Source organism: Molossus molossus, unplaced genomic scaffold (assembly GCF_014108415.1).
Source record: "Molossus molossus isolate mMolMol1 unplaced genomic scaffold, mMolMol1.p scaffold_m16_p_9, whole genome shotgun sequence".
Taxonomy (NCBI): domain Eukaryota; kingdom Metazoa; phylum Chordata; class Mammalia; order Chiroptera; family Molossidae; genus Molossus; species Molossus molossus.
Window position 1 is genome coordinate 33,778,926 of NW_023425403.1, and position 72,089 is coordinate 33,851,014.

Sequence of the window (72,089 nt, forward strand, 5' to 3'; positions counted from 1 at the left end):
GCGGATAGCCCTGCAGCCAAGGTGCAAAGCATTTGTGCAAATTATTTACTCTCGATAATTTACTGTATTGAAACATATGAACAAGGCATTTCTTTCAGCAATTGAGCAATTAAAAAATAGTTCTGGCCCTGGCCCGTTTCGCTCAGCGGTTAGAGCGTCGGCCTGCAGTACAGAGAGACCCGGGTTCAGTTCCCGCTAAGGGCATGCACCTCAGTTACAGTTTGTCCCCTGCCCTGGTTGGGGTCGTGTGGGTGGTAGCCACTCGATGTGTCCCTTTCACATCAATGTTTCTCTCTCTCTCTCTCTCTCTCTCTCTTCCTCTCTCTCCCTCCCACTCTGTCTGAACAAAAAATGGAAAAATGTCCTCGGGTGAGGATAAAAAATAAATAAATAAATAATTCTGTTTGGTAAGGCACCCTTTCTGGATGTGCCATTTGTTACCCTGGAATTTTACCTGCAAAATATGTCCCTACTGAACTGCTTTATGAAACTCTGAGTTTGCCTGAAACCTAGCATCTTTATCATTGTCTTTCAATGAGTAATTTATATTCTAGTTTCGAACTCCTACAGGTGAGAGAGAGAGAATCTGGGATAATACAAATAATACAGTGACCTTGGGATAGGACACACTTTAGGAAGTGTTACCTAGTTACTCTTTTTGGTTTCCTTATTTCCATAAATTGCATTATTGGTGGCAGAAACAAAGTATGTGGGAGGGTGTAAGAAAACCAGGAAAACGAGTGCAGTATTGCAGCTTCATTTTAGGTCGGCTGTAGCATGATGCCTGCCGGTGGGGGGGGGGGGGGGCAGGACCCCATGCTGCCATTGCTTGGCGGCATGACAGGGCTGACAGGACTAGATCCCAGCACTCCTGTTGACAGTCCACAGCAAGGTCCTGGCCCCAGGTGGAGGAGGACATGCTATTAGAGGCTGAATTTGTTCTTTAAGTACCTAACAGTGTATTTATATTTCAGGAAAGAAAGGGTCCCCATCAGTTAGATGTGACAGAGACAGCACAAGATTGCTGGAGCTTGGAGAGCTTTTACCGCGTGATTACGCCTCAGATAATGCCAACAACTTGGTGTCTCAAAACCAGCATCAGGGGTCCATCCAGAATTTAGGCTTCCTCCCTCAGACATGAGCAGCTCAGGGCAATGCTGGTCACCTGGGAGAGAAGCAGTGTGACTCCTCAAAGGATATTGACTTTCATTGCTCTCCCTCCTCATGAACAGGATGAGAGGGCACTCACTTTAGCAGGAGGAGAATGAACAGGCAGCTCTTCAGCCTCTGCATCTTGCTTAACCACAAATCTAGAGCTGAAACATCAAAGCCTTGGGTATCAGGAGAGACACAGGCTGTCACATCAGAGACTGATATGATTAGGAGATGTGAAGAGAACTGGAGATAAAAAGGAACTAACACCAACCACCTACCAGGAGCTAGGTGCTGTGCTTAAAAATGCACATACCTTATCTTATCTCAAATTCTTATAAAGCTTGAGAGGTAAGTATTTCTTTCTCCTTCAATAGGGATAAAGAATCCCAGAGAGGTTAAACACTCATCCAAGGTCACACAGTTTTCTTCTGGGAGAGCAGGGATCAAAATAGGATACTGCAGACTTCAAAGCTCTTGTGACAGCAATGAATAAGTAGAATAAATAAATGAACTGCACTATTTATTTTTGTAGGAAATTACTCCCTTAGTAAAATAAGCAAATAAACTAGTAAATAAAATGACTCAGAGGAGTCCTAGTTATAGTGTGCTTCTCACCAGCACATATATTCTCTGTAAAAGTTCAACCTACGCTGACAATGTTGATATAATCTGTGACAGCACTGCGGTCTACTCTGTTCTGGCTCCACTCGGCCACACAGGAGTGGGTGTAACTGAGCGCTGGAGAGAGGGGATGGAGCTAGGCACCTGACCCTTCCTTCTGGCTGAGATTCTGGTAGGTCATTATCTCACGCTCAGAGCAGTGAGGGCCACAAGGGAATTTCCAATCTCTTCCTCTCTCAGAGAGCTTCCCCAGAAATTTATTTTTTAAATTTAGAAGTAATTTCTTTCTTGCCTGGTCAGTGTGGCTCAGTGGTTGAGCATCAACCCATGCACCACGAGATCGCTGGCTTGATTCCCGGTCAGGGCACATGCCCAGGTTGTGGGTCTTATGCCCAGTGTGTGTGTGTGGGGGGGGCATGCAGGAGGCAGCCAATCCATGTTCTCTCTCATTGATGTTTCTATCTCTCTCTCCCTCTCACTTCCTCTCTCTCTCTAATATCAATAAAGAAAAAATAATAATAATAAAAAAAGAATCTGTGATTCTTGGAGAAAAATATTTAAAAGTAATTTCTTTCTTGACCATTGTAAGTGAAATAAGGCAGACAGAGAAAGTCATGATTTCACTTATATGTGGAATCTAAAGAATAAAATAAATAAAATAGAAACAGATTCATAGTTACAAAGAACAGACTGATAGTTGACAGAAGGAAGAGAGCTTGGGGGGCTGGGTGAAAAGGATGAAGGGGTGAAGAAGTACAAATTGATAATTACGGAATAGTTACAGAGATGTGAATTCAGCATAGGGGATATAGTCAATAATATTGTAATAACTACATATGGGACCAGGCAGGTAGTCTGTAAACACATAACTGTCTAACCATTGTGCTGTACACTTGAAACTAATACAAAAAATATTGAGTGTAAACTATAATTGAAAAATAAAAATAAAAAATTATTATTTTTTCCTCTCTCAATGTCTAAGCTTTTCTTTTCAACCATCACAATTGCATTCCATCAAAACATGAATAAATTATATGCCCTAGCAGGTGTCACTCAGTTGGTTGAGCAACATTTCATGCCTGGAAAGGTGGTTGTTTCGATTCCTGGTCAGAACACATGCCCAGGTTTTGGGTTCGATCCCCTGTCAGGATGCACAAGGGAGGCAACTGATGAATATTTCTCTTTCTCCTTCTCTCTTCTCATTTTTCTAAAATCAATTAGAAAATATATTAATAATACCTGGCAGGTTTGGCTCAGCGTTGGCCTGCGGACCAAAGAGTCTGGGTTCGATTCCAGTCAAGGGCACGTACCTCGGTTGCGGTTTGTCCCCGGGCCCGCTTGGGGTCATGCGGGTGGCAATCAATTGATGTGACTCTCTCACATTGATGTTTCTCTCTCTCTCTCTTCCTCCCTCTCTCCCTTCTGCTTTATCTGAAGATAAATGTAAAAATATCCTCGGGTTAGGATAGAAAAAGAAAAACTAAATATATATTAATAAAATTTTTTAAAAATAAACTATAGTATCTACAGTATCTCTCATATTAGGTGCTTTTATTTATTTTTTAAATATGTTTTTATTGATATTTTAGAGAAAGTGGAAGGGAGGGAGAGATAGAAACATTGATGTGAGAGGGAAACATCAATCAGCTGCCTCCTACATGCTCCGCACTGGGGATGGAGCCAGAAACCAGGGCATGTGCCCTAACTGGGAATCCAGCCAGGACCTCTCAGTCCATGGGAGGATGCTCAATCCACTGAGCCACACCGGCGGGGCTAAAGTGCTTTTGTTTTTAATACCTACAGAACAAACATGGTCAAAGAATCCAAGCAAAGGCTGTAGAACTAGTGCTAACTCATTTTAGTTGAGAAAGAGACTAAAGAAATGACAAGATTTTCTTTTATAAACTTTCATAGTTTAGCTTACCACAAAATTGAGCTACTTTTTTTATATAAGTTAAATGAATTATGCAGTTAAACTCTGAATTGATAAGACTATCAGGCAGCCCAAATCAATTACCTAGTGACTCCACCCTCACTCTCTTCTCCACGTGTGTTTAGGAATTCCACCTCGGAGGCTGCCCGGTCCATGCTTCAGCCCCTGTCCGAGAGCCACTGGGCGCAGGAATCTGGATGCTTACATTTTACTGCGGTGGCTGAAGGCAGCTTTTTCTGTGTCTAAATGGGACATAAATTATTGTTAACTTAAAATAGCACATGGTGATTTAGCACGGTTTTAATTGGATTTGGGCAATAAAAATACCCTTTGCTACTGAAAAAAAGGAATGTAAAATTTGAAAATGAAGGGTATATAACCTCTTTATGGCAAAAGAGCAGTCTTTTGAAAGGGTGTCCTTCTCACGATAGACGCTGATTTTATGTTCCTAATGAGGCCCGGGAGACAAAAATCTGCTCTTGAAATGTTTCCACTCTCTTCAGTGTTCTCTATTTAATTAGAATTACCCCTATACTAATCTCCCCAGCTAGCAATCTAATAGCCATTAGCAGAATTTATTTACTGTTTAAATTGCTACTTAAAGTTTAGGCTTGGTTCCAAGAATTTAAGCAGGTAACTAAGAGAATGTTTGGCCTTTTAAGTCAAATCCATGTCTCATCTCTCCTTTCAATGTATGTATAAGAACTTTACTTGTAAGAAAATAAATAAACTTAAAGTCCTAGGAAAGGAGACCTGTTGGGGGGGGGGGAGCAAGGGGTGGAAATAACAGGACAAGCATATAGTTTTTTGTATCTGGATGTACCTGCAAATCTGTTGAACTTGGAAAAAGTTTAAGTACATTTTTTTTTTCTTTTTGGTAAGCACATTTACTTTTGTGAATCTTTGAGCTTAATAATATATAAGACAGAAAACCAATTGAAACAATAAAAATGGATCTGCGGTACTCAATAAGACAACATATTTTTATTTCCAATAGGGGAGAAAAAAAAGTTATAGTAGTAACCAACCTAGAATTTGGAAAGTTTACAATTTTAACTTCAGTATATGTTGGGGGCAACCTTTATTTACCAGTTCTATCAAATTAAAATAAAATACAAACTTTGCCCGGCTGGTGTGGCTCAGCAGTTGAATGTTGACCCCTGTACTACAAGGTCACCTGTTTGATTCCCAGCCAGGGCACATGCCCAGGTTGTAGCTCAAATCCCCAGTGGGGGGCATGCAGGAGGTAGCCAATCAATGTTCTCTCTCATTGATGTTTCTATCTCTCTCCCTCTTCCTTCCTCTCTCTCTAAAATAAAAAAATAAAAAAATATAACTTTAATACATTGGTTTTTAAATTCATAACTTTTATTTTTAGATTAGTCTGAATAGAATCACAAAATAATTTCATTCTATAGTTATTAGCATTAGAAAAATTAATTAGAATAAAATGGTATGTTTCCAAATGACAGCTGACCAGAAAATTAAATAAAAATTTTGAGTAAACCATTACATAATTTGTTCTTAAATTTAAGGACCATGAAAGAACTCTTTTATATTGTTCAACTTTCTCAAGTCTGGTTCATTAAATGTAACACATAGAGAGGAAAGAAAATATATTTTCATGGCTTTCTCTTTAGGTATTTGTCCAAATTAAGTAATTACATATCAAAAATAAAAAGGTTTGTGTATTCTTTCATTATTTCATAGAATTAGAATTGCTGAGAGTAACTAGATGAGATCTATTACTAATAAACTGATTTGAAGGAATAATATCAACAGTGATGACAATTACAACAAAATAGTATTAGACCTCAGGTAAGAAGTCAGTTTGGAATATCTTAATTATTTTTTAAATATGTTTTTATTGATTTTTCAAGAGAGAGGAAGAGAGAGGGAAAGAGAGGAACATCAATGGGAGAGAAACATTGATTGAATGCCTCCTGCATGCCCCCTACTGGGGATCTAGTCGGAAACAAACCCCAGGTATATGCTCTGACCAGGAATTGAACCAGTGACCTCTTGTCCATGGGTCATTGCTCAGCCACTGAGCCACAATGGATGGGTAGATTATCCTGATTTTAAATAGTAATCTGTTGCCCATGTCTAAAGATACCAGAACAAAAATATCAATGCAGAATGCATTTAAGAGATATTTCTCTATAAACACTGGTAGATAGAAAAGACTATGATATGATCAAAACATAAGATTTAGAATCAAAAGTCTGGGCTTAAAGATATTTTCACTTGCTTATGATGTAATTTTGAGTTTACTATAAGATTCCCTCATCTACAAAAACTCTAATTTCCTCTTATGTAAAATAAGAATATTAACGTGTCCTACAAGCAGCTCAGGGCCAGCTGTGAGGATCAAATGTCAAACGAGATACTGTATGTGAAAGCAACAAGTCAACAGTAGAGCACTGTAAAGTAATTCATTGCCATAAGATGTAATGAATTACTATAATTTGCACAGACGTGGCCCTGATTTCCATATTAAGGTCTCATCTAAAAGTCAGGGGGAAAAACAGCTAGGGTACATTACTACATAATGATATCTAATGTAAAATGGTTTTATTTCTATCCTGCTTCACCCTACAAAAGGAGGTGAAGCGGCTGCCCAACAACCAACGCTGCTATTGATTAAGTGCTGTGTTTACTGCACACACTTATACCACTGACACTGCAGATCCAAGGCATGTGTTAGATACGGGGGACAAAATGGCCCTTGCCTTGTCCAGGATTATAAAAACTAACTTAAAGAAGGCAGCAGTGACATACCATAATTTTGTTTGTTTTTTGTTAATCCTCACCTGAGGATATTTTTCCATTGATTTTTAGATAGAATATAAGGGAGAGAGGGAGAGGAAGAGAGAGAGAGAGAGGGACATCGATGTGAAAGAGACACCTCATGCCTCCCACATGACCCCAACTGGGGCAGGAAGAGAACCTACAACCCAAGTATGTGCCTTTGACTGGAAATTGAACCTGCAACCCTTCAGTCCTCAGGCTGACACTCTAACCGCTGAACCACACTGGCCAGGGCCCATAGTTTTAATTATGAAATAATTTACAAAAAGAATAGTTTTGACCCTTTTATATGTGGGTAAATTGATGCTCAGAGATGTTGAGTAACCACCCCAAGGTCTTCAACCATCAAGGTATGGCGCCAATATGAGATGTCATCAAGTTCAAAAGTTAATTATTTTGATTGTTATGATTGCATTGCATCAAAATAAAAAGTTTGGGCCTGGCTTGTTTGGCTCAGCGGTTGGAGCATTGGCCTGCAGACCAGAGAGTCCCGGGTTCAGTTCCTGCTAGGGGCATGTACAAATAAATAAATAATAATAAAAAAAAGTTTGGTGCTTTCCTAGAGACCCACTAAAGCTCTGATAGGTAGTTCAGACATTAAATTATTCTATTATAAAGTTATTTACATACACAGTGATATTATAAATATATCAGTTTTCAGAAAAGAAAGGTATTTTATATTTTATAAAATGGCTTCCTGTTTAATACAGGAGGTTGAATGTCCCACTTTTAGAAGTTCCAGCCTTTTGTCACCAGGCAGTGTGTTTATGACGTACTGATGAAGCAACTCAGATGTCACTATTTTAATTAAGATCCTTCTGCTTGTGATGTTGAGTTTTATAGTTCAACTAGTCTGATCCATGATATCTAGATATTTGGTCAAACATTATTCTGGGTGTTTCCATGAGAGTGGTTTCTTTGGATGAGATTAACATTTTAATCTGCTGATTTTGAGTAAAGTAGATTGCCTCCTGCAATTTGGGTGAAACTCATCTAATCCATTGAAGAACAAAGATTTACCTCCTCCAAGAAAGAAGGAAATTCTGTCAGCAGATGCCTTTACACTTGAACTGCAACACTGGCTCGTCCCTGAGTCTCCAGCCTAGTGGTCCAACCTGCAGATTTGGATTTTCCAGCCTCCATAATCACATGAGTGAACCCCTTAAAATAAGTATCCTGTTGGTTCTTTTTCACTAAGAAACCCTGAATAATACGCTGCTGAAAAGGTGACCAGGAGACCCACAGGATCTGTACAACCAGACCACAGGGAGCTTTTTAGAAATGTAGCATCTTAGACCTCTCCCTTGACCTATTGTTCGGAATCTGCATTGTATCAGGAACCTCAGGTAACCAGTGTACACAGTTAATTTATAGAAGACCTACCCAGGATGATCAGAAATTGAAGGCACTGCCCCCACCCCTTTTATGTTTGTAAGTATATCTCTGCTAGGCTTGGCATCTGTCTTCAGAGCATTTGAAGGTCCTCTTATTTCAAGCTAGTTGACTGCTTTGGGGCAGTGCAGTTAATGAGACACATTGTTGCTGGTTTTATTTGACTACTACTAAAGATTCAAAAAATTTTATAAAACTGTGTCCAATTTTGTGATCTAGTTCATTGCCACTAGAAAAGCCTAGTCCATATTTCTATTTTTATTGATAGAGTAGATGCAGAGAATGCTCAGCTAAAAACAGATTTTGAAGGGTCATGAGTATCTAAAATAAGAAATGTATGCATATAAAATCTATGCATATAAAATGATAGTAGACCCATCTCTATAGTGGTTAGATTGTGGTTAATAAAAGTCGATTCATTCGAATGAAACTTACAGAGCATCCACGTTTGCCAGGCCTTGTGATGAGCACTGCAGGCAGCAAGAAGTCCTCATTCTGTCTTTAAAAACCTTACAGTCATTTCAGTAGAAGGATGGATGGTATAAGTAAAAAGCAATAACATACAGCTGCCCCCCCTCCCCCCGACAAATGGCCATGAAAAGAGGAAAAGTATGTTTTTCTCTAACCTATATTCTTACTCTGTAATTCATTCCACATAAAATAATTAGCTGAGTCTCCCAAAATGGCTATTTCATTTCTTTCTTAAACATCATCAGTATATGTTTATTTTTTTTAAATTAAATTTCATTCATTCATTTATGCATCAAATGCTTATTGATCACCTCCTATGTACCAGGTACTAAACTTGGCCTTTGAAATCCAGCTGTAAACCAAATAAAGAAGTCTAAAGGACAGAAAAATTAAAGAAATAATCACACAGATAACTATATATATACATTTATAATATGTGCTATAAAAGAAAAAGGCTAAATAATATGACAGCAAATCACAAGAGGACATTATCTAGACTAAGGGTTAGAAGGAGCTTCCCTGAGAGGTGACATTTTCACTGAATCTTAAAAGAAGTGTAAGAGTATCTCAGGTGAACGGATGTGAGATGAAGGTAAAGGAAGAAGATTCTATGGACAGGCAGTAGTATTTGTGAAAGATGACACCAGAAAGAGAGGCAGACCCTTGTGGCTCTTGAATAAAGGGGGGAAAGTATGGGTATTGGAGTGAAGAACCGGAGTATTCAGGATCTTGAAAGAACTGCAACTTTGTTCAAAGAGTAAAAGGCAGTCATCATCAAATCTGTTTAATAAGGGATCAAAATGTTTAGAATACACTTTTGAGGGATCACTGTTACTGTCAATTGGAAAATGTTATGGAATGGCCCAAAATGGATTTTGGGAGACAAGTTAGAATAAATTACAATTCTGTAGTTTGACATTCAGATTCCTCAGAGTTGAGACCAAATCTGTCTTCCTAGTCTTTACATCCACCTCCCTTATATTTCAGCTGGACTGGTCCATTCATTCACTCTCTCCTGAACAAGACTTTGCTCAACTCTGATTTTTCACTTTACCGAACACTTTTTCACTACTGGTTTTTCAAAGACTAGAAAAAATTTCATCTTTTTTCATCCTCAAAACCCTGGTTGAGTATTGCCCATTTCTCTAAATATTGCAACTGACTACCTATTTCTGAAAATTTAAGACCCTGCAGGTTGTAAGACACACCAACATTTTGAATCACACAGAGAGTGAGTAAATCTTAATGTTAGCTTGTTGAAGTACATATATTGGTCATTCCAGCTTAGCACTAATTTAAAATTTTTCTCAGCTTGTGGGTCTCTCCCGTTCTTAGGTCTTATAAAACACTTAATTTGTTTTTACAAGAAAAGCTGGATTACAATAATATATCCAATAGCAAATGTTTTTCCTTACTGTTAAATTTAAGCCTAATAGCACAATATTTCATATCCTTGTTTTTTGCGTACACGATAACTTCTCATTTCCATGCTGTTTTACAAAGACATCATAAACAACAATTAAATTTAAAATGTGTAGCACTGACAGGTTGCTCAGTGGTTAGAGCATCAGCCCGTGGACCACAGGGTTGCAGGTTCTATCCCCATCTCTGTTTGGGGTTGCACAGGAGGCAACCAGTCAATGTGTCTCTCTCACGTGGATGTTTCTCTCTCTATCTTTCTCCCCTCTTTCCATTCTATCTATCTATCATCTATCTATCTATCTATCTATCTATCTATCTATCATCTATCTATCCATCTACTCTATCTATCTATCTATCTATCTATCTATCTATCTATCTATCTATCTATCTATCTATCTATCATCTATTATCATCATCTATTTATGATCTATTATCTATCTATATCTATCTATCTATCTATCTATCTATCTATCTATCTATCTATCAATCATCTATCTAATCTCCTCCAGTGAGGATTAACAACAACAAAACTTAAAATGTGTAGAATCAACAATACATATTAATTCAATTGGAGAGTAACAGCATGAATAGCTATTATCAAGTTTAAACACCGCAATAACAATTTTATCATGACTGCTGCCTAGCCAATGGCAACTGTAAAATACCACTGATTGTAAGATACATCTTAATTTCAAAGATGCATAAATGAGATTATAAATGTACGCTGTAGAATTGAAGATCTTTATTAGAAATATATCACTCAATTGATGTTTGTATTTGCCGTGTATTATTATTGATACCTTTTCTTTCTCAGACACCTTCAGTGTATCTTTACTTTCCATTGAATTCATTCATTTATTCATTCATTCATCAAATGTTCATTGAATATCTCCTATATGCAAGTACTGGGTATTGCCCAAATGAACAAATACCACTAGCCCCCACTTACCCTGACAAAAACAAAACAGACAGCAACAAAAATTGGTAGCATTGTTACACATTCAATTGAAAAGTTATCAATATAAAGATGTAATACTTCTGGTTACAAATTAATTCCTAAAGTTCTTTTTTTAATAATTAATTTATTTTTGTTACACATGTTTCTCCTTTTTTCCCCATTGACACCCTCCTCCCCTTTCCCACACCCCGTCCTCAGCTTTGTTGTCCATGTCCATTGGTTATGCATACATGCATATAAGTTCTGTGGTTTATCTCTTCCCTCCTCCCCCTCCTCCTCTTCTGAGTGTTTTCAGTCTGTACCCCACTTCCACGTCTCTGGGTCTACCTTGTTCCTCAGACTATTATGATCATTATATTCTACAAATAAGTGAGATCATGTAATATGTGTCTTTATCTTCTTGGCTTGTTTTGCTTAGGAAATACTCTCCAGGTCCCTCCATGTCGTCTCAAATGTTAAGAGATCTTTCTTTCTTACAGCTGCATAGTACTCCATTGTGTATATGTACCACTGCGTTTTTATCCACTCATCAACTGATAGACATTTGGGCTGTTTCCAGATCTTAGCTATTGTAAATAGTGCTGCTATGAACATGGGGGTACATATATTCATTCTGATTGGTGTTTCAGGCTTCTTAGGGATATTCCTAGAAGTGGGATTACTGGGTCAAATGGCAATTCAATTTTTAATTTTTTGAGGTAACACCATAGTGTTTTCCATAGTGGCTGCACCAGACTGCATTCCCACCAGCAGCGTACTAGAGTCCCCTTTTCTCCACACCCTTGCCAACACTTATTGTTTGATGATTTGTTGATGGGGGCCATTCTGAAAAGTGTGAGGAGATACTTCATTGTTGTTTTAATTGGCATCTCTCTGATGATTAGTGACATTGAGCATTTCTTCATATGTCTCTTAGTCATTTGTATGTCCTGTTTGGAGTTTAATGTAGTCCCATGTATTCATTTTTTTCTAAGTTTCTGTTGCCTTAGGTGATGTATCAGTGAAAATTCTGCTGCATATGATGTCTGAAATTTTGTTGCCTACATTTTGTTCTAAGATTTTTATGGATTTATGAGTCACATGAGTCTTTTATCCATTTTGAGTTTATTCTTGTGTATGGTGTATATTGATGGTCTAGTTTCATTTTTTTTTGCATGTAGCTGTCCAATTTTCCCAACACCATTCATTAAAGAGGTTGTCTTTACTCCATTGTATGTTCTTGTCACCTTTGTCAAATATTAATTGAGCATAATGTCTTGAGTCAATTTCTGGGTTCTCTGTTCTCTTCCACTGGACTATATGCCAGCTCTTGGGTCAGTACCAGGTTGTTTTGATTATAGTAGCTTTGTAGCATAACTTGATATCTGGTATTGTGATTCCACCTACTTAGTCGTTCTTTTTGTTTCTTTTTTTTTTTTTGGTACATGTCCCTAGTGGGAACTGAATCCGGTACGCTCTGGTCCGCAGGCTGAAGGTCAAACCACTGAGCAAAACTGGCCAGGGTTACTTTGTCCTTCTTTTTCAAGATTGCTGTGGCTATTCGGGGTCTTTTTGGGTTCCATATGAACTTTTGAAGTATTTGTCATAGTTCTCTGAAATATGTCATTGGTATGTTTATGGGGATTGCATTGAATCTACAGATTGCTTTGGGTAATATAGACATTTTATTTAATTTTATTATTTTATTTTTATCCTCACCCGAGGACATTTTTCCATTTTTTGTTCAGATAGAGTGGGAGGGAGAGACAGGAAGAGAGAGAGAGAGAGACATCGATGTGAAAGGGACACCTCGAGTGGCTGCCACCCCCACATCCCAACCAGGGCTGGGGACAAACTGCAACCGAAGTACATGCCCTTTGCGGGAACCGAACCCGGGTCTCTCTGTACTGCAGGCCGACGCTCTAACTACTGAGCCAAACTCGCCAGGGCAATATGGACATTTTAATTATGTTAATTCTTCCAATCCATGAAAAAGGTATGTGCTTCCACTTTTTTATATCTTCCTCTATTTCTTTTTTCAATGTTCTGTAGTTTTATGCAAATAGGACCTCTACGTCTTTGGTTAAGTTTATTCCTAGGTATCTTAATTTTTTTTTGCCATGATAGTAAATGGGATTGTTTTTGGTTTGTTTGTTTCTTTTTCTATGAGTTTATCATTGGTGAATCAGAATGCTGTCGATTTCTTGACACTAATTGTTTATCCTGCGACTTTGCCAAATTCGTTTATTAAGTCTAGTAGATTTTTGATGGAGTCTTTAGGGTTTTCTATGTATAATATCATGTCATCTGCGAATAATGACAGTTTCACTTCCTCCTTTCCAATTTGGATCCCTTTTAGTTTTTTCTTCTGATTGCTGTGGCTAAGACTTCCAGTACTATGTTAAATAACAGTGGCGAAAGTGGGCATCCCTGTCTTGTTCCTGTTCTTAAGGGAAATGATTTTAGTTTTTGCCCATTGAGTATGATGTTGGCTGGAGGTCTTTCATATATGGCCTTTATTATGTTGAGACATGATCACTCAATTCCCACATTGCTGAGTGTATTTATCAGAAATGGGTGCTGGATTTTGTTGAATGCTTTTTCAGCATCTATTGATATGATCATGTGGTTTTTATCTTTCATTTGTTTATGTGGTGTATCACATTTATTGATTTGTGAATATTGTACCAACCTTGCATCCCTGGAATGAATCCCACTTGGTCAAGGTAAATAATTTTTTTGATGTATTGCTGGATTCGATTTGCTAGTATTTTGTTTAGGATTTTGGCATCTATATTTATCAGGAATATTGGCCTGTAGTTTTCTTTCTTTGTAGTGTCTTTTTCTGGTTTTGAAATTAGAATTATGCTGGCTTCATAAAACGATTTTGGAAGTCTTCCTTCTTCTTGAATTTTTTTGAAATAGTTTGAGGAGAATGAGTATTAGTTCTTCTTTGAATGTTCAGTAAAGCTCCCCCATGAAGCCTTCTGGGCCTGGGCTTTTGTTTGCTGGGAGAGTCTTGATTACATCTTCAATTTCCTTAGTTGCTATTGGTCTGTTCAGGTTTTCTATCTCTTCCTGGTCCAGTTTTGGGACACCATGTGTTTCTAGAAATTTGTCCATTTCACATAGATTGTCCAATTTGTTGGCGTGTAATTGTTCATAGTATTTGTCAACGATCCTTTGTGTTTCTGTGATGTCACTTGTTACTTCTCCTCTTTCATTTCTGATTTTCTGTATTTGGGTTCTCTGTCTTTGTTTCTTGGTGAGCCCAGCTAAGGGTGCATCAATCTTATTTATCTTTTCGAAAAACCAGCTCTTTGTTTCATTGATCCTTTGAATTTATTTTTGGTCTTTATGTCATTTATTTTTGCTCTGATCTTTACTATTTCCTATCTTCTACTTGCTCTGGGGTTTTCTTTTTGTTTGCTTTCTAATTCTTTAAGTTGTGAGATTAGACAGTCAATTTGAAATTTTTCTTGTTTCTTGAGGTAGGCCTGTAGTGGTATGAACTTCCCTCTCAGAACTGCTTTCTCTACATCCCATAGATTTTCTGTTGTTGTGTGTTCATTTTTATTTGGTTTCCAGGAAGTTTTTAATCTCTTCCTTAATCTCCTTGGTAACCCATTCATTGTTCAATAACGTGCTATTTAGCCTCCATGTTTTCAAATGTCTTTGCATGTTCTGTTGCAATTGATTTCTAGTTTCATGTCATTGTGATCTGAGAAGATGCTTGATATGATTTCAGTCTTCTTGAACTTGTAGAGACTAAGTTTGTGTCTTAACATGTGGTCTATCTTTGAGAATGTTCCATGTGCACTTGAGAAGAATGTGAATTCTGTAGTTTTGGGGTGTAATTCTCTATAAATCCATTTGGACTAGTGCTTCATTTAGAGTCTGTGTTTCCTTGCTAATTTTTTTGTCTAGAGGATCTATCCGGTGATGTCAGCAAGGTGTTGAATTCCCCTGTATTACTGTCGAATTCTCCTTTGAAGTCCTTTAGAAGATTTTTAATATATGTTGGTGCTCCTATATTGGGTGCATATATATTAACCAAGGTTATATCTTCCTGTTGGATAGATCCTTTCAATATTATGTAGTGATCTTCTTTGTCTCTAGTTATGGCCTTCATTTTGAAATTTATTTTATCAGATATGAGTATTGCTACCTCAGCTTTTTTTCCTTTTTGTTTGCTTGGAAGATTTTTTTCCATTCCTTCACTTTCAACCTATGTGAGTCTTTGTTTTGAGTTGGGTCTCTTGTAAATAACATATATAGGAGTCATGCTTTCTTATCCAATCAGCTACTTTGTGTCTTTTTATTAGAGCATTCAATCCATTTACATTTAAGGTCATTATTGATATGCATTTATTTATTGCCATTTTTGTTTAGTGTGGTTATATTTTTTCTTCTTACTTCTTGTATTAATACAGCAGTCCTTTTAGCATTTCTTGCAGTGCTGGTTTGGTACTAATGTATTCCCTTAGCCTTTTTTCATCTGGGGAGCTCTTTATTTGACCTTCTATTTTGAATAATAGCCTTGCTGAATAGAGTAGTCTTGGATTCAGATCCTTGTTTTTCATGACCTTGATTACTTCATGCCACTCCCTTCTAGCCTGTAGTGTTTCTGTTGAGAAGTCAGCTGATAGCCTTATGGTGGTTCCTTTGTAGGTTACTTGTTGCTTATCTCTTGCTACTTTTAGGATTCTCTTTTTCTCTTTAATTTTTGGGAATTCAATTACTATGTGTCTTGTGGGCCTTTTTGGATTTTTCTTACTTGGGGTTCTCTGTGTTTCTTGAAATTAAATGACTTCTTCCTTCACCAAATTAGGAAAGTTTTCTGTCACAATTTTTTCAAATGTATTCTCAAACCCTGCTCATTTTCTTCTTCTTCGGGGACTCCTATGATGTGAATATTATTATGTTTCCAGTTGTCCCACAGTTCTCTTAAGCTGTCTTCCTGTTTTTTAATTGTTTTTTCCTTTAGGTTTTCTGATTGGTTAATTTTTTCTACCCTGTCTTCTAATTCACTGATCTGGTCCTCAGCTTCCTCTAGTCTGCTGTTTAGTTCTTTCAATGTATTCTTTATTTTTGCTATGTCATTCTTCATTTCTTCTTGGTGGTTTTTCATTTCTAATTAGTTGATTTTCAATATTGCTATGTCTTTACTCATGGTGTTGATGTCCTAACTCATGCTGTTGAGCTTCCTCAAGATCATGGCTCTGAATTCTACCTCTGATAACTTGCTTACCTGCATTTCATTTATCTAATCTTCAGTAGAGGTCTCTTATTCTTTCATTTAGGATTTGTTTCTTTGTTTCACCATTTTGGCTATCTCAGTGGGTTTTGGAGCCTGTCAAATTTTCCCTGTGGGTGTTAGTGTTCTACTGTTTGTGGCTCCCTCTACTGGGTTTGGATGAGCGTGGATGGATCCACGTTAAATACCACTGTCAAGTCTTACTTTCCTGGGTAGATTTGGGAGCCCAGGAAAGGATCAGTTATCCTCTAGCTTTTTGCCTGGAGGCTACTAGTTGCGGTTACTTGAAGAGCCTTGGTTTCTCAGTTGAATGAAAAACTCCCTTAAGTGTTCCACATAAGAGGATTTCCTGAGGGTGAGGCAGAAGCTGGTTGTTAATAAGCCTCAATTTGCATTTCAATGGCCCACCTGGGTGAGGTTGAATTTCTGAGGGAAGGGCTACCACTTCCCCCCAGAACCCTGGGAAGGAGTGAGATGTCCCAGAGTCCTGCATGGCCGCAAATCAGCAAAAGCTCTGAGGGCCCTCCAAATCCCAAGTGTCCCCACACAGTTCCAGTTTTGTCTGCCCTCCCTCTGCCGGAGCCCAGGGTGAGTGGCTGTGGCTATTTTAGCACTCTGCCCTGTGGATGGGGGTTGGGGTTTTAACCCTGAGGGCGCGGCTCACAGCTAAGACTGCTGCTGTCCGTGGGCTCTCAGCCCCCCTCTCACACCTACAAAATTTTACCAGGATCGATTCAGTGTCCCTGGTTATATGGTCCTCGCAATCTGGTTTTCTGTTGCTTTTTCCCGACGACTTGTCTTTGTTTTAGTTGTAATTCCAATTTGGTCCTGGGAGATGGTCTGTGTAGCTACCATTCACTCTGCTGCTATTTTGGAATCCCAAAGTTCTTTCTGATGGTTTTCTCAAAATAAATTAACATTGGCTAAGGAATATAATTCTATTGACATAGCTATTTATTTTAGTAGATATATTGTAAAAATATGTGCACAGAATCACAGACACACATATATACATACATATATTCTCTATGGAAAAACTGTAGTAAATTGAATGTATAACTATAATATTAACAATATCTATTTAAAGTTTCCCTATTTACAAGGTAGTTTATTTAAAGGGTAGTATCTCATTTAATTGTCAGACCACATATGAAGTATGTGTTTTCTTTGGTAGTACGTGCTCCTAGTGAGAACCGAACCCAGGACTCTCTGGTCCACAGGCCGACACTCAACTGCTGAGCCAAACTGGCCAGGGCTGAAGTATGTACTTTTATCTACTATTTGCTGGGAAGAAACTGAACCATGGAGAGATTAAATAACTTACCCAAGAAGATACATGGCCTGTGGTTCTACAGTCAATGTTTCTCCTATTATGCCATTAATATCTTTGAGGTAGTTAATATCCAACAATGATAGGTTCACACCTTTTTAATTTTCATACTTCTATTATAACTATAAATAGTCTGATTTAGAATCGTCATGAAAATCTTTATTAGTTTACAAAGGGATTTATTTACCTGTGTCTTTGCTTCAATAGAAGTTTATTTTAAAAGTATTCTTTGCCCTGGCCAGTGTTGCTCAGTGGTTAGAGTATTGGGCCATGCAACAAAGGGTTGTGGGTTTGATTTCTGTCAAAGGAATGTACCTGGGTTGCAGGTTTGATCCCTAGCCCTGGTTGAGGTACATGTGGAAGGAAATCAATTGATGTGTCTCTCTCACGTTGATTCCTTCTCTGTCTCTCTTTTTCTTTCTTCTCCCCCCACCCTCTCTTCCTTCCACTCTCTCTCTCTCTCTAAAAAAAAGGAAAAATATCCTCAACTGGGGATTAACAACAAAAACAAAAAAAGTATAAAAACACACAAACACCTGGAGGCTATATAATGTTACTAAACAATAAATGGATTAACAATGAGATCAAGGAAGAAATAAAAAGATACCTTAAAACAAATGCAAATAAAAACAACAAACTGAAATCTGTGTGATGCAGTGAAAGCAATCCTAAGAGGAAAATTCATAGTAATACAGGCCTACCTCAAGAAACAAACACTCTAACCTTACAACTAAAGGAACTAGAAGAATAACAATAAAGCCCAAAGTGAGAAGCAGGAAGGAAATAATGACGATCAGAGTGGAAATATATAAAATAGAGTCTACAAAAAAAAAAAAAAATACAAATTACCTATAAAACCAAGAGCTGGTTCTTTTTTAAAAAAGATAAACAAGATTGAAACATTTAACTAAACTCATCAAGAATAAAAGAGAAAGAACCCAAATAAATAAGATAGAAATGAAAGAGGGGAAGTAACAACTGACACCACAGAAAAATGAAGGATTAAAAGAAATATAACAACTATCCGCTAACTGGACAATCTGAAAAAAATGGATAAATTTCTAGAAACACAATTTTCCAAAACTGAATCAAGAAGAAACAGAAAATCTAAACAGACCTATTACAAATAACAAAATTGAAGTAGTAGTAAAAAAATAAACAAACAAAAAACTCCGAACAAACTAAAGTCCTGGACTGGATGGCTTCACAGGTCAATTTCACCAAACACTCAAAGAAGAACTAACATCTATCCTTCTCAAACTCTTCCAAAGAGCCCTGGCTGGTTTGGCTCAGAGGTTAGAGTGTCGAGCTGTGGTCCAGAGAAACCCGAGTTCAGTTCCCGCTAAGGGCACGTACCTTGGTTGCAGTTTGTTCTTGGCCCTGATTGGGTCATGCGGGTGGCAGCCACTCGATGTGTCCCTTTCATGTTGATGTTTCTCTCTCTTTCTCTCCCTCCCACTCTATCTGAACAAGATATGGAAAAAATGTTCTCGGGTGAGGATTAGAAAAAAAAAAAAACTATTCCAAAGAATTCAAGAGGAGAGAAGACTCCCAAGCTCATTTTATGAGGCCAGCATTATCCTAATTTTAAAATTAGAGACTCTAGAAAGAAAGAAAATTATAGACCAATATCCCTGATGAACATAGATGACAACATCCTCAACAAAATATTAGCAAACAGAATCCAACAATACATTGAAAAGATCATACACCATCAAGTGGGATTTATTCTGGGATGCAATGTTAGTACAACATCTACAAATCAATTAATGTGATACACGAGGTAAACAAAATGAAGGATAAAAATTATATAATCATATCAATAGATGCAAAAAACCATTTGATAAAATCCAGCACTGTCCATGATAAAAACTCACAGCAAAGTGGAATTAGTGGTTACATACCTAAACATAATAAAAGTCATATATGACAAATTCACAACTAACATATACTCAATGGGGGAAAACTAAAGGCATTTTCTTTTTTTTTTTTCCTCACCCGAGGACATTTTTCCTTTTTTTTTTTTTGTACAGACAGAGTGGGAGGGAGAGAGAGGAAGAGAGAGAGTGAGAAACATCGATGTGAAAGGGTCACATCGAGTGGTTGCCACCCGCACGACCAACCAGGGCCGGGGACAAACTGCAACCGAGGTACGTGCCCTTAGCGGGAACCGAACCCGGGTCTCTCCGGACCGCAGGCGGGCTCTCTAACCGCTGAGCCAAACCGGCCAGGGCTAAAGGCATTTTCTTTAAGATAAGGAAAAAGACAGGGATGCCCACTCTTCTTCAACATAGTAGTAGAAATCCTGACCATAACAATGAGACAAGAAAAAATAAAAGTCACCCAAATTGGGAAGTCAGAAGCAAAACTGTCATTATTTGCAATGATATGATACTGTGTAAAAAGAACCTTAAAAGGCCACCAAAAAATAAATTCAATACAGCAGCAGGATATAAAATTAATATTCAGGAATTATTTGCAGCTGGCTGGTGTGGTTCAGTGAATTGTGTATCATCCTATGCACCAAGAGGTCACCAGTTCGATTCCTGGTCAGGACACATACCTGGATTGTGGGCTCGTTCCCCAGTAAGGGGCATGCAGAAGGCAGTTAATATTTCTCTCTCATCAATGTTTCTAACTCTCTCCCTTTCTAACTCCCTCTTCCTTTCTCTCTCTCTAAAATCAATAAAAATACATTAATAAAAAAGAAAGACACGTGCAAAATGTAATCACTTTAAAAAAACTGGCTGCATTTTTATACACCAGCAGTGAATTATCAGAAATAGAAACTAAATAAAGGATCCCACTTGCAATTGCATCAAAAGTAAAATAAAATACTTAGTAATAAATTTAACCAGGAGGTTAAACTCCTGTACTCCGAAAGTTATAAGACACGAAGAAGTACAAGAAGATACAAATAGAAACATATTCTATACTCATGTATAAGAATTAACATAATTAAAATGTCTACACTACCCAAAGCAATCTATAGATTCAATAAAATTTTTATTAAAATACCAATAGCGCCCCGGCTGGTTTGGCTCAGTGGTTAGAACATCAGCCTGGGGTCCAGAGAGACCGGGGTTCGGTTCTCGCTAAGGGTACATACCTTGGTTGCAGTTTGTCTCCGGCCCTGGATGGGTTGTGCGGGTGGCAACCACTTGATGTGTCCCTTTCACATCGATGTTTCTCTCTCTCTCTCTCTCTCTCTCTCTCTCTCTCTCTCTCTCTCTCTTTCCTTCCCATCCTATCGGAACAAGAAATGGAAAAATGTCCTCGAGTGAGGATAAAAATAATAAAATAAAAATAAAAATAAAATACCAATAGCATTTTTCACAGAACTAATAATCCCAAAATTAATATGGAACCACTAAAGACCCTGAATAACCACAGAAATCTTGAGAAAGAACAATGTTGGAGGAATCATGCTACATGATATCAATCTGTGCTTCAAGGCCATAGTAATCAAAACAGCCTCCTACTGGCATAAAAGCAGATACATAAATCAATGGGAAAGAATAGAGATCTCAGAAATCAACTCATGCCTGTGTGGTAAATTAATATATAACAAAGGAGGCAAGAACATACAATGGGGTAAAGACAGTTTCTTCAATAAATGGTTTTTAAAAATTTAACAGATACTAAAAGAAATCTGAAGAGGATTTTCACTTTTGCCAAACTGGAGATTATTATGCTAAGCAAAATAAACCAGTTAGGGAAAGACAGGTATCACATGATCTCACTTATATATAGAATCTAATGAATAAAATACACTGATGAACAAAATAGGTCCAGAGGCATGGATGCATGGAACAGACTAACAGATCTCAGAGGGGAGGGGGAAGAAGGAATGGGAAGAGATGAACCAAAACACATATATGGATGTGGACACAGACAATATTGTGGGTAGGGCGGGGGCTGGATGGAGGGGGGCAAAGTGGGGGAAAATGGGAGACATCTGTAATACTCTCAACAATAAATAAATAAAATAAATAAATAAATTTTAAAGGAGCAAAAAAAATGTAAAAGATACTTTAAAACAATGAAACTAGACTACATCTTACAGCATATACAAGAATAAACGTAAAATGAATTAAAGACTTAAATGTAAGACTTGATACCATAAAACTCCTAGAAGAAAACATAGGCAGTAAAATATGTTACACTTCTCTTATCAATATTTTCCCTGATCTATCTCCTTAGGAAAGGGAAACAGTAGAAAAAAATAAACAAATGAGACTACATTAAAATAAAGTTTTTTTCTCAGCAACAAAAAGCATCAACAGAATGAAAAGACTACCTATTGAAAGGAAGAAAATATTTGCCAATGATATATTGAATACAGAGTTAATATCCAACATTTATATTAAAAAACACTCATATATCTCAACACTAAAAAAACAAAAACAAAAATCCAATTAAAAATGGGCAGAGGACTTGAAAATACACTTTTCCAAAGAAGACATACAGATGGGCCAAGAGACATATGAAAGGATGCTCAATACCACGAATCATCAGAGAGATGCAAATTAAAACCACAATGAGATATCACCTTAGACCTGTCAGAAAAGCTATCATCAACAAATCCACACATGACAAGTGTTGGTAAGGATGTGGAAAAAGGCAACCCTTGTGCACTGTTGGTGGAAATGCATATTGGTGAGGCCATTATGGTAAATAATACAGGTGTTTCTCAAAAAATTAAAAATAAAACTGCCTTACGACCCAGCAATTCCACTTTTGGGTATATGTCTAAAGAAACCCAAAACACTAATTTGAAAGAATATATGCACCCCTATGTTTATTGAAGTATTATTTATAATAGCTAAGATATGGAAGCAACCCAAGCACTCACAATAGTTGAGTGGTTAAAAAAATGGTGGTATATATACAATAAAATATTACTTGGTTGTAACAAGAATGAGAACTTACCATTTGCCACAGCATGGATGGACCTAGAGGGTATTATGCTCAGTGACATAAATCAGTCAGAGGAAACAAGTTAACATACAATTTCACTTATATGTGACATCTAAAGAAAAAACTAAACAAATAAAATAAAAAAAGATACATGGAGAACATACTCATGGTTGCCAGAGGGGAGGAGTGTTGGGTGACTGGGTTAAAAAGTGAAGATACAGCCCTGGCCGGTTTGGCTCAGCGGTTAGAGCGTCCGTGTATGGACCAGAGAGTCCCAGGTTCATTTTCCACTAAGGACATGTACCTGGGTGGTGGTTTGTTCCCGGCCCCGGTTAGGGTCATGTGGGTAGTGACCAGTCGATGTGTCTCTCTCTTCCACCCTCTCTCCTTCCCACCCTATCTGAAGATAAATGCAAAAATGTCCTCAGGTGAGGACAAAAAAAAAAAAAAAAAAAAAAGAAGTGAAGATATAGCTGGTGTGATTTGGCTGGTTGAGCATCATCCCGCACACCAAGAGGTCATGGGTTCCATTCCCAGTCAGGGCACACATCTGGGTTGCAGGCTCGATCCCTAGAAGTGGGTGCGTGGGAGGCAACCAATTGATGTTTCTTTCTCATCGATGTTTCTTTCTCTCTCTAAAATCAATAAAAACATATTTTAAGAAAAAAAAAATAGTGAAGGCATTAAGAAGTACACACTGGTTGTTACAAAAGCATTATGGGAATGTAGAGTACAGCAGGAAATATAGTCAATAATATTGTAATAATTATGTATGGTTTCTGGTGGATACTGGAAATATCGGTGGAGGGGAGCACTATGTAAAGTATAGGACTGTCTAATCACTATGCTGTACACGTGAAACTAATACAAAATAATGTTGAATGTAAATTATAATTGAAAAATAAAATTTAAATGAAAAGAAATACTATACCTGAGGTTCAAAAAATCAACTGAGATACAAAATATGATTAAATATTCCTTAGTACTTCCTTTGTACCAATCACAAAGTTTAATATTTCCACATATCTCTTCAACCTTCACAACAATCTTTGGGTCAAGAATTATCTCTCAGATGAAGACCTTATGCTTAGAAAGGTTAAGTAACTTGCCTATGTCTACACAATTAGTAAGTAACAGAGAAGGGCATTTGCAAAGGGGTTTGTCTCCAAGGTTAATGAACTTGAAGTACTACAGGAAAGTAGGTGTATTGAACTTACATACATGTTTACAAATGTACAGCACCTTTCCACCAGAAGAATGTCAGAGGCTTAGCATGCAGAATGACAATTCCAAAGTTATGGTTACAGTGATCTTTTAACCTCACTCTCCCTCCTACTGCTGACAGCCTTTTTTGCCATGTGGTCAGAAGGATTTATTACATTCTCCCCACTACTCCCCAAGTTTCCTCTGCTGCAAGGTTTCTCAAACTCAGCATTATTGGCATTTTGAGCCGAATCATTCTCTGTTTTGGGGGACTGTCCTGGGCATTGTAGAATGTTTAACAGCATCCCTGGCCTCTGCCTGCAAGATGCCAGTAGCTCCTCTCTTCAACCCCTAATAGTGAAAAACAAAAATGTCTTGAGACTTTGCCAAATGTCCTCTTGGGAGAATAAATCGTCCAGGACAGAAAATCGGTAATGCTATCAGTCATTTTTCTATGACTTAGAACCTAAGTCATAAATTACTAGCTTCTAAAATGCTATCAGCATCCTTCTTAATTTGCTGGTGCACAGTCACAGACCCACTGAATGCTTTCTCCCTCTTACTGTAGCATCTTTGACACTGAAAGTACAAAAATAAATATTAAATCCGGCAAGTAACTGCACCTGGGCCTGTAGTTTTTTTTTTTTTTAATCCTCACCCAAGGACATTATTTCATTTTTTGTTCAGATAGAGGGAGAGAGAGAGACAGAGAGAGAGAGAGAGAGAGAGAGAGAGAGAGAGAGACATCGACGTGAAAGGGACACATCGAGTGGTTGCCACCCACATGACCCAACCAGAGCCGGGGACAAACTGCAACCGAGGTACATGCCCTTTGCGGGAACCGAACCCGGGTCTCTCTGGACCGCAGGCTGACGCTCTAACCGCTGAGCCAAACCGGCCAGGGCCTAGGCCTGTAGTTTTGATTGTTCATGTAGCAGGGCAAAGACACACTGACTTTTTGCAGATGATTGGAATCACACCAAGAGTCCATAAAATAACCCATTTCCAAAGTTTAAAGGTATAGCGTTAACAAATGTTTGGAACTGAATCGATTAGGCTCTATCCTAATTGTGTGGGTCAGAATCCAGGTGACATCTAGATCTGAATGCAAATGTTGATTATGTGGTTGCTCATGCTCCTGAATTAACATCCCCACTAGCAGAGAGATGAGTGGATGAGTCAGTGACAAACATCTCTTTTTTTATCCTCACCTCCATTTTTGTTCAGATAGAGTGGGAGGGAGAGAGAGAGAAAGAGAGAGAAACATGGACATGAAAGGGACACATGGAATGGCTGCCTCCCGCATGACCCCAACCAGGGCCAGGGACAAATTGCAATTGAGGTACATGCTCTTGACCAAAATTGAACCCACGACTCATTGGTCCACGGGCTGATGCTCTAACCACTGAGCAAAACCGGCCAGGGCGACAAACATCTCTTGGGACACCTAGCCATTAGTTTGTCAACATAGCAGGTACTAAATGTATCCCAAAGCTCTGTAGGTGCTACTGCTTGAAGCAAGCTAGGTTGCTTGTCACCAGGCTTTATACTGTTCACAGTGACCTATAGATATGCATCCTTAAATGCTGTTCTAAATGTAAAAGATGACTTTCTAACAGGAATGTCTGGAAAAGTTTTCTAGTATGGCCAGCCAGTTACGAGGACTACTTTGTACTTACTTTAGAGCTGGGTTTGGGGGCTACAAAGGGTGCAGTGAGCCGATTAAGAACTTGGAGAAATGAAGGATGATACAACAGGGTTATTTACCAGAACCCTGCTTGACGGTAAGCCCCATTGATGCAAGTCAACAAACCAGATATTATTTACAGCACAAAACCTTTTCAAAATGGAAGTTGTATTAACTTAAGAGCTAGAGATGGTCATCTGCTCATCTAGACTTTGAGAACTATGCGGACCTGAGCAGCCAGGGTACAGACATTGTTTTGTGACAAGGGCAGAATTGGTCCGAAGTTCAACCACTGACTTTCACACTATCACAGACATTGTTTTTTCAGCTTGATTATCCCCAATTCATTCTTCACAAGTTTTCATTCTACTCTACATACAGAAGCAAGCTAAAACTATGGGTTAATGATGAGAAGTGAATTCTAGCAAGGCTAGAAGAGCAAGAAGAGATGGACTGTTCCAACTCATTTCTTAGTTAAATATCTTTAAAATGTATTTTTTTAACCCAGATTTTTAAGGGAAAGGTAGTAGTGGGTCATGAACATTTAAGAATAAACATAGCAAAATAGCTGTCAAAATATTAATCAAACACCTGTACATTTCACTGAGGATTTAGGATATTAGCACGAATTATTTCACGAGTAATGTTAATTCCGTTGCACCTCACTTGGTAAAAATTCTTTGGCTATTTAAATAGTGGTAACCATTGCTGAGACCTGGAGACAAAACCCATTAAGAATGCATTTTTCCAGTATCTTTACTCTCATGGCAACTTGCTTGTGTCTTTGTTTTAAAAGTCCTATCTTGCATCAGAGTTATGACCCTTGCCTTTTGCATTATATCAACTAGCCCCATGACTTATAAGGAGTAGCCGTATACAATTTTTTGTTAAATTGAAATGCTAAATTATTTTGGTGCTCCAATTCCATTCTAAGTGGTCCTTGCATTAAGCCAAATTATTCTTCTCCGTATACTACCACTGTTTTGAGACATAAACTCCTTTGCAGTATGGGAAGCCTTCCATGCCTCACGCAGCCATGGCCAAGGCCAAGGCAACAGGCTTCATGCTAATCTTCTTTAATAATTTGTTTAAAAAATGTTGGTTGCCAAAGAAGACTGGCTTTTAAAACTTTTTTGTTGCCAAGCTGGTGTGGCTCAGTGTTTGAACATCCACCCATGGACCAAGAGGTCACCAGTTCATGCCTGGGTTGTGGGCTCCATCCCCAGTGGGGGACATGTAGGAGGCAGGCAATCGATGTTCTCTCTCATTGATGTTTCTCTTTCTCCTTCTCTCTTTCTTCTCTAAAAAACAATAAAAATATATTTAAAAACAAAACAAAACATTTTTGTCAATCAAAATACAGTTTTAAATAAAAATGTGAAATATCGCGCTGGCCGATTTGTCTCAGCAGTTAGAGCGTCAGCCTGTGGTCCAGAGAGACCCGGGTTCGGTTCCTGCTAAGGGCATGTACCTCGGTTGCAGTTTGTCCCTGCCCCTATTGGGGTGGTATGGGTGACAACCAGTCGATGTGTCTCTTTCACATCGATACATCAATGTTTCTCTTCCCTCCTCCCTCCCTTCCACTGTCTGAAGATAAATGCAAAAAAATGTCCTTGGGTGAGGATAAAAAAAAAAAAAGTGAAATATCTGCTGGCCATAGATAATACTTAAAGTGTTAATCTTTTTTTCTTACTTGCTCTATTTCTATCTCCCTTTCCTTTTTTGATAAGTCAAATGAATAGTTCAGGTTTAATATTGAACAGGGGTACACTTTCATTAGTGGTAGTCACATGGTTGTCTCATGATATGGTAATATAGTGGTGGTGTGGCATCCAAATAAAATCCAGCTATAGGACATACATTCAGGCTTTGAGAACCATGCAGACTATACACATATAATCTAACAGTTTTATCCTCTCACAAATGGCCAAACCAGCGATTAGATGTATAGTTTCACTCTGATGATCACTTAGGCCAAATCAGATAGGCCTTATTTTAAAATTCTGCTCTTGTCTTCAATCAGTGGAGACCTACCATTGGTATGTCACAGAGAAATGAGGCAATTTTCCTAATTAAAATAGAAATTAACATAACTTTTGCCTTAATGAATAATGAAAACCAAACAATGGATACTAATACAGTATTGCTGTAACTATTTAATGTTCCATTTCTTTCTTTTTCTTTATTCAGATATTATAAAGTATTCTGCATTAGATAACAATCTTGTTTTTGATCTACACTAAACAATTTTCAAAGTTGAGACTTTTGCAGACATTCTGGTCCTTTTGCACATTGAAGACAGGAAGGCAAATGGCCAATTGTGGATATAACTAACTACAAGTAAAACTCTAAACCTATTAAACATTTGAATTTTGACCTATATACTCAAAAGTTAATAAATTACATCAAACCCTTCACCTGCCTATCAGATACCTCAAAGCACTGTGCAAAGAGCAAATGCACTTTTCTGACATCACCAGTATCTTCTTATATAGCCTGGAGGCAAGCAGTCCTGAGACACCCGTGCACTGGAGGGAGAAGTTATGCCAAAGTTTGGTTGGGAGAACCTGCACTTAGTTTTTGCTTTCTTCCTTCAGACAATCCCCAGAACATGCTCCAACATGGCAGAAATTTGGCAGGGCCTTAAAAAAAAAATCTCCTCCTCAAAACACATAAATGAATGTTTTAAGTAACAATCAAGCTGTCACTCTTAAATGAATCTTAATATAGAGAATGTACAGGTTTCTAAAAAAATCAAAATGCCAGAAACCAAAAAAATATAGTTGATTTCCATAAATGTTTAGCAACCAACTGCTGTTTGCTGTATCATTATATTTTGAACCTATCACAATATCAAAATAATAGGCAATGATTTTAAACTCACTATATTTATGAATCTTCAGATTAAGAACTTGAGATGGTTTATTGCTGCCTATTTCAGTGAGAGGACTTGTAAAATTAAAAAAATTATCTTTAACACACTGAAGAGCACCAGCTGTTTTTAATCTATTTAGACATAAACATTTAATTTTCCATATTCTGAAAATGAATTACATACTGGTTTAGAGATATACTCAACATTTAATAGGTTGGCTGTAAGCCAACCGAGGTATCCAGTTTTCCTACTTATCTTTAAATAATTTTCATCAAGACTTCATAAATACTAACACCAAACCCTCTTCTAACCATGTTCTACATTCAACCTAGTGAATTATGCTTTCACATAGGACTCTATTAAAAAAACGTAAAAAGCTAAATTAGAAAGCAATCTCTTGGTGAGTTGTCAAAGTACACATTATCACTAGTGGAACAATTAAAAATGCAAATGCCTAGACAGCCTCAGTGGCTCAGTTGGTTATCATTGTCCCATACACCAAAAAGGTTTCCCGTTCAATCCCCACCTGGGCTGCATACTGGAGGCAAATGACAGATGTACATTGATGTCTCTCTCCCCCTTCCTCTCTGCCTAAAAAAAATAAAAAAATAAAAATAAAAATATCCTCGAGTGATGATTTTAAAAAAGGCAAATTGCTAGGCCACACCATCAGAGACTGATTCAGTGACCTCCTTCAATAAACACCCAAAGGCTTTTTCTTTTTTTTTAGTATATATTTTTTTATCCTCACCTGAAGACATTTTTCCATTTTTTGTTCAGATAGAGTGGGAGGGAGAGAGAGAGAGAAACATTGATGTGAAAGGGACACATCGAGTGGCTGCCTCCCACGCCACCCAACCAGGGCCGGGGACAAACTGCAACAGAGGTATGTGCCCTTAGCGGGAACCAAACCCGGGTCTCTCTGGACCACAGGCCAACGCTCTAACCGCTGAACCAAACTAGTCAGGGTCCCAGTGGCTTGATACCTGTACAACACTTTGAAAACTGCTTATGCAGTGAAAAAAAAAATGTTTTTTCTTACTTCTTTACCAAAGAAGATCTATCAGTATATGGCAGTTTTTGATGAGAGCTACTTAGTCAAATTTTGTGTGCTTTACAAATCTTGCAAACCATCTAATGAATAAGAAACCCTGCCCAACTTTTAAGCATTCTTAATCCTTTTAGATCATTTTAAGGGTTACATTTTAAGAGTATCACAATTGCAACAATCAATATCCCAAAGTTGAAACTTAGAGAGTAAATCATTTCTAAATTAATGTAACTTTCTGTATTTTGGAGTAACTGAGTCTTTACAGCAATGTGTTGGTTTAGAAGGCTATATAGTTCCTTGAAAGCCAGTTAAAAACACAAAACAAAACAAAACAAAACATAAGACAACCTGTACTAAGACCTCAGCCAGAGGATCCTCAGAAAGGGAAACGAGAGATTAAACAATAATGACAGGTAAATCATTTCCTAGACTTCCGGTGATTCTTGGCAGCGAAAGGTTGTGCTTTTCAAAGAAAAAAATCATCCGCCACAAAGTGACTAATTAATGAAGTGACTTATTATAAATAACAAATCCTTGTATTTGTCAAGATGAGCATGTAGCTGCTTGTTCTGTTTGCTCCCAAAAGACAACCGCAAACACAGACTTATTGTCATACTGCATCTTTTCTCAGAATAAAGTTTAACAATTTTCAGGATGATTTGATTAAATAAGACAGGGCCATCTCAAGTTGTCCTGCTTGAGCCTGAGTTATTGGGTCTCAATATAGGATGACACTTCATGATACTCTTTACTTGAATAAAAAACAAGTTCTATTTTCCATGACTTTCCTAACATAAGGAATTTGGTATCATGGTGATTAACACAAATCTTGAGAGACTAAAACCAAACGGACTGGAAAAAACATAACCATGATCAACTAAGAAAACATTCCTGCCTCACTTATAAGCACTTCTATGTGTATACTACATGCCTGACACAGAGGATATTCAATAAATGTTTGATGAACTAAATTCATTTCTCTGGTCTTGAATTAGCCTCATGACATTCATTCTTAATACTGGATATAAAGAAAGTCTACTTGTTAATCCTTTAGGGAAGTCTCCTAAATAAATCAGCTTAAAATTAAAAAGCAACAACCACCATGCAAAACTACAAAAGCAGATAGAAGAATAAGAGCAATGATAAAGCCAAAATCTTCATGATTGATACAGATGTGTGTCAACTGCTATTATTTTTCTCCTGATTGCTAGAATTATCTCTGTAAATCATCAGATCTCCACGTACTTTAAATCAGTAACCATAGATAAAAATAATCTTATAAATCAGTGAAACTATTTCACTGAAATGCTAGCCTTAACATAAAATGTAGTTTCTTTTACTTAAACAAACAAACAAACAAAAAGGTAAAATAAGACAAAAGAGCTTGGTTTAATTTCAAACGTTAATATATTTTCTATTTTATATTGAACATTTGCATCTGTAACCCCTCATTTGCAGCAACTATCACATCCTCATAAAAGGGGCGAAATTTGTAAGATGCCTCTTAAAATAAATATTCTTTTTTATAAAATAATAAAACTTCAAATAAATATTCTTTACACTAAACAATATGTTGAAAAAATTAGAAAATAAAGGTTGAATTTTACTGTAACTGTACAATATACATGAAGTCCAAAGGGAAATCAGAGTCTTACAATAAAGGCTTTCTGTAAGGCAAAATACAATCTAAAAACATACTGATTGATTCACATTCTTCCGAATGTACAACATATTAGTATAATATTTTGTGACTGTGCCATATAGCATGGCACAACTTGTTTTTCACAGTTGCAAATATTATTGTATATACAAAAATATAGCACATTATCTCTGGAGAAAACAATGAAAAAAAAAGTCATTTGCTAATTTACAAATTTTGCAAGAACTATTCACAAACAAAAATGTTGCCTAGGAGTGTCTGTTGCTTTAGCTTATGCAACATGTGAGTCGCCAGGTTCTGTATCCCACACCTTGAAGTTCTAACAAGCATATCAGTTAAAATGGCACATGGACAAAAGCATTTCACTGCAAACAGCAAAGAATATCCCAATCCTCTATTAACAGTGCCAAGATTATAACGGTTTAGTTGGTTGCATATATGTGTTAAAAAGGGGAAAAAAAGAAAAAAAAAAGGAACAATCCGTATTACTGTAATAATTCCTGATTAATGATGCTATGTTGGTTTTTCAAAGTTCCTGGGTGGGACAGTGGGAACTTTGCAGCAAACTGTGTTTGAGTTTTTACACCGGCATCCAGGCCTATTAACCCGATCATAACACCCCTGACACAATTTAAGGCAACCCTTGGCTGGAAGGTAACACCATAAACAAGGCAAAAAGAGGGACATAACGCCCATGGCTGACCAACGTGTACAACAGTGAGACTGGCTGCAGGAACATGGGTTGTCAGCACAGTTGTCCTCGTCATCATTAGAACAGTGATAGAAGAGACCTTTCACACAGCACACACAAGTCCCATAGTCAATCACGTTCTGGGCCGAGCAAAGACACTGCTTGTCGCAGATCCAGTCTGACGGCAGAGGCCTGGGATAGGTGCACTCCTTACACTTGCACTTGCCACAGTCCTCACACCTGTAGGCATGCAGGCCCAAATCTTCCTTGCTCAGCGGCTTAAGCTCACCTGGCTTGAGCTCAGATTTGGGCTGCACCCGGATTATCCCATCAGCAATTGGCCCAGAGGAGAAGGATGGTCCCAACAGTCTCTGTTCAGAGGAACTGCTGCTGGTACTTGTCCTCGTACTGCTCCGAGACCCCGAGCTGACCGTGCTGATGGACCTGGACAGAGGAGCTCGTGCTGAAGAATGGACCTGCGAATGCTGGAGCCTGGGAGGCTGGCGGTGCTCAGGCAGACCATGGAGTCTTTCGTGCTTGTGCTGAGCTGAGGGGCGAGGAGCAGGCTTGAGGCCAGGTCTCGGGACAACAGTAGGCCCCTCTGTGTACTCATTGGTGTTTCGTATAGCTCTGATCTGATCCAGGGACAATACGTGTACCTGCTGGGTGAGGGCTTCTCTAGGGTCAGGCTCCCCACGCTGTCTGCCACCGTCACGGGGTGCCTGCAGCAAGGGCTGTGACCCACTGCCACTCTGAGCTCTGGTCTCCATCAGGTCTTGGAAGTGTGGTCACTCCAGCAGGCTTAGAACACATCTGAATTCCTGTGGAAACCAAGAGGAAAGAGTAGGTTTACACTCCAGAATACTTCCTACTCTCCACCCACCTGAGTTAACTCTTCATTTCCCACTTCCCCTAGAGACACAGGAATTGTACCAGAATGGCTGTGGGGTTTATTAGGATAGCCACATGATCCATGCCTGCACCAAAACGTAAACATTTGGGCTGGATACTGACAATTCTTTAATCTTGTGATGTGTAGTGACACAAAGCTGATCTTTGTTTCAATCACTTAAGTAACAATTCCTTATTCAAATAAACATAAAATCTGCAAGGTTCAGAGTCCATGTAAAAATTTTGAGAAAGTAATGTTAGAGCATAGCCACAGCAAATGACATTTTCAAAAGTTGAACCTTTTAGAAATTTGAAAAGATTTAAGATTATCATAGTCACTTGTCTTTAGTGCTAATAAATACAGCCTAGAAATTCTTACTTTAAATCTGCTTTTACATCATATACCTGAAACTATTATTTAGCTAGTATTTAGTAACTTTATGAAATTCAGTAAGATAAATACAGCATGCAAAAAGTACATCCCCTCCCCAAAGAATAGTTATAAATTTTACAACAATCATGCACTATCATTCACTACATAGCAGGCACAAAGGTTTAGAATTAGAAACAAATCAACTCAAATCCTGTTAGGTGCCAGGAACACAAGCAAGCAAACTCACACAACAAGCAACAAGATAGAAACTTATTTTCAACTTCTCAACTTCAGAGTCAAATATTTTACAGCCTGATTGCCAAGAACTTAAAATTCAGTAGCGGACTCTTCTCCTGTTTTAGAAATAAATGTCAAAATCTTAAATACTTTGCCCGTTTCTAAAACAAAAACACACAGTTGAGAACATAAACCGGTTGGTGACAACAGGAAGTGTTTTAAAAATTCAAGTGTCACATCTCAAATCCATCATTCTGACAAATAATCGCTTTAATTGCAATCTCTCTATAAATTTCAACACTACCCTCCCCGTTACCACTTAGTCTACAATGAATAAAAACGGGCAAAAGTGGAACCTTTATCCAACCTCCGATTTTTAGAAAAGAGACACAGGCAGGTGACACACGCCTCCCAATTCCGCACAAGGCAGAGCTGGAAACCGGATCTCACTTCCAACAGAAAGGCAGACAAGACAGCGTTGCTCTTGCTTTCACTGCGTTTATCAGCTCTATCAGCGCCCCAACACCGTCCGGAGCAGGTGGGACATAGTCGGAGCCCCGAGGGACTCTTCTTCCGGACGACTGACGTAGCCCAGAAGCCAGGCTGCCCCCCCTGCGCACAATCCCGAGGACAGACAAGGTGGGGTGGGAGTGGTTCGGACGCCTCCGAAGGGGACGTGCTGTGAAATGCTCGAGCACAGTTCCCCCTACCCTCCTTTTCCAGCTAAAATTCTCCCCCACCCCAGAGAACTGCCTCCCAGCTCCAAATGGAGCCACTCCACCCCCAAGTAGAGGTCACGTAGCCCACCGCAGGGCGTTCCCGCAAGGGCCCTCGAACATCCGGCACGGGTTTCCAGCCCCGACGCCTGGAGGACGAAAGCCCTGCCTTAGACACACAGCCGGGACACCGAGGTCTAACCCACGCACGCAGGGCGACTCCATCGTGCACTGAGCAAAGGGGCATCGCCTGCAATTTGCATACGTCTATACATTAAGATATAGACACACACACACACGTCTGTATTTCTTAAAAGTAAATTACTTTTTAAAGAAAGGACATTTTCCAGGGCCCACTGCACACGTCGGGCATGCAGGACCCACATCCCTGGGCTGGGAACTTTCCGCACAGATATGCTAGCAGTGGAAAGCAGCATCTTTGGGGGGAGGGAGATTTTTTCTTTAACAAGTTATTTCTGCTGACCCCTGGCCTCTTTCACAACCCGCTCGCCCCGCCCCGGAGCCCCCTCTCCCCCCCTCCCGCTTTTAAATTACTTTGAAATCCCCATTAAGAAGTGTGTGATCAGACTAAGGATTAGGGGGAAGGGACTTCAGCACAAGGGTGGGGCAACCCGACACAGAAACCACTTTGTAAAAACGCTCAAGATTCCGAATTAAAAAACAGCAGCAACAACAAAAATGTAGATCAACCACTCAAAGGAAATAATTTAAAAAAACTAGCCTCTCTAACCACCCATTTTCAGGTAATGGAAAATGATCGCGACCGCTTGATGACTTTCTTCCTGTGTTGGGTCAGCCCAATCTTCCAAAAATAAAAAAAGTGTGACCCAGGCCAACCACGGAGAACGGAAAAAAGAGAAAGCTGCATTTCCGAACCGCAGAGACCCGGCGCCAGGCAGGGCGACGCTCCCACCCGCACCGGGCTCTCTGTCCACACGGGACAGAGGCGGGGGCTCCCTCCACCCAACCCCCTGTCCTTTTTTCACCCGCGGGGTCTCGCTGCCCCCGTGAGGCGAGAGACTTGAGCGCCCTCGGTCCCGCAGGCACCCCCAGCCTCGGGACAGCCTCTCCCAGGACTCGTTCTCCCGGGAGAGGAACAGGTTAGAAATGCGGACGCCAGCAACGGCGACCTGGATTACACGAAGTGTTTTCTTCCCTCTCCAGCTCTCAGAGCCGATTTCGGGACCAATACTGGGCTGGGAGCCGACTCTCCGCGAGCCTCCGCCACCCTAACTCCCTAGAGCGCGGGCGCGTGGGATCGGGGACACTGCACCGGGCGCGCACTGCAGCCCCCGACTAGGCAGGCCGAGCTCCTGGCTGGGCAGACCCGCGGGCAGCTCTCTGGATCTCCGCGGGGAACCCGGGAGTTAGAGAATGGGAGGCCCTAGGAGAGAGACCCCACTCCCGGTCCGTCTGCACCTACTCCATGTTGCCTACTACGCGCCGGCCACGGCGCCAGGAGGGGAAGAGCCGAACGCGCCTCACCGTGATCGCGGCTTTGCACCAACTCCTCTCCGTTGGATTCTCTTCTTCCTGCGATGTGCAAATAATTCCAGCCCCGATGCAAACTTTTCCCTTCTTCTTTCCAAACTCTGCTTCAGTCCAACTTCCGAGCAGTCGGCGGGAGTTAAAAAGGAGAGGAAAATCCGGAGCCAAGTCCCCAGCCGAAGAACTCTACGGGGTTCGGGGCTGGAGGCGACCCCCCTTTCCAGAAGCGCACGCGGAGTATTTCCTCTTTTTTTCTCAATGAACTGGAGGCCAAAGCGCCAACGGCGAGTCTCTTTTCCTGGCAGATGAGCAAATGAGAAAAGAAAACGGCCTTACAGAGAACCTAAAGCCAGATGGCCAAGTCGTGAGGCTGCCACCGCGTCGGAGCAGAGGCGGCGCGGGGCCGCGAGCCGGGCCGGGCGGGCGCGGGGGCCTGGGCGCTGCGCGCTCCGCCGGCCCCTCTCCTCCGCTCGCGCTGCGGCGCGCAGCTCTCGGTAGTGCAGACTGGGCGTTGTGGAGGCGCGGCGGCGAGGCCGAGGCGGGGGCGGTGGGTGCAGAGGAGGAGAGGGAGGAGGAGGAGGAGGAGGAGGATCTGGGGCCCGGCCGGGGGGGGCTCGCGGTTGGCCTGCGCCCTCGCCTTTCCGGAGGAGGCAGGCAGCTCTGCGGCGGCCGCGGCAGCAGTAAGTGGCGTCATGTGGATCCGAGGCGGAACAGAGCAGTTGTTGTCCCAGAGGATATATCGCATCCGGTCCCAGCTCATTGGCTCCGCAGGGCTACATTCACTCACACTCCAGCGCCCGCCAGCGCTCGGAGCCGCAGGAGGCATTCAAAAGGGCAATCGCGCCGCCCTGCGCGTCCCCAGGCCCGTCCTGCCGCCTGGGCGCCGTCACGCGGGGCGCCCGCGGGGCCGGCTGGGCACGGCGGGGTCAGTTTACCTAGTTTCAAGGAAACACTGACCTTATGATTTCCCCAGAGGCCGTGAAGACGAGCCATAGGCTCGGGCTGATTTATGGAACTTTCTCCCCACCACTAGGAAAAGGGAATGAACATTTAAAACTAATCCGGGCCACGCAGTGCTAGCATTTAAAACAAGTTGCAGGTTTTAAGACTATTCAGAGTCCATTTCAAGCCCACCTCTCCCTTTTTCTGATCCCCCTCGAAGGGGGACGGGGAGAGAAGAAGGGGGAGGGGAAGGGGAGCGGGAAGTGAGGTGGGAGGGCTATTGGCTTATTCTTTGTCTACTGGATTAACCCGATTATACACCAGGCACCAGCACAAACCGCCTCCCCCACCTCAGAGCCGTGTACTAGAGGAACGGAATGCAGATTCGGGTTTCAAGTACCTTCTGCTCTGGCCAGGCATTTGCTTTTGATTGTGTCGATTTATAGTTTTTCAGTTTAACATTAGATTTTGTTTTTTAAAAGGGCAGTTAGCTATATAGATTGGAGGCTTTTTGAAGAGCTTTCTTGCTGTTTTGTTTTATACAATAGCTGAAAGAAATTATACAATCTAAGCCTTTTAAAAATTACTTAATTCAGTAATACACACGTACAAGATTACTAAGAGCGACATCACAGGCTTCACAAGTGGGAGGGGGGCTCGCTGTTCCACTGCATATTTCCTCCTCCACCTACCCAGAAGTCATCCTTCATTTCCTACTCTCCTTGTCACCTAGAACATTTCTCAAGAAGAGCCTATTGTCCATTTTGACAATATGGACTGTGTTTTCCTACTTAAAAATATAAGTACAGAGATGGAAATGCATACACTGCTCTGACTGCCCTTCAGTTACTGAGAAACGTGCTTGCACGTGACAGAACCAGTGAGAAATTACACTGCCCCCCCCCCCCTCCTAATATTGGATTCAAATGATTTACAGAATGTTTTTACAGGGAAGTACGGCTAGTACTCCCGAATAGCACCTGCGATCTTGCCCCCGTGTGAAGTTAAGAGTTTTTGAGACAGTGCTAGGAAAACGTGGTAGTTGATTCCCCGCTCCAGCTCCAGCCCACGTCCGTTTGCAGCTACCCTGGCACTCGCTGCCTTCTCCCGAGCTCTCGCTCTAGAATGTCCCGGGTACGTTCCCAGCCGCGCAGCGTTCTCGCACTCCCTTCTCCATATTTCTTTAGGGCTCTCTCCCTCGCCCGGGGTTTGGAACCAGAGATGGCAGGGGAAGTGGCATGCGTTATTTCCGGGCGCTGCCCTACGTCCCTCCACCCTCGGGTGAGAGTGGATAAGGCTCGCTGAGACTGCTCTGCCGCGTCCCCGGGGCTGCAGGCACCGGTCTACCGCGCCCCCCTCCCCACCCCAGCCGCTCTCCCGACGCCCTAGTTCTTACTGCCTCGGGGTGAACGCAGGCGCAGCGGCACTTACGGCGCGTCCGGCCACCAGGGGGCGCTCGCCAGGCGCGGGGCTGGGGCTGCCTTCTTCTCCAGCACTCGACTAGGGCCGGCCAGGTTGCTTTTACACAGTGTTCATTAGGCCGGCTGATTCAAAATGAAAAGGAAAAAAAGGGGGGGGGGGCATTTATAACGTAAATGCAACAGCAGGTAGCTTTCCCTACCATCTCCTCCGACGCACGCCGTTTGGAATGCGAAATGAGGTGCCTAGTTTCGGAAGAACTCCAGCTTTTACCAAGGTGAAGGAGTTGGGGGCCAAAGCCAGCTTGGGCCCGGTTGGTCGGGAACGTGCTGCCCCTGCACAGGCAGCAAGTCTCCGGCTGAACAGGTGACAGAAACGCCTGCTCTTCGCCTCTGCAAACCCCTGTACTCGAGGGCTGCTGCTTAGACTCCCGTGCCCAGGCTCCTCTTTCTCCCAGCGCTGCAGGAACTCCGTGTAGACACGTTGTTCTGGATCAAAGAATAACGTGAAATTTAAAAAAGGAGCTTCGGCTAGTTAGAGCACCTTTGATTTTTATTGCGTCAACAGGGAAGAAGCTAGGAGTTTATATTTATCTTTCATGAGCTAGAAGGAATCCCATGTAATCTAGTTTTCCCCTCCTCCCTCACAGCCTTCAACTTCCTGGCTGGGAAAACATTTAACCTATAATTTAAGTACGAGGTAAAAACAGAAATCGGTTGGATTCTTTCTAATTTACTCCTTACTATTTATTTTATTTAGTGCAAGTATTATTCTTCAGACGTGGTGTATAAAGCAGTATATTGTGCCTTCAAAGTTTACGTAGGGAGTTACAATCCCTAAGAGGAGTTGTGCTTCTGTGTGTGCACGTGCATGAACACACAATGAAGTGTTTGGTGCAATTCTTGTTATGTGTTCCCTGATCAGTTCTCGTGTGGCATTCCAAAATTATGACTGGGATTAATTTTGGAAGATTCTTCAGAATTATGAAAGAATGTTAGGTAAAAACTCACAATGAAGTTCATTTTCAGATGTGTTGAGAGTTCTAGAGGGGCAGCTCTGATGCCTAAATAGGTGCTGACATGTGTCCAATGTTGAAAAATATGAATCCATGGAAACTCATTCTGCACCAAGTTCTCCAAGTTCTAGGGGACCCACCAGGTAACAAGCATACTTAGTCCTAGAACAGGACAATGTTGTACATTTGGGACCTCATCTCTGCCTTCATTCTATTTTCTATATTCATTTATTTGGATGTACTTCATTTTACAGCTATACTATTCTCAATTTCTTTTTTAAAACGAGGCAGTATACAAACCTATGTGAACTTTGCCTGTTTTGATCTTTGGTAGAATACTGCAATAGGGACAATGTGGACATACTTCTTTTTACCAGTAGGTATGTGGGCCAAGTTAAGTCAGATATTTTCAAGATTGCACTCACTCATTTAAGCTTCTGATTTATGTGTAGTAATGGGTGAATGTAGCTTTAACCAACTCTAGTTCCAGTTTCTTTTTAAGACTGACCAAACCACTTGGCCTTACTGGGTTCAGACCCAGTTTTGATAACAAAAGAGAAATTTTGCAGTGATATGTGTTCTTGAGACAAAGACAAGTAATAGCTATTGATTATTTGGCTTTTTTGTTAGTTTTATAATCAAGGCAATTTATTTATGTATTCATATTTAAATTTAGCCCAGAACACATCAGGGTACACTGCTTCCAAGAATAACAGTTTAAGTCTTTCAACCATTATTTCTCCTCACATCCCAATTGCAATAATAAAGTTAATTTATGCAGGAACTCTTCTGAGAGGGACCTTCCTCAGTTAAAGGGCTTTGCAATAATGGACCTTTTGATTTGGCAGCATGGCTAGTCATTTCACTTTTTGAATTGCTTTGATTTTCCAAATTCTATTGATATTGCCTCTAAGAGGGAATTGGGAGTGGCTTCACTAAAATATGCAAAGGAATTAAAAACAGACCAGTTAAGTTCTTATCTAGGTAGCTTGGAGAACTGGAAACAATTTATCTCTGCATCTAACCTTCTTTGTGATGTCCTTTATTCTTAACTAAACTGGGGGAAAGATCTGGAGTTAACCCAGGGTGAGAGTAGTCATCTTCATGAGTTAACCTCGAACTGGAGGGTCCTGTGAATCTGATGCTTTTCAGAGATCTTACATTCAACCTCATGGTTTTTATTGTGTAAGCAATCTTCCTGCTAGATATATGCACATTATTGCTGTAATTTATACAAAATCAGATGTGGACTGAAGTTCTTTAACAAGGCAAAACAGTATTTCTGTGCTAGCCAACATGACTCTTCTTATTATATTTCTAGTACATTTGTCCCTTGACTGAAGGTCAAGCTTCTTCCTTAGTAGGACTGATGTAGGCAGGGAAAGTCTAATCCGTGAAAACAGTATTTGTTACTTTGCCTCCCTTCCACCAATAGCCCTAGGTTTATTTGTTTTTCTGTTTGTTTTAAACATTTAATGTTTAAACATTTAATGTTCCTTTTGTTCTGGAATCTTTTTAACCCAGATGCTAAAGCTTCATATAATTGAAAATCATGAATCGAAATGAGTATTTGGATGTTACTGGCTAAGTTTAATAGCAAGAGGAAGATTTTAGGCTTTGAATAAATAGGAAGTTTTGGCTTTATACTTCTCATTATGTGGACAGTTGATTAAAAGGGCATAGGAAGTTCAACCTGTTCTCTAAGAAAGATGTAGTCAAACAGATTCCACTAAAGCCATTCTTATGGTCCAGATGCTACAACAATATCAAGGCTGCCAGTCAGCCCCAAATCAATCTCAGTTAACAGTTCAAATATAAAAATGTTCAATTAGAGAAATGGAGTAAGAGTGCGTGCAGATTTAATTTGTTCCTTTGGACAGGAAGTGTTTTGAAGTTATAGTGAGTTGTGAATCATTTAGGAATATTGTGGAGTTATACAAATAGCTTTTCTATACATACTCGGTGTTGGGTGTGACTCTTTAAAAAGACAGACTATTCCAAGGATCTGGAGAGTATGTATCAGGTCTGCTTTAGACTTCCTTGTTAGAGTTCTGGAATGGAAATAGATTCTTCACCATCTCATTCTTTTTTTTTTTTTTCTTTATTGATTTTAGAGAGAGAGGGAGGGAGAGAGCGCATGCGAGAGAGGAAAATCAATGAAAGAGAGAACATTGATTGACCACTTCCTGTATGCCCCTCGGTGGGGATTGGGTCCACAACCCGGACCTGTGCCTTGTCCAGGAATCGAACTGGTGACGTCGTCTCCCGGTGCATGGGCCCATGCCACACTGGCTGTGCCCCATCTCAAAAGGAACTACTCCTATCTCCATAAACATTAGACACTCAGTAAGTGCTTTCCAATAAATGAAACTAATGAATGTAATTAATATAAGTAAATATTTCACATCCTAATTTTGTAACAGCAAATTAAAACTTTCTGAATTTGTAAGAACAGATTTTAAGAGTCACTCCAGTAGCTTGGACGTTACCACCGTTTTGCATAATTATCAGGATGTGACTAAAATGAGTTTGTTAAGGCCATGATATTTAATTGCTTAAATAGTAAATATTAAAAAAAAAAATCTTAAAAATTCATTTTATTTTTATTTTTTTCTTTATTGATTTTTTTTTTTTTTTTTTAGAGAGAGAGGAAAGGAGAGGGAGAGAGAGAGAGAAACATCGATGAGAGAGAACATCGATTGGCTGCCTCCTGCATGACCCCCACTGGGGATCGGGCCCACAACCTGGGCATGTGCCCTGACTGGGAATCAAATTGGTGACCTCTTGGTGCATGGGTCAACACTCAACCACTGAGCCACACTGGCCGGGCTATTTTATTTTTAAATTACAGTTTACATTCAATATTATTTTGTATTAGTTTCAGATGTATAGCATAGTGGTTAGAAAAAATAAATCTTTATGGAATTTTTATGTAATAGAAGGAACACCTCTTCTTGAACTATATGATCAAGAAACTATCAGACCGGCTGATGGTGAGTGGCCGGAGAATATAGGTAAAAGTAAACGCTTATGAATTTCTCACTTTGAAAAGTACATTTGGCAAACTATGACTATATTAATTAAAATTAAGTATTAATCTGTAATTTTCAATTAAGAAGTTAGTACTTTGCTAACTTTTAAGAATGCATTTAAAAAATAGCTGCGAGAAGGCCACAGCATAGTGAGTCATTTGATGTTTCCTGTCCTTTGTGAAAATCTCCTTGTCATTCTGAGAAACACTCTTCTCACCTGGTTTGACAGGGCAGAGACATAATTGCATTATACCCTAAAAGACGTTGACATCATGCACTTGCAAAATTACAAATCAAAACTTCAAAATTATCATTGTTTATTTTTTAATAGTAATTCCTAAAAGAAGATTATGCTGAATATCCTAATAAGTTCTGAAGTGTAGGCCCCACTGGGCAAACCTGAAGCATTTAAGCATCCCGGCTTCCAAGGCCTTAACCAACTTCAAGGTCCGACTGTCCAGCACCTTTCGCTTCCCAAGCTGCCTCTTACACCACATTCCCCTGCCTTCTGCCCTGAAGCTATCGATGACTGCTCTTTTTGGTTGCTCAAAACCACCTCTCTCCTGCCACAGGGACTTTGTATTTACGCGATGTCCCCTCATTTGCTTTTCTGACCTTTTATCATTTCATTCCTATTTCTTTCAAATCTCTGCTGTCATTTTCTCAGGAAAGCTTTTTTCTGACCTCTATGACTAGGTCAAATCTCTGTTTTTCCACTCGCAATCTTTTCTGCTACAAAATTAAGCGATCATTTGACTAACACTCTCTTCCACTGTATTCTAAGCTCCATGAGGTCTGGATTCCAAGTCAGATTTTGCCTGCCGCTTTATCCCCAGTGCTGAAGCATCTGGCACATTTAAGGAACTCAAACATTATTTTTAAATAGGATGAATGGATGAATAAATGAAATAATTAACTAGTTCCCATCTGTAAAAGGGTTGCTGTGAGGATTGGATGACATAAAATATCTACAAAGCCTAGCATGTGAGAAGTTCTCAAAAAGTACCAGTGATAATTTCAGTTAAGTTGGCTGTAGTATATTTAGTAAAATTAGCTCTTTGCCTCAATATTTTCAAAAACTTTTAAAATTTAGTAAGCACAATATGATTTAATTTATGTATATATTTTTTTAATCCTCACCCTAGAACTTTTTTTTTTTTTTTTTTAATCTTCAGATAGAGAGAGAGGGAGAGAGGAAAGAAGAGAGAGAAAGAAACATTGAAGTGAAAGAGACACATCGAGTGGTTGCCACCCACATGACCCCAACCAGGGCCGGGGACAAACTGCAACCAAGATACCTGCTCTTAGCGGGAACTGAACCTGGGACTCTCTGGTCCGCAGGCCGACGCTCTAACTGCTGAGCCAAACCGACCAGGGCTGTTTTATGTATCTTATTGTTTGCTTGAGAATAAAAATTGAGACTTAAAACAAGTTTTAATGACTGTTATTAGCTATATTCAGCTATTAATAGTATTTCTATAGAAACCTTAAGTTTATATTAATTTTTGTTTTCTTGTGTAACCTTCTCAAAGTAGCTAGAGCACTTTAGGGAAAAAGGGACTGGCCTATTTGGCTGAAGTGGTTGTTTCTGACTGAAAGCCTGCTCATTGAATTGTCTGTTCAAGAAGTCTGGAGGCATAAGAAATGTGAGTTCCTTCTGCTTTGAGAGTGGCTTCCACATTTGGGCTCATACCCAGCACCAAATTCAACTTTGTTCTAGGGGATAGAGACTTGTGTCTGCAATGGTGTAGAAGCTCCATCCTCTGTTAGGAGAAGGATGTATATTCGCTTACATCAAATATCAGTGGCAGAGGTATTTGTTGTACACTAGAATGCCACGTTTCACTGTTCTAAACCTTTTGTTACAATGGTTGTGCAAAGGTGAATTTGCACATGACTCAGAATAATAATAATCAAACAGAATTCTCAGGTTTAGATTCTCCCACTATGTCACAAGCCCTAATCTCCAGCAGTTTGGGGGAAAACACATATCAAGGACCCTCACTTATTTAATATCAATATGGTGTGGACTCATGGGGGCAAAATTCTTGTCTTCTTGGCCTTGGTCTGGGAGCTGTGGCTCTGTAACTTTACTCAGTGGGTTTGAGATGAGAAATAGCTAGTGGCTGACTGCAAGGAGCTGACAGTCTAAATGGGGAGATTAGGGAAATAGCCATGACAGTACTAGAAGGACATTGGAGGGAATCCACTAAGGCAATTTACAGCTGGGTGCTATTGATGCTTGAGGGTTTGTTGGCCCAGCGGAATTAAGGGGGTTCATGAAGGAGGTGGCCTCCGAGCAAGGGCAGTTGCTTGATGTCTTTGGGCCCCAGTGTACAGATCTGTCATCCTCTCATTTGGGCCGTACAAATTGTATATTAAGAAGGTAAAATTCTTTGAGTGTATACTGAGGGTGTGGGTGAAAAAGACTCATATTTATAGTCCTATAACTTTATAATGGCATTCAGTTAAGACACTTCTAGATAGAAGTCAAAATACTGAATTTGAATTTCACTAAAGAATCCTGTAAGTATATTCATGACACCATATGGGTACTTCAAGCTGAGGCAGGGCCAGAGTTTGTGGCAATAAATGAAAGATTGTCTTCACATGTTTGGTATTCTTTTCCCAAGAAATTTATGCAATTGTTAAAATAAGTTGTTTTCTTGCCCTACCTTCTTAACTAGTTTCCAAGTTATTAGGGGACCATGATACTTCTGTAATCTAAGATAATACCAGATATCCTGGGCCCTGGTATCTGAGGAGCAAGAGGCATCTTCCACACGGTGGTCATTAACATTAATTATAAATCAAATCAGCTGCGATTTATTGTGCATTCAGGAATAAAGTGAGGGTTTTACCAAAAATCTCTAGTATATTTTGATGACCATTGTCCATCAATTTATATTGAGAACTTAATATTCTAGAATTATCTATAGATAATTGACTTTACTTTTTCCATCATCACTGCCTACCAAATGACAGATGAATTACTTTTATTTATTTCTGAATTACATAGTGATTGTAAGAGAAAAAAAAATCAAACAATTCAGAAACTTATCAAGAAGTAAAAAACCCCATTATGGTTAATATGTGGTGACTATTTATTTGAAATATGTTTTTATTGATTTTAGAGAGAGAGGAAAGAAGAGGGAGAGATAGAAACATCGGTGAAAGAGAAACATCCATTGGCTGCTTCCTGCACGCCCCCTACTGGGGATCTAGCCCCAAACCTGGGCATGTGCTCTGACGGCGAATCAAACCAGTGACATCTTGGTGCATGGGATGATACTCAACCAACTGAGCCACATTGGCGGGTGTGAATATCTAAAGATCTTTCATTTCTAATCATTAGATCCCCTGCTTTTGAGGGCTTGAGGACAGGTTGATTTGCTAGAATAAATAATGCTGTGGTAAGCATTCTCGTTCATATGTATTTGCACATTTGTCTTACCTTCCTAGGATATGTTGGATGACAAAACTAAGGCAATTTAGTAATGAGTTTGATGTCCTTTATTTAAGGGTAAATTATTCATGGATTGGGGGAGGACTGTACTTCACAAGCAATGAAACACTCTTCCCGACAGATACATCAAAAGAATTAGATTTATTTGAGGCAAATTTGTGCTTATTAAAATTTTAATAATATGGCTAATAAACTCACTAAAGGATTTTTCCAGTTTACATGTCTATTCCCAGTTTATGAGAAGGACTGTTTTTCTAAAATTCTCACCAATAGTGAATTTAATGAAATATTCTAATTTGTGCCCTGGCCGGATTGCTCAGTGGTTGGAGCACCAGCCTGCAGACCAGGTTCGGTTCCCGCCAAGGGCATGTACTAAAAAAAAAAAAAATTCTAATCTGTGTTATCTGATAGGTGAATCATGACATCTCGTTTCATTTTGTATTCTTTGTTTACTTCTCAAGTTCAGGATGTTTTCTTATATTTACTAGACACTTGCATTTTTTCCTGCAAATTTAACATCATATCCTTTGTCTATTTTTAAATGGGGGTGCTTGTCTATTTATTTTGGTCTTTCTTATTTTAAAATGCAAATATTCCTCCCCCCCTCATTTTCTATTTATCTTTCAAATTTATTTTTAGCATTGTTTTGTCTTTTGCCATACAGACATTTTCTTTTTTTATCCTCACCCGAGGACATTTTTCCATTTTTTGTTCAGATAGAGTGGGAGGGAGAGAGAGAGAGAGAAACGGCGATGTGAAAGGGACACATCAAGTGGTTGTCACCCGTACGACCAACCAGGGCTGGGGGCAAACTGCAACCGAGGTACGTGCCCTTAGTGGGAACCGAACCCGGGTCTTTCTTGATTGCAGGCCGGCGCTGTAACAGCTGAGCCAAACCGGCCAGGGCGACATTTTCAACTTGTATGTAAACGCATGCCTACCAATCTTTTTGCTTATGGTTTCAGGCCATGTTTGATTCCTTAAAAGAGCTCCCTGGCATCCAAATTACAAAAATATTGACCATTGTAGTATTTTATAATTTAATATTAATAATCAAAATCATTGGAAATTAACAGTAAATAAATAGAAAAGCCATGTTATTTATTGGCATAATCACTAGGCCAAATTTGGAAGACGGATAAGTTTGGATATTGAGAAATAATGAAGGAAAATGATACTTGAGTTTTTATTCAAAGCATGAAAATTCTAGCCCCAAATTAAGCCCGGGTTGTCAGATTCAACAATCAGAAACATGGGACCCTCAGTGGCAATTACATTTCAGATAAACAACAAATAGTCTTTTTCTTTTTTTTTTTTTGAAGTATAAATATGTCTAATATTGTATTTTACCTGATGATCCCAATTTAAGCAAATTAAGTAAATAATAATATTAAGAATGTTTTAAATTAAAGCTAGATAGTCATTTCAAAATCTGCTACCTCCCTTATTGAGATACTTAGATTCAGATTGCATATTTTTTTTAGAAAAACTGCATCACATCCTAAAGATCATCTGCATTTTCACTTTATTCATCTCTACAGAGGTTTACCATGTTTGGCGTGTGTGTCTGCACAACCAAGAGCAAGTGTGAATGAGCTTTATCCAAGACCTAACATATAGTCACATTCAATTGGAAAACTATTATACATTTTTTTAAGTAGCAAGTGTCCCTGCTTTGTTTTCTAGATCAGTGGTTCTCAAACCCCAGGTGTACATTAGAATTACATGGGAGCCCTGGCTGGGCAGCTCAGCTGGTTACAGTGTCATCTCGATATGCCAAGATTGCTGGTTCGACCCTCAGTCAGGGCACATGCAAGTATCAACCAATGATAAAAAAAAAAAAAAAAAAAAGAATTACATGAGGAAATTAGAAAAAAAAATCAGATAATGTGATCCTTCACATAAAATCTGATTTGTGTTGTTCTGAGAAGGGCCTTATATAAATTTTTTAATCTCCAGCTGCTGTAATTTCCTTATTGGTGGAGATAAAAATATTTCCTATGCCTATATCATTGTGAGGATTACATGAATAATACATGTAGAGCTTTAGAGGAGGTCTGATTTGTAATAAATCTTCAATAATTGAAAGTCATTATATTATTATAATGAAACCATAATAGAGAGTCATAGCTCACTGAGAACAAGAACAGAAAATGGAGTACACTTGAAACAAAGTATAGATAGATGAAGATGCTACAACAGTCTCACATTTGCTTGAAAGAGCTGATTAATGATATTTTGTCTGATCTCCACATTTAGTGATGCTATTAAGTTTGAATCAGCCATGGTGAGTTTATTTACAACACAGAAATCACCAAATCCTGAATCAATAACCAGAGAACCAGTTATTAACATTTTATCCATGTGAGAGAATGAAGGTGGTTGAAAGGGAAGTCTGGAGTGAAAAACAACATACACTTACTTCATGGTTTGGCCTGGGCTTCGGCCAAACTTGCATTTGAATCTAGACTCACCAGGATGTGATAGAACTCTCAAAAAATCATTAATTCTAAGTCTTGGACCAAGTTACTAATTGCTGTTCTCAAAAACCTAAGGCTTTAAACTTCTAGAACAGAGAGTAGAATAGTAGTTGCCAGAGGCTAAGAGAGAGGTGAAAGTAAAAGGATACAAATTTCAATTACAGGACGAATAAGTTCTGAGGATCTAATGTACAGCATGGTGACTAATGTATCATATATTTTAAATTTGCTAAGTGAGTAGATCTTCAATGTTCTTAAACACACACACACATGGTCTGGCCAGTGTGGTTCAGTGGTTGAGCATAGACCCATGCATGAATAATAGGTCACCAGTTTGATCCCCGATCAGGGCACATGCCCAAGTTGTGGGCCTGATCCCTAGTGGGGGGCATGCAGGAGGAGGTCAGTTGATGTTCTCTCTCATCGATGTTTCAATCTCCCGCTCCCTCTCCCTAAAATCAATAAAGAAAAAAACAACACACACACACACACACACGAACTATGTGAAGTGATGGATGTGCTGATTAATTTGTTGTGGAAAAATTATTTCAAAATGTATACATAACTCATTGCATTGTACACTTTATAGTACAATTTTATATGTTAGTTATGCCTCAGTAAAGCTGGGAAAAAAAAAAACAACAACTAAGGATTTGTGGAGAGATACCAGGCGACACAGAAAGCCACAGGTAAACATGGGCCACCTAACTATTTCAATCCACATGCATTCTTAAAACACAAGCCAATAATAATAATAACAACAACGAAGAAGAAGACTCCTTGAGGCTTTTAGGTTAGTTTTGGAGCACTCCAGAAGTTTGAGTACTCAGGTGGAAATAGATGGAAAGTACTGGAATGTCTCCATGCCTCAGTTTCCTCACTGCTTGGAACAGAACGGTTGCCAAGACTGAAATGAGATAATGGGCTTTAACTGCACAGTGGTTGCAGTTAGCTCCTCAATTTTTAAGAATGTTTGTTGTGTCAGTTTATGACCTAAGAAAGTGGAGCTAAGTAAACACCCAGCTAGACTCTGAACTTTGACCTTGGGCCTCAGTGCTCTAAGTGCTTCCGAAGAGCAATAGTCCTAATTGATTCAACCAAGATAAAGCTAAAAGAGTCCCACTGCCTGACAATTTCTTTTTGCTGATCTCTACATAAATTAGCATTTGCTATAGTTCAAATTTAACCTTTATTTGACTTGCTTTAACAATAGACATAGTAAAATCTTCCAATAATGACTGAAACATTCTTTACTTGTGGGATCTGTTTTGAAAAAAGCAATTTGTATCCTTCTGCTAATTTGCAATAGATAAAAAATGTGCAACATTGTTATTTTGGATTATTTTTATGAATTTGTGTAAAATCATGTATTTGAAAAATTTTAATATGATGCTTTCAATTTCTTAATTTAAAAATCTAAAGCATAATTATTTAAGCCAGAAAGATAAATCTCTTATAGTATCTTGCTAAATAGTTAAATTCAACCAGAAATGTAAATTTTTACACATTCTCCTTGGAAGCAGCAAGTGTGTGATGCTATATATTGTGTTTATGCTGCATGGCATCAAATTGACTCTACACCCCAGAAGTAAACTCTTTGGAACCCAGACTTGATTGTCCAGCTGAGTACCCTGGAAAACAAACTCTCTTTGTCTGAACATATGAAAGGTAGCAAAAGAGAGTGAAAACCAGTTTTACTTTTTTCTTTCTTTCTTTTTTTTAACTTTCTTGTTTTTGTAGGAGAACCAGCCGTGGAAGAAAAGATCACTTCCTCTGTAGACACTTTATGGGTTTCGGATTCTGTAAACTCTGCCGTGTAACTTGACCCCAAAGCTAATGAAATCCTGTTAGACTTACCCTGCCCTCCTTCCTGCTTCCATCTTTTTGATTGTCTCACCTTTTAAAAACGCTGTATTTGTACACGATGTGTGATCCTCATACCATAGCTTGGCTTTGTACCCAGGCACTTTTCACCTACATCCTCTCCTCCCTCCTCTGGCAGCCGGTTGGGCTTCTTCCTGCCTGGATACCACATGGCCTAGTTATTCAAGCTCAGTCATTAGCACCCTGTCCCCCTACTAAAATTATGAATGAAAAGCCTTGTTGTTCTTTACAAATAACTCAGGCTTCCTCAGTCAGTCAAATTCGGAATGGAAGTGACTGCCGGACAAAGGGGCGGGATGATGGACAGTCCTCACAGCAAGTCATCAATGCCCACAGGAAGTTTTTAAAGCCACAATATAGGTAGAGAGGGCTGGGCGTTCCTGGGGGGCGGGGGGGTAGCCTACAGAAGGGGGCTGGGAGCGGGGCGCTCTTTGTGTCCCTTTGGGTTTTAGAAAAAACAAACAAACCACAAAGCCCAGAGATAACAATGTGCAGAGTCAATTTCGCCCTATCAAGAACTTAAAAATCCTTCCATGGAGACATCTACCTTGCAGTAATTCTGGTTTAAACTGACACACACAGACAAAAGTGAAGGCACCAACCATTTACTGCGTTTTGAATGCTGAACGGTGCAAGCGTGGGTTACGTACCCCGAGCTGCCCAGCTCCCTGCTGAGAAGTTGCATTGTCTTGGGCCCCTTTTTCACAACAGGGGAAAAGGTAATTGACAGCCCGATTGTTTGGCCGGGACCCCTGCTGTTTTAAAATCCTGGAAGGCCCCAGTCACACGTTGTCAATAATAGCCGTCGGAGGTGCGGAGTGAAGAAGGACTGTTCAGGAAACAGTCTGAGCCCTTCAAGTGGACAGGCCTCAGTGACTTTTCTTGCACTCTGGCTGCCACAAGCAGCTTATTCAAAAATAACCTTAAAGTAATAAATCAAACTTGTTTCCTGAACTATACAAGGAACAGCTGGTTATTTTTCCTCACTTTTTTTTTTAAGACAAAAAAAAAAGGAGAGAGAGAGAGAGATTTTTACTACAGGAAATCAAGCATGTCAAAATTTGGCAAAGCAATTTGGATGATTTAACAGCTAAACACTTCTCTTTTTAATGTTATGCTTTCATCGTCTTTTTTATTTAGGCTTTTCATTTTTGCATTCTGTTTGCTGCAGTGAGTGGCCCTTATCTGTTCTCTCCCCACTTTTGAAAGGAAAATGAGTTAGCGTCTGGTCCTTCGAATCTTTTTGGTGTAGTTTCTAATTTATTGGTCAAGTTGTTCGTTTATTGGGCAGCTAAAATTTGTTTTCTTCCACAGAGAGTTTGGATTTAGATGTACAGCTCCCCATATTGGGTTCTCATGAGATCCATATATTTTGGAGATCTGATGACAAGGCAGTTTTTCTTCAGTCTGTTGATTTAGGAACCCCACGCCAGTGCATCTGTCCTAACTGAAGGAGTCTGGTATTTTAAGAGAGTACATTTTTTACTTTTTCTGTCTCTTTGTGTCTCTCTTTGTGCTTGTCTCTGGCTTTTCTTTGTGTGTATCTTTTCCTCCTTGAATATGTTTGCCCTCCAGATTCTGGAACAATCTGCCAACCTCTGATTGACCTTACCAATAATTAGAAATAGAAGTAAACGATATCAAACAATTCCTTTGTGATGATTCCTGTTTCTCATTACTTAATAGATGCCTGGTATTCAAACAGAAGTCCATTCTAAGTGAAAATATTTTATGGTCCATCAGAGTATATAGTTTAAGAGATTAGGTTTTCACAACTTGTGGACATTTAGAATTAAAAAAGAAATAGATTTGAGTATCTGTCAGATTTTAACTCACTATGCCTAGTTCAATCAATTTAAATATAATTAAACAGTCAATGTTACGCTTAGATGTTAAGATTATGTAAAACATCTCTTTCGCAGGATAATTTGACCACTATTTAATAAAACAAGAATTGTTGGTCACAATTCAGCATTATATGAAAAATTATAGATTATACTTTGGGATATTGTTCTATATGTATGATACATTTATTTTCCTCCATTGTGTTAAAGAGATTATCCACTTGGAATAAAGTACTTGCAATGAAAGTTATGTTTACAGAAAGATAATAATGAAATCCAATTTACAGTACAATTAGGTCACTGTCAACTTCTTTTCTATTTCTATTCTTTTCTTTGTCCTTTTTTCCTTTTGTTTTTGCAGTCAATGACAATGCCATAATAGCACAAATAAATCAATCTTTTGCAATACAGCTAGACTATTGTGTATATACTATGTCTTGGCTGATACAACTGTGAATTCAGCAGTAGGAGTGGTTTTCATATAAATGTTTCTTCCATATATGGTTGATATTCACACTAAACCTGTTTTGATGTAACACTTCTTTACTTTCAGCCTTTAAGCTTCAACCCTGTGATACGTGACTGGATGGAATTCCTTGAGAACTGTATTAACATGTTTCAAGGAGTTGAATTCTAAAGGTTAGTACCTTGTCAGACAACAGTATTTTGTGAAAATTTACACAGTAGTTTTATGTATGGTTCACAAATGCTTACATAATTCATAAGTGACTTATAATATAAATAATATATTTAAAATAAGGTAAAATACTTCGTCCTGTGGGTATTCGTGTCTTTCTTCTGAGGGCACAGCCTTGTGTGTTGCTAAGAGATGATCAGGGATTGATGAGTTAAGTGGACTTGGGACCTGCTGGTGTCCTCATGCAGCCTCACAGCCCCTCCCCTCGGCCCCGTGGACTCTGGCCACAGTAGGGGTGAGATAGCGAGTGTAGACTGGAAGTGCTCTGTACAGACTTGCTTTTTGGCCTCCCGCTCAGCTGCCGGTCTCACAGCTTGCCCTGAGAATGGACTTCCTGTGCTGTCATTTACACTCAGTGTCACACTAAGCACTCTTTGTCACTCAGCCTTTGAGACAGAAGGGGGTGAGATAACAAATCTAGACTGCTTGTGTTGACTTTGTGGATAAAGTAAAGGGCTGGAGTCAAGAACCCTGGGTCTTATCCGAACTTTGCCACTGCCTTTCCTGTGACATTGAGCCAGGCTTCTGACCCCTCCATTCCTGAGTTTTCCTCATCTATCAAGTGAGAATCACTGTGCCACGTTCTCTTATGTTATCACGAAGGTGTGGTTATCGAAAGGTATTTTAGTGCTTAAAGCGCTTAGCAAAAGGAAAAAGAAATCAGAAAGAATGACCTATTTCGGCCTTCGGGGAGATGGGAAGGAAGCCACAGCTGACCACAGCTGACTAATTACTTTGCACTCCCAGCAATACTTCTCTCTATAATCCTACATGTAGGGATTTTCTCCCTCTACCCGGGCCAGTTTTTCCCTCACCCTTTTCTTTTGCTCTTTTCTGTTCCTTTTCTCTCTCTGTCTCCCTCTCCCTTTTCTTCTACCCCTGCAGTGTTTCCTACATAACTACGTGCTATCCGATCAAGGTACACAGAAATTGGCAAAGATGAAGAACACTTCTAATAGGTTGTGTACAAAGTGGTATGCAGAGAGAGAGAGAGAGAGGAAGGCACTTTGAGTTGAGTGGATGGGGAGTGAGGTCAGGGTTATGGAAGCTTCTGCAGTTTACTGGATTCAGAAATATAAACTTTCAGAGATAGCTACTAGCTGGCTGGATGGGTGTCTGAGCCCTGGGGCCACTTATTTAGATAATTCTCTTTGGATAAGGATAGGAACCTATAGTGAATTCAGGGATTCTGTCCATGGATAGGGTGAAGCGCCTCTTCTGGCCATCTATGGCTACATCATTTCTCTTTTTCAGCTAAATTATGCAGTAGAGTGCAGTTTTGAGTGGAAAGAGATTTGGTCCCTTACTTCAATGAAATTATGTAAAATATTGTGAATTTTGAAGAATGCATTTTAATACATTTTATTTTTTAAAAACCTCCACTGGTCGAATTTCAGTGCTGTTGTCTTGCTTGTATTTTGTTCTGTGAAGAGATTAATAATATAAATTGCCAACCACAAATTAATTCACACAGTATTCCTCTTTTTATTTTAAGAAGTGCAGTGTATATTCTGGCTTGCTAATTTTTCCAGATTGACATACCCATTGATATCATTTCAGTTTTGGATGTTTTTGATCTTCTGTACGTACAAAGTTTTTACGTGGCATGACGTTGTGTTTATTATGTATTTCCTCATGAATCCACTGCTTATTCATGGATGTTTTACACTATTTTGCTACTCTAGTCAGGCTTTTTTACTATGACCCCATTTAAGAAAAAACAAGCAAGTAAAAAATGACATGGGGTATATATATATAAATTATAGATTAATTATAGATTAATAATTATATATTATATTAAGAATTATTAGTGGGCAAAGAGGGGATAAATGGTGATGGAAAAAGTAAAATAAAAGTCAATATAAAATTATTATTATTTTTACTTGCTTTAATAAGGATATGAAAATATACATACCAATCTGTTTAATGCACAGGATCTTATGGGGAGGCAGAAGATTATTACCTTTTAAACTTTTTTTCTAATTTGTTTCACTTAGTACAACAAACATATTACTTCTTAATTAAAATAGTAATACATACAATATTTTAATACTGATTTAATATAAACAGTTAAAAAGAAAATTTAGCCATCACAAATAATATTTGTACTTTACAAGGGTTTTGCCAATCTTGATAAAGTGTCTAAAAATCCACCCAGAAAAGACAGTCCCTTTTGTTTGTAAGAGCACAAATGCAAAAAAACAATGGTTGGTGCTCCCTCTGCTGGTTCTCTGGAACAATTAGCTGGCTAACTTGGGAGGATGTAAAGACTGTCAAGAAAATTATGATGACTCTTCAATCGTTAAACACTCTTTCTACAGACAAGTTCTATCCCTGATGGGCATCAACTGTCACTGTCGTTTGTGAAAATGGATTATTTCTTAACATTGAATAGTAATACTGAAGTTGGGTTAGATAATTATACCTTTTTAAAGTAAATTTCTTCTTTCTCATTTCATAAAGTAGGACATAAAACATAATTATTCTTACTTTATTAGATATTTTGGGGGTAGGAATTAAATTATATAACTAAATCTCAGTAGCTTGATCTGGTAGTCAGTTGGCTATTTGCACGTCACACTAGTAAGCAAAACTGAAGAGGGAGTAACATTATCACTGGACAATTACATGGTTTATTAAACACCTTTTCATACTATTACTGAAATGTATACCTTCTTATAGAAAAGATATCTGGAAATTACTTGATTTAATTAATATTGATATCTAAACCAGAAAGATTCTTAGAATTCATTGAGTTCATCAGTGTGCTTTCTGTGAATCCTGTCATGGATCAGAGTATGTTGAGCTATTTTTATCAGTCATTTATTAGATACTTGTCCTAAATCATTCCTGAATCTTTATCACACTCTGTACTATATTCTATGTCTCAAAGGTGTTTAATGTGAAATTCTTCCTGTACATATTCAACTCCTACTACTAGCTTTTGCCGGTATGCCGATGCCAGTTACAGTATTAACTGATAGAAGATAAAACTATCTCTTCTAGGGATCTATGCATTTAATAGGGAGCTCTGGAGAATCTGTAAGCATTCAAGGGAAGCATTTTTATGGTAGATTTCAGGGAGAGGGCTTGCAGTAAGATAAAATAGACCAGAGAAGGGTCACCTCTAGAAAATGGACAGGTCCATGGAAATGGAGAGGAGAGTTAAGAGAGCTCCAAGCAATAGGCAACAAAGAATGGGGAGGTGCTGTCCCGCAGGGAAGAAGGGGAACTGTATTTCCTTGATGGAGAACTTGTTCTCATCTCAAAAATCATCTTTGTGAGGACATATGCATGGCCAATAGACATATGAAAAATGCTAAATGTCACTAATCATCAGAGAGATGCAAATTAAAACAATGATGAGGTACTACCTCATAACTTCCAGAATAGCTACCATCAATAAATCAGCAAACAACAAGTGCCAGCAAAGGTGTGGAGAAAAGGGAATGCTAACGTACTGCTGTGGAAATGCAGACTGGTGCAGCCACCGTGGAAAACAGTATGGAGTTTCCTCAAAAAAATTAAAAGTGGAACTGCCATTTGATCCAGAGAACCAGCTTCTGGGAATACATCCTAAGAATCCTAAAACAACACCAAACAGAAAAAACATGCGCACCCCTTTGTTCATAGAAGTGTTATTTACAATAGCTAAGATCTGAAAACAGCCTAAGTGCCCATCAGTAGATGAGTGGATAAAAAAGCTGTGGTACATTTATACAATGGAATACTATGAGGCTGTGAAAAAGAAGGATCTCTTAACCTTTTCGAAGCATGGATGGACCTGGAGATTATTATGCTAAATGAAATAAGCCAGTCAGAGAAAGACAAATATTGCATGATCTCACTATATGTGGAATGCAATGAAAAAAATAAACTGACAAACAAAACAGGTCTAGAGGCATGGATGCATGGAACGAACTGACAGATCTCAGAGGAGAAGGGGGTGGGAGGATGGGAAGAGATTAACCAAATAACTTATACACATATATGCACAGTTCATGGACACAGTATGGTGAAGGCCTGGGTTGGGGCAGGGGCTGGGTGGAAGGGGTCAAAGGTGGGGAAAATGGTGGACATCGTAATATTGTCAACAATAAAAAAAAAATCTTTGTGAGGGGTGCTCAGGGCATGGTAAAGGAGAAAGAAAATAACAGGGTAGAAAGGCAGATCTCATAATTCATTTTTTCCCATCATTGATGAGCCAGATACCATAGTTAGATCATCCTAATAACCCTGAAAAACACCAGGTTGGGATTTAGGCAAGTGACAATGTTAGGGAGAAACTGTTTCAAACAGCTGAGATCCAGCCACAGCTATTGAAAGTCAGGTGTGAGATTTCTAGGCTATGGGAAGAGTGGGGAAAGAGATGAGTATTGGGGGTGTGGGAATATTGAGGGTACACAAACTTTAGGACCCCAGTGCTGGAGGACCTGGAGTACCAGGCAGTGAATCAAAGTAAAAACAAGACTAGATTCTTGCAACTGGGCTCTGTGGTCAGGAGGATTCTTGGCAAGATGCCTTTTCTGGAACGTGGGATATGAGCAGTCAGGGTCAAGGCCAATTTCATACTGACCTCAATGTACTGCAACATTCCTTGTCCTTAGTCTGGAGAGGGTGCACACACGAGAGTGCGTGTTCAGTTAGAACCTGCAAGCCACACAGATAACTGTCCTAAAGTACTATTTTTAGGAGATATTATTTGAGGGGAGTCATGACCTTTTCACTTAAACAATGATATATGTGCTAATGCTTTCTTAGTCTACTTATAAAGTCTGTCTACATTAGATGTTAAGGATTAAAGAGACCAGAACACCCCTTCTTTAAACAACTTTTACATTTACCATCAATCCTCCATAATTGTTCTATAATTTTTTATGTATTTGTTTTTAGTTCTGTCTCTTCAGAGATATATTTTAAGTTTCTTAAATGTAGGACTGTCCCCCCACCCCCAGATCTTTTGCATTTCCCTAAATGCTTAACTTAATTTTGTACCCACATTATTCTAAATGACAGAGCTGTTCGAAGGGGTTTTTCCAGTGCTGCTCCATGTAGCTGTAGCAAAGCCACTGTTACCACACGAGGGTGGGGGAGGGAAGGGAGCTTTGATTTTACATATTTGGCTCTCGCATAGTATTTCCTTTGAAGAAAGAATTGTGTTCAGAAAACTATGTTAGTGTTTTGCTGATGCTGATTAAATTGATATTTAGAAGCAACTTAATGTAGGAAACTTTTCTTTGAAGACCAACATTCTAATATGGGTTCTTTATGAATAAGTTATTTATCAATTTTTTGGTCCTATATGAAGCAACTTAAAATTAAATGCATTTTTCCCCCCCTTGTTTTGTTGATGAAAGTTATTTTTACAACTATGCTTCTTATTGTTAGAACTATTAGTCAAAACAATGCTCATGTGCTCATAATGCAGAAGGCTGGAAAAAGAAAATTCCCTCTGTGGTTCTCAGGAGTTCCACATGGAATGGATTGTATGTTTAGATGGATGTTCATCTTCCCCACCCTTGGACCGCATCACATTCTGACATGAGGCAAGGCATTCATCTAAATCAGGTAAGGAAGTAAGGAAGGGCTGGTGGATTTGCTTCAGGCCTTCTTTAGCCAAAGCTATCTTTTAGCTTTGTTTATATTATCTGAGAAAAAAATGTAAACTGGTGTCTTCATCCCTGCCTTTCATCCTCTTCTTGTCAGAGGGATAGAATCCTTTAGACCTCAACTGTTAATGGTAGCCAGTGGCCATGTGTGACGGTTGAGGACTTGAAGTCCGCCATACATTATACAGCCAATTTCAAGGGCTTGGTACAAAAAAATAGACTATAAGGTATTTATATATTTGATATTGATTATATGTTGAAATGACAATAGGGTTAAATAAAATGTTCTTAAAATTATTTTCTGTTAATTGATTTCTGTTTCTTCTTTCATTTCCATTGGATAGAACTCTCTTAGACCAACAGTTTATATTTTTATTTTTTACCTAGTTTGTATATTTTGTTTTTTAATTACAAAAATTTTTTTCCCTTTATTGATTTTAGAGAGAGAGGAAAGAAGAGGGAGAGAGAGACAGAAACAGTGATGAGAGAGAACATCAATTGGCCACCTCCTGCATGCCCCCCACTGGGGATCCGGCCCACAACCTGGGCATGTGCCCTGACCCGGAATTGAACTGGCGACCTCTTGGTGCATGGGTTGATACTCAACCACTGAGCCACACTGGCCAAACTTGTTTTTTAATTTTTATTTATTTTTTTTCTTGAATTTATTGGGGTGACATTGGTTAATACAATTATATGGGTTTCATGTGTACAATTTTATAATACATCACCTGTATATTATATTGTGTACTCATCACCCAATGTCAAGTCTCCTTCCATCACCATTTATCTCCCCTTTACTCTCTTTTACCTGCCTCACTCCCTTTCCTCTGGCAGTCACCATATTGTGGTCTGTGTCTATGAATTTTTTTTTTTTATTAATCCCTTCACCTTTTTCACCCAGCCTCCCAACGCCCACTCCCCTCTGAGAGCTGTCAGTCTGTTCTCTGCATCTATAAGTCTGTTTCTATTTCGTTTGTTAGTTTATTTTGTTCATTAGATTCCACATATAAATTAAACCATATGGTATTTGTCCTTCTCTGACTGGCTTATTTCACTGAGCACAGTGCTTTCCAGGTCCATTTATGCTGTTACAAAATGTAAAATTCCCTTCTTTCTTATGGCTGAGTAGTAGTCCTTTGTGTGAGTGTATCATGGCTTTTTTATCCACTCGTCTACTAATAGGCTCTTGGGCTGCTTCCAAATTTAGGTTACTGTAAATAATGCTGCATTGAACATAGGGGCGCATATATTCTTTTGACTTAGTGTTTTGGATATCTTTGGATATATTCCAGAAGTGGACTTGCTGAGTAAAAAGGCAGTTTCATTTTTTATTTTTTGAGGTAACTCCATACTGCTTTCCACAGTGGCTGCACCACTCTAGATTCCCACCAACAGTGCACAAGGATTCTCTTTTCTCCACATCCTCACTAATACTCGTTGTTTGTTGATTTACTGATGATAGCCATTCTGATAAGTCTATGGTGATATCTCATTGTGGATTTAATTTGCATTTCTCTGATGATCAGGGACATTGAGAATCTTTTCATATGTCTATTGGCTATCTGTTTATACTCTTTAGAGAATTGTTTGTTCAGGTCTTTTGACCATTTATTAATTGGATTGTTTATTTTGTTGGTGTTGAGGTTTATACATTCTTTATACATTTTGGATATTGACTCCTTATCTGATGCATCATTGGTGAATATGTTCTCCCACTGGGTGGGCTGTCTTTTTATTTTGTTGGTGATTTCCTTTGCTGTGCAGAAACTTTTTAGTTTGATGTAGTCGCATTTGTTTATTTTTTCTTGTTTCCCTTGCTCGAGGAGATTTATCAGAAATAATTATTACTGCAAGAAATGTCTAAGATTTTGCTGCCTATGTTTTCTTCTAGGATTTTTATGGTTTCAAGTCTTACATTTAAGTCTTTAATTCATTTTGAGTTTATTCTTGACTATGGTGTAAGAAGGGGGTCTAGTTCAATTTTCCCAACACCATTTGTTGAATAGATTATCTTTACTCCATTGTATGTTCGTGCGCCTTTGTCAAATATTAGTTGACCATAAAGGTGTGGGCTTATTACTGGGTTATCTATTCTTTTCCATTGATTTATATGTCTGTCTTTATGCCTGTACCATACTGTTTTGTTTACTATGGCCATGTAGTCTAGTTTGATGTCAGGTAGTGCTGATTCCTCCAACTTGTTCTTTCTCGAGATTGCTGTAGACATTCCAGGTTTGTGGTTCTATATGAATGCTTGAATATTTGTTATAGCTCTGTGAAATATACCATTGGTATCTTGATAGGAATTGCATTGAATCTATAAATTGCTTTGGGTAGTATGTACATTTTAGTGATGTTAATTCTTCCTGTCCATGAACACAGTATATTCTTCTACTTATTTGTATCTTTTTCAATTTTTTTCTTTGGTGTCTCATAATTTTTCTGAGCACATATCTTTTACATCCTTGGTTAAATTTATTCTTACGTATTTAATTTATTTTTTTGATGCAATTGTAAGTAAAATTTTTTTTAATAGTTATTTTTGAGAGGTCATTATTAATATATAAAAATGCACCTGATTTCTGCATATTTTGTATGCTGCTACTTTACTGAATTCATTTATTAATTCTAGTAGCTTTTTGGTGGGATCTTTAGGGCTTTCCATGTACAGTATTATGTCATCTACATATAATGACGCTGTTATTTCTTTTTTTCCAATTTGGATGCCCTTCATTTCTTCTTTCTAATTTCTGTGGTTAGGGCTTCCAGTACTACGTTGAATAAGAGTGGTGAAAGTGGGCATCCCTGTCTTGTTCCCGATCCTGGGGAAATACTTGTAATTTTTGCCCATTGAGTATAATGTTGGCTATAGGTTTGTCATATGTTGCCTTTATTATGTTGAGGTATGTTCCCTCTATTCTCACTTTTCTGAGAGTTTTTATCATAAATAGGTGCTGGATTTTGTCAAATGCTTTTTCCTGCATCTATTGATATGACCATGTGATTTTATTTTTTAAATGTGTTGTGTCACATTTATTGATTTGAGGATATTGTACCAGCCATGCGTCCCCAGAATAAATCCCACTTAATCATCGTGGATGATTTTTTTAATGTATTGCTGGATCTGGTCTACTAACATTTTGTTGAGGATTTTAGCATCTATGTTCATCCAAGATATAAGCCTATAATTTTCTTTCTTTGTAGTGTTTTTATTTGGTTAGGAAATTGGATAATGCTGGCCTCTTAAAATGAGCTTGGGAATCTTCCCTCCTCTTCTTTTTCTTTTTGGAATAGTTTGAGGAGAATAGGTGTTAGTTCTTCGAATGTTTGGTAAAATTCACCTGAAGCTCTCTTGTCCAGAACTTTTGTTTGTTGGGAATATTTTGATTATTGCTTCAAATTCATTCGTTGTAATCAGTCTATTCAGATTATCTAATTCTTTCTAATTCAGTTTTGGAAGATTGTATGTTTCTAGGAAGTCATTCATTTTGTGCAGATCCTCCAATATGTTGGCACACAGTTGTTTGTAATATTTTCTTAAAATCCATTGTATTTCTTTGGTGTCAGTTGTTAACTTCTTTCATTTCTGATTTTATTTATTTGGGTCCTCTCTCTCTTCTTCTTAATAAGTCTGGTTAAAGGTTTGTCAATCTTGTTTAGCTTTTCAAAAACCAGCTCTTGTTTTCAGTGATATTTTGCATTGTTCTATTAGATTCGATTTTGTTTATTTCTGCTCTGATATTTATTTTTCCTTTCTTGTACTCACTTTGGCCTTTGCTTGTTGTTCTTTTTCTAGTTTCTTTAAGTATAAAGTTAGATTATTTGAGATTTTTCTTGTTTCTTCAGGTAGACCAGTAATGCTGTGAATTTCCCCTTAGGACTGTCTTCATTGTGTCCCATATATTTTGGATTGTTGTGTTCTTATTTTTATTTGTTTCAAGGTAGCTTTTGATTTCTTCTTTGACCTCATTGTTTAGTAACATGCTATTTAACCTCCATGTCTTTCTGTGTTTTTCAGTTATTTTCTTGTCATTGATTTCTAGTTTTATACCATTATGGTCAGAGATGATGTTGATATGATTTCAGTTTTTTGTTTTTTGTTTTTGGTACGTGCCCCTAGTGGGAACCAAACCTGGGACTCTCTGGTCCACAGGCTGATGCTCCAACCGCTGAGCCCAAACCGGCTAGGGCTGATTTCAGTTTTTTTAAATTTATTGAGATTTGTTTTGTGTCCTAACATGTGGTCTGTCTTGGAAATGTTTTATGTGAACTTGAAAAGAATGTATATTTTGCTTCTTTGGGGTGAAACGCTCTGAAGATATCAATTAAATCCTTCTGATGTCATGTGTCATTTAAATCCGCTGATTCCCTGTTTATTTTCTGTCTGGAAGATCTATCAATTGATGTCAATGGGGTGTTACAGACCCCTACTATGACTGTATTACTGTCAATCTTCTCTTTATGTCTGTCAGGTTTGCTTTACATATTTAGGTGCTCCCATGCTGGATGCATAACTGTTTAAAAGGGTTATATCCTCTTGTTGGGTTGCTCCCTTTATTATTGTGTAGTGTTCTCCTTCTATAACCTTTGTTTTAAAGTCTATTTTGTCAGATATAAGTATCACTACCCCAGTTTTTCTTTTTCTTTTTCATTTCCATTGGCATGAAAGATCTTTTTCTATCCCTTTACTTTTAGACTGTGTGTATGTTTTATTCTGAGGTGGGTCTCTTGTAGACAGCATATATATAGGTCTTGTTTTCTTATACATTCAGCTACCCTATGCTTTTTGGAATATTTAAGCCACTTACATTTAAAATGATTATTAATAGGTATGTATTTATTGCCATTTTATTTTTTTAACCATGTTCATCTGTTTTTTGTTTGTTTTCTTTCTTCTTCTTAAAGAAGAACCTTTAAAGTTTCTTGTAATACTGGTTTGGTGGTAACCCACTCCTTTAGCATTTTCTTGTCTGGGAAGCTCTTTATTTCTCCTTCAATTTTAAATTATAACCTTGCTGGGTAAAGTAGTTAGACCAACAATTTTTAAACTTTATTAAATAATAACAGATTCCTTTGAGGATCTAATAAAAGCTCAATAAATCGTAGAGATAGATAGATATAAAATGGTAGCACCATGCTACTTCTTAACCATGGTAAATGGTAAAGAAATATTTAAATATTACAATAAATAGGGCTCTTAACACTTAAAAACACCTCACTTGTCTGTGGAAGGAGGTGCTCCTACAGTTGCTCTGCACCTACGATCTCCTTATTCCCATGGATGCTACCCTGTGGGCCAGAGGAAGAGAACAATAAAGAGATAAGAGATAGGAAAAGAGTGAGGGAAGGAGACACAATAGAGAAAAATACCAGAAAACTGAAAGGAAAAACACAAAATAGGCTAAGAAGAAAGGGAGAATAAGAGAAAGAGGGGTCATGGGGTCTAGGGGTCAGTAAGGAGTCTGGGAGTTGCTGGAAGTTTACCTGCAATGTGATGGCCATTTGGAACAGCAGATGTGGAAAGCTGAACAGCAATGGAACAGCGAGTGTAGAGCTCACTGTTCTTGAGAGCTGTGTGCATATGTGTGTGTTTCTTGTTTTTGCACAGCCCAGTTCAGCCGCGTGCAGTTTTCTATGTTGGCCTAGTGAGGAAATTTGCATAAACAAATGTGAAATTTGTGTTGGGCTAAAATTTTCTCAAATCCATCCATCACCATTGGAACAGATTTACGTTTTCAAAACAAGCGTTATAGCAGAACGGACTGTAGATACACATACGGCAAAAGATCGTCAAGCACAGCCATGCCGCAGCCTCCGGATTAGAGAAGTGTCAGAACACATCACGCATCAGGAATCAAAGCTGGCACACCAGAACATTTCCTTTTTATTATTTATTTATTGTTGTGAGGTGTGTGTGTTTTTTTTTTTAAATCTTTATTGTTGAAAGTATTATAGATGTTCCCCATTGACCCCCACCTCTCCGCTCCCAGCCCCCCTCCTGCCTTCCCTGAACTATTGTCTGCGTCCATTCGTTGTGCATATATGCATGTAAGTTCTTTGGTTTATCTCTTATCATCCACCCCCATCCCCCTTCCTTCTGAGGGTTGTCAGTCTTTTCCCTATTTCCATGTCTCTGGATCTGTTTTGATCATCAGCTTATTTTGTTCATTATAGTCCATAAATAAGTGTGATCATGTGGTCCTTGTCTTTCTCTGACTGACTTATTTTGCTTAGCATAATATTCTCCAGGTCCTTCCATGCTGTCTCAAAGGGTAAGAGATCTTCCTTCCTTACAGCTGCGTAGTACTCCATTGTGTAAATGTACCACAACTTTTTATCCACTCATCTACTGATGGGCACTTGGGCTCTTTCCAGATCTTAGCAATTGTAAATAGTGCTGTTATGAAGATAAGGGTGCCTATATTGTTTTTGATTGGTGTTTCAGGTTTCTTAGGATATATTCTGAGAAGTGGGATCACTGGGTCAAATGGCAGCTCCATTTTTAATTTTTTAAGGAAACACCATATTATTTTGCACAGTGGCTGCACCAGTCTGCATTCTCACCAGCAGTGTACTAGAGTACACTTTTCTCCACATTCTTGCCAGTACTTGTTGTTTGATGATTTGTTGATGGCCGCTATTCTGGCAGGTGTGAGGTGACACCTTAGGGTCATTTTAATTGCATCTCTATGATGATTAGTGACATTGAGCATTCTTTCAAAGTAGCAGGATACAAAATTAACTTCTAGAAATTGATGGCATTCTTATACACTAATAATGAATACTCAGAAAGGGAAACTAAAAAAAAATCCCATTTATCCTTTCAACAAAAAAATTAAAATACTTATGATTAAACTTAACCAAGGAAGTAAAATACTTGTTCTCAGAAAACTACAGGACATTGAAAAAAGAAATAGAGGAAGATATAAAAACAACCTGGAAGCATGTATCATGTTCATGGATTAGAAGAATCAACATCATTAAAATGACCACACTGTCCCGGCCCATTTTTCTCAGTGGTTAGAGCATTGGCCCAATGACCAAAAAGTTGTGGGTTCAATTCCAGTCAACGATGCATACTCGGGTGGCAGGTTTGATCCCCAGCTCTGGTTGAGGTCCTGCGGGAGGCAACTAGTCAGTGTGTCTCTTTCACATCAGTCTCTCTCTCTCTCTTTCTCTTTCTCCCTCCCTCCCTCCCTCCCTTCCATTCTATCTAGAAATCAATGGAAAAATATCCTCGGGTGAGGATTAAAATTTTTTTTAAATGATCATACTACCCAAGGCAATATATAGATTCAATGCAATCACTATCAAAGTACCAATGGCATATTTCACAGATCTAGAAAAAATACTCCAAAAACCTATATGGAACCAAAACAGACCCTGAATAGCCACAGCAATTTTGAAAAAGAAGAACATAGTGGATCACAATATCGGATTTCAAGTTATACTACAAAGCCATCACAATCAAAACAACCCAGCACTGGCAAAAGAACAGCCATATAGATCAATGGAACAGAACAGAGAAACCAGAAATCGAACCAGGGCATTATGCACAATTAATATTTGATAAAGGAGGCAAGAGCATACAATGGAGAAACAACAGTCTCTTCAGTAAATGGTGATGGGGAAATTTGACAGGTACATGCAAAAAAATGAAACTAGACCACCAACTTATACCATGCACAAGAATAAACTCAAAATGGATAAAAGACTTAAATGTAAATTGTGAAACCATAAAAAAATCCTAGAAGAAAATGTAGGCAGCAAAATCTCACATATCACATGTAGCAGAATTTTCACCAATAATTGCTCAGACTTGCTCTTTCTGGGCTCCAGTGTTGGGGAGGCAGCTTGAAAGGCACCAGAGACATATGAGAAAGGACTGAGTTGTTTGGCATCAGGGCAACAGCTGCAGACAAATCTTCCTTTGCTGAGCCCTACCCCAAGGGACCTGTAGATGGGTGCCATATCTGGGACTCCAGCAACCTGGCTCGCACTCTACTTTTATTTTAAAAAAACCTTTTGAAAATTATATCAAACCATTGAAGGTGTACTATGTGTTTTGTTTGTATTATTTTATTTAATATTCCCAACAATTTGAGGTAGGCTTTTTGTTATCTCTTTTTCTGGATAAAAACAACTCAGCCAACATTGCACTAGTCACAATGAACTGAGTTGGGACTTAAATACAGGCAGTCAAAAGCAAGTATTTTCATGGAAACCACCAGAATGTTTGGCCATATAAGTGGTATTGCTGGGGCCTTCCGTTGTCTACTGTTTTATATTCTGTATTGTTTAAATTTGTGTAATGAAAACCTATTACTTATTTTTAAAACAGAAGAAAAATACACACACAAAAGACTTAAAAGATAAAGCTTTCAAAAAATAAATACAATAAATACAATTTTAAAAAGTGAAAATCAACAAATAGGACTATAGCAAATTAACATTTTTTTTTTTTTTTGCACAGCAAAGGAAACCATCAACAAGACAAAAGGACAACCTACTAAATGGGAGAACATATTTCACAATGGCACATCTGATAAGAGGTTAATAATCCAACATTTAAAATGAACTCATAGTATGTAACACACAAAAAACAAACAATCCAATTAAAAAATGGGCAGAGGACCTGAATAGACACTTCTCCAAAGAGGACAAACAGATGGTCGACAGACATATGAAAAGATGCTCAACATCACTAATCATTAGAGAGATGCAAATTAAAAGCACAATGAGATGTCACCTCAGAATGGCTATCATCAATAAATCCACAAATGAGAAGTGTTGATGAGGATGTGGAAAAAAGGGAACCCTCACACACTGTTGATGGGAATGTAGATTGGTTTAGCCACTGTGAATAACAGTATGGAGGTTTCTCAAAAAGTAAAAAAATGGAGCTGCCTCATGACCCAACATTTTCACTTGTGGGTATGTATCTGAAGGAATCCAAAACACGAATTCAAAAGAATATGTGCACCCCTGTGTCCATTGCAGCATTATTTACATTAGCTAAGATATGGAAACAACTCAAGTGCCCATCAATAGACAATTGGATAAAAAATGGTGGTACAGCCCTGGCCAGTTTGGCTCAGCGGTTGGAGGGTCGGCCTGTGGTCTAGAGAGACCCGGGTTTGGTTCCCGCTAAGGGCAGGTAACTCAGTTGCAGTTTGTCCCCGACCCTGGTTGGTCGTGCAGGTGGCAGCCACTCGATGTGTCCCTTTCATGTCGATGTTTCTCTCTCTTCCACTCTCTCCCTCCCACTCTATCTGAACAAAAAATAGAAAAATGTCCTTGGGTGAGGATTAAAAAAAAAAATTGTGGTACATATATACAATGGAATATTACTCAGCCATAAAAAATTAAATCTAATAATTTTCAACAGCAATATCTAGAGGCTATTATGCTAAGTGAATAAGTCAGTCAGAGAATGACAAATACCATATGATTTCACCTATACGTGAAATCAAAGAACAAAATAGAAACGAACTCATAGAGAGCAGATTGGTGGTTGCCAGAGGGGAGGGGGATTGAGGGATTGGGAGAAAGAGGTGATGGGATTATGAAATACAAATTGGTAGTTACAAAATAGTCATGAGGATGTAAAGTACAGCTTATTGGGTACTGGAAATATGGGGCGGGGGGTGGGGGGAGAACACTATGTAAAGTATATGATTGTCTAACCACTATGCTGTACACCTGAAACCAAAACAAAATAATATTAAAAGTAAATAAAAAATGTGAAAATTAACTTTTTAATTCTATTCCAATATTTTATAATACATGTATTTGGGTGGCATGAACTAAAAATGGTTTTATTTTAGACATGGGCAAAGGGGGCTGTCTATCCATGTGAAAGCTTAGCAGGGGTTTTCTTTTCCATCAAATGTATACAGAATTGCCAACTATAAATTATAGTAACATTAGGCAATATAATAAATTTTAAATTGCTGTCCAGTTTTATAGAAGTATGTATTATTAGTTTATTAAAATGTTAACAAATGCCATTTATTATTTTTTAGAAATGGGTAAAATTAATCATTTTTTCACATGTGTCTGATAAATGATGTTCAATGCTGTACCAAAGATAACACCTTATTCTAAAACCTAAATTCATATTTTTAAAAATTATTTTTGATTTTATTATCTTTGCTCTAGATTCTAATTTTATGTATTTAGATACTTCCTGTTTAAGCTAAATCTATTTTTTAAAAAAATCCTCACCTAAGGATATTTTTCATTTTATCTTCAGATAGAATAGAAGGGGGAGGGAGAGAGAGAGAGAAACATCAATTGGTTGCCTCCTGCACAACCTTAACCAGGGCTGAGGGTTGAACTGCAACTAAGGTACATACCCTTGACCGGGATCGAACCTCCAACTCTTTGGTCTGCAGGCTGATGCTCTAACTGCTGAGCTAAACCGGCCGGGGCTAAGTTAAATCAAATTTTTTTCTGCAAGTAATAATAGGTAATACCTCATTTATTTCCTTTGTTTTATAAATGTATTGTTTTTCCAGATATCTGGCTTTTGCTAGTGAATTAGCTGAAGGAGATTTTAGAAATGAGAGAAGACCATCCCCCCTTCCCTCCCTTTTAAACCCCTACTTTCAGATATTACACGACTGGGGCATGTCACTGCACAAACTTTTTTCTCTGTTCTCTGTTGCGTGAGAGTAAATAACAATACATGTTGGAAAATGAGATTGCCTTAAGAAAATTTTATTTTTTAAAAATCCCAGCAAGAGCACATTTCTTCTGGTATGGATAATAAATACCCAAGGAGTCAGTCTCTCTCTCTTTCTCGGGTTCCTTTTCAGGGCTCCCTAGAGAAGAGCTGAATACCTGGTCTGCTCTCCCCACAGCCTTACCTGGCTCTCCGAATGCTCTTGGCTGCATTTACCAGAAAGATGGTATGTCTGGGACTGCCCAGGGGAAGCTGTTAAGTGCAGCTGCTCCCCCCTCCAGTACTGGCCACTGCTCTGCTCCCCCAAAGGGAATATTTGCACATGGCTTCTCAGTGGTGTAACTGTGCTCTTCTGCCAGCAGCCTGGGCCAGGGGCCAAAGGAGGGAGGAGGGGCGGAGAGTCTCCTTTATCACCCCAGACAAACTTTTTGTCCCAAGGGCACAAAGAGAACCTAGTTCATCCTATAGTGTGATGAATGAACAATCAGAGTGGCAGGTGGGAGCTGGTCTTTAATAAGGGAACATGCTCTTACGAAAAAAATAGGATACTGATAATTTGTGATGAAGGTTTGAGTTCTACTGAAATAAAATTGATGCCCATGTATTTGTTATGTCAGGCAAGTGGACATTAGGCTGACGGTTTATCTTGAGTCTGGGAAAGTGTTAGCATTTTTCTCAAAGGCTGAGTCATCTTTCCAGTCTTGATCATGAATTGAGGCATTCCTTGCCTGCCCTGGCATTACCATTTAGCTTGTCCAGGGGACCAGAAAAATGGTGCATTACGAGATTCTTCCCTTGACAAGAGAAAACAAGCTGATAATTGCACCGGAGGACTGATTTTCATCTCTCACCTCCCCTTCACCCCCCTTTACACTCCCCCTTTCCCCCCCTCCTGTCCTTTCTGTCTGTTCCATGGCTCCAGTTCATGCTCATATTTAGGGTGAGTGCCCTGGGTCATGGGCAAACAAGGAGAATCTCACTTGTGTGGGACAGGATCCTACAAATCCCAGCATGCGTTCTTGCAAGTCAACTCAGCCCCATAACAACCTGCTGGGGAGGGGTTAGGGCTTATCATTTCTTCAATATGTAAATAATGACTTGACCCACCCCACGCATCCCACCTTTTGGAAACAAATTTTAAAAACATAGTAACAACTCTATCACCATCCTTACCCATCCCAGAGGATTAGAATGCATGGATGGAGTGGGGAGTGGTTTTCCTGGTCAACTTCTGTGTGCACTAGAGAAAATAAAAAGCCAATGTGCCAATTTATCAAAAAATTTTTTTTTTCTTTACTGATTTTGGAGAGAGAGGAAAGGAGAGGGAGAGAGAGAGAGAAACATTCATGAGAGGGAACACTGATTGGCTGCCTCCTGTATGCCCCCACTGGGGATCAGGCCCACAACCTGGGCATGTGCCCTGACTGGGATTTGAACTGGCAACCTCTTGGTGCGTGGGTCGATGCTCAACCACTGAGCCACACTGGCCGGGCCAATGAGCTGATCTAAAGTCACCAGGCATATCAAGATATATAATGTGGAAAAAGGCAGTGAGTTTTGGAGTATTTTACAAATATTTTATCCTACATCTTAACTATTAAAGTTTGCAGATGAAACAGAAGAATGTGAGCTTCTGAGGTTCACATCATGGCAAGTACGGCTGTAATAAGATCCTGGGTATTTTCCCCTGTCCCTGGATAGATTCTCCTGTGCCTTGGCAGAATGCCCAGCTGCAGGTCCTTCACTTTTTAGAAGGTAGTTGGAGGCCAGGGAGGTTCTGAGGTCAACCCGAAGTTAAGGGCCTTTTTAAGGTAGTATAAAGAAAACTCTGTTTTTCTTATCTACTCTCAATACTTCTGACACTAGATGTGTGGATTTTTCTCACACCAATCAATTCTCCCGTTCTCAGCAGACACCAGCTTGATATCTTATACATTTTACTCAGTTCTGACACTACCTACCAGTGATAGCATCCGATCTCACCAGCTAAGGGCTCACCAGACTACTCCCATATCAGATGCCAACAGCAAGTCCAGATTGTCACCTGTACTTCCCACTAACCAGTCTTCTCATAAACACCTTTTCAGGTTTGACAATTTGCTAGAATGGTTCATAGAACCCCAAGAAATATTTACGTACCTTTGCTGATTTATTGTAACAGGTTACAGAGCAGGGACAACCAGATGGAAGAGATGTATAGGGCAAGTACGGCAGAAGGGGCGCAAAGCTTTTATGTCCTCTTAGGACACAGCACTTTCCCAGCGCCTCCGTGTCCACCAGTCCAGAAGCTTATCACACCTTGTTGTTCAAGAGTTTGTATAGAGCTGAATCTTCAGCCTGATCCACCCCAAACTTGTGGTACAGAGCCAAGTTCTCCCACAGAGCGGAGAGTGCCAATCATATCCAGTGTGTTGTAGATGTCTCTGTCATACTTATCTTCTATCTCTATCTCCAATCCCATATGTTGATGTGGTCTCCTGTGCCTAAAGAAAGTACTCGAAGACCTCATAGAAATTAGACTTGGTTTATATAGAAAGCTTTATAAAAATCAGACCTCAAGCCTAGAGAAAATGAATTGCATCATTCATCAATGGCCTCAAGATAACCTATCCCATGTGAATGGGTAGGCAATATAGCACTCCTCTCTGTGGGAATTTAATTAGTTTGCTAGGGCTGCCATAGTAAAATAACAGACTGGGTGGCTTAAATACAGAAGCTAATATTTTTATAGTTTTGGAAGCTAGCAGTCGAAGATGAAGGTTTGGCAAGGTTGGTTTCCTCTGACGCCTCTCTCCTTGGCTTGCAGATGGATTGCCTTCTTGCTGTATTCGCACACGATCTTTCTCCTGTCTCTGTTCGTGAACATCCCTGGAGTCTCTCTGTGTGTTCTAATGTCCTCTGCTTCTAAGAACATCTGTCAGATTAGGGTCGTCCAAATCGTTTCCTTGGGCTTAATTACCTCTTTAAAGGCCCTGTTTCCAAATACAGCCACATTCTCAGGAACTGGGGTGGGGTTCAGGGCTCCAGCACATGAATTTGGGAGGAACACAGTTCAGCTCATGACAGGAATAATTTCCTTTTGTTTCCCATTTAGAACACCCAAGCAGTAGTGGCTTTAGGCCCCAGCCTTTTCTTCTGAAAGGCAAGATGGTGTTTTTGGAAGGAGCACGCACTTTGAAATTAGACTGCCGATGGTGTAAATAACTGACTCCTTTTCTCACGTGGGGCTCTCCGGACTCCGTTTCCCCCTCTGTAAAATCAGTAATGTGTCCTGGGGGTGAGATCACCTGAATGTAGTGCCTGCAGCACCTATGTGGACAGTGCAGTTAGTTCGGCGTGCCTCTCTTCAGGGTACTTAAAGGTACAAGGGCAGACATTCCTTCCCGGCTCCCCTAGGAAAAGAAAATGTCCAAGGAGGTAGTTGCAGGTACTTGAAATGCTACTGTTAGGTGGACCACAGGTTACATAGGCTCTTGTGGGTCGGACAGGAAATTAATGATCATCCCTTTATGTTAGGGAATGGTGTTCAATTCGGGAATAGAAAATAAGGTATCCAGGGGCTACTGCTTGCTGCCACGTGATACAAGAGTTGGGTAGGGAATTAATGACCCAACTAAATGGTTACTGAATAAACTAATAAGGAAAAGCCAGTCACTAGGAATGGAACAGCTACAGGTCAGTGGGCATCAAAGAAAACTACATTTAGGGCAACAAGACAACTTTGAAATTGAACCTATTACCGAGTCGAGGGCTTCCATTGCCCGGCAGAGCTATGGGATGTTCCCCTGCCATTGTAAGCCCCCACAATTTGTTATCAGAGTAAGGTGCGCAAGTGTGAGATCTGGATTGTGGTCTGCCATTTGAGGGCA

The 72,089-nt window shown here is 39.1% G+C and overlaps 1 protein-coding gene across 1 annotated transcript; it reads right to left on the minus strand.

Annotated features, from left to right (window-relative positions):
- Positions 1-31,127: 31,127 nt before the first annotated feature.
- Positions 31,128-35,503, minus strand: SPRY2 (sprouty RTK signaling antagonist 2). The gene is made up of 2 exons (XM_036250075.1): positions 35,140-35,503; positions 31,128-32,237 (listed from the first exon to the last, which is right to left on the minus strand). The coding sequence occupies exon 2, from the start codon at positions 32,184-32,186 to the stop codon at positions 31,239-31,241; it is 948 nt and encodes a 315-aa protein (XP_036105968.1). The 5' UTR covers positions 32,187-32,237; positions 35,140-35,503; the 3' UTR covers positions 31,128-31,238.
- Positions 35,504-72,089: the final 36,586 nt, after the last annotated feature.

What these genes read in the sequence shown, in the direction of transcription:
- SPRY2 (XM_036250075.1), bottom strand. Translation starts at nt 32,186, where the DNA reads ATGGAGACCAGAGCTCAGAGTGGCAGTGGGTCACAGCCCTTGCTGCAG.